Below are 71,174 nucleotides of genomic sequence, written 5' to 3' on the forward strand. Positions count from 1 at the left end.
GTGTGGCCAGAATCACAGGAACAAGGTGTTGCATCACCTATAATGGGCCTATGGGCTTGTAACTTCATTTGGGACCCCGGCCCAGGTGGGGCCCATGTGGGGTGCGCCCCAAGCTGGTGGAGCACGACCCTAGGCACCCCTAGGTCGTCCTTCCACCCCTATATATAGCTAGTTACCCCTTCAGGGTTTCTCGGGTTTTTGTTAGATTAAAGTTTAGCCATTGCTACTTGCTTGCAGCGCGCGTGTCGGCTAGACCGTCCGTCTGCTTGTTCTTCGGAACCCCAACTTATCATTTGTATTAAATTCCTATTTGCAATATCAGATTGCTTTTATCTTGTTCTTGCTTGTTTCTTCGATTTGCTTGCAGGAATAGGGTTGATCTGCACCGGCAAGATCAGCAACCCACGGAGAGGTGTATCGATCGCTAAGGCGCAACACAACGTCTCGTACGGTTGTAGTCGGATCGTCAACGTTTCTCCCAAATCGTAGTTATCACAACTCACCGAAAGATCGGGCCAACAACAGCCTTGAGTGTCGAGAGGAACTCAGGGTTCATCAGTTTTGCAGTTAATCTCGCGTCGGGTTCAATCGGAAGGAAAGGCACACCACGGCGCCAGCGAAGCAAGGTGTGCAAGTGCGGCAAGTGGTAGCCGCCATGGAAGCTATGGAAGGTCGGCTTGTGGACATGATCCAGTCGTTGGTGAAGAAAGTGGAGGAGGTGAACGTAATGGGATCCAAGCTGGAGATAATTGATAAGAAATTGGAGCAGTATGGGGAGCAATTGGGGAAAGTGCAGGCGAAGGTGGATCTATCCATGGATTCCCTTGGGCAAGTGCAGATGGAGCAAGCTTTCGTGACCAAGGCACTCAAGGAAGGAAACCCACACGCTGCGCCAACCTCGACTCGCCCCGGCAAGGCTCCGATTCTGCAAACTCCATCGACGGCTTCTACGTCATCGACACCACCAACTCCACCACCGCTTCCTAATTTGAATGGGTATGCCTCTGTTCAGCCCATTCACTCTGCTGCGCGTGATCATGCTGAAGTAGAACACAAACGAAATTGGACCCCTAAAATGGATTTCCCGAAGTTTGATGGTACTGATGTTAGAGTTTGGGTGGATAATTGTGACACTTATTTCAAATTATAGCAAATTGTGGAGGGTTTCAAAGTGTTGGCAGCATCCCTGAACTTGGTTGGTGATGCGGCTCATTGGTACCAAGCTTGGAAGCAGGAGGTGGGAAGACACTCTTGGGAACAGTTTCATGAAGCAGTGCTGGGGGAATTTGAGGTCAATATTGCTAAAGACAAAATGGATGAATTACTGTTATTGTCTTAAACTGGTTCGGTTACTGAATATCGCTCCAAGTTTGTCCAATTGGTGTATCATCTGTGTTTATATGATCCTACCCTCAGTAATCTCTTTCTGTTGTCTCAATTTCTCAAAGGATTGAAAGATGAATTGCACTATTCAGTTGCTGCTCAGTTGCCTGAAAACGTTCATCAAGCTTTCCAGGTTGCTTTAATCTTTGAGAGTGCACACCGTATGAAAAAGGGAGTTCATAAGAAGGAAGGGTATCTGACTAAGGGAATAGATACACCAGCAAAAGTACCAGGAGACATTTGGAAGGCGCAGCAGTTGAAGGAGTATCACAAAACTCATGGTTTATGCTTTAAGTGTGGAGACAAATATGCACCTAGGCATGTTTGTGCTAAGCAAGAGGGTCCACAGTTGAAGGCAATGGAAGTGGAGCAAAATTCTGAAATGTTGACTGATGAAATGTTAGATGTGGTGGCCTGTTTGGAGACTCAACCAGAGAATATGTTACTGTCTATTCAAGCCATTTCTGGTTCTGTGGCTCCTAAGACCATTCAGTTAAGGGCATTGGTAAAAGATCAGGTGGTACTGATTTTAGTTGATTCTGGAAGCTCACATAGTTTCATTAATGAAGCTTTATGTCAGAAGTTGCAACTGTCAACAGTACCTCATCCTTCTTATGATGTTAAAGTAGCTAATGGAGCTCTCTTGACTTGTGCTTCTCATGTACCACACTTTAGGTGGCTATTGCAGGGACAGACATTTCAGTTTCCTGTCAAAGTACTAGCTCTGGGAGGTTATGATATGGTATTGGGAATGGATTGGTTGGAACAACATAGTCCCATCCAATGTGATTGGAATTTGAAGACTATTTCTTTCAATCATCAGGGTTCTTGGGTTACTTTACAAGGGATTCAGGCCAGTGCTATGCATTCTTTGACTGCAGCAACTCCTGATCAGATTATGAATTGGTTTCAGGGTAATGATATTTGGGCTATGGCTGTTGTTCAACAGATTACTCCTCCCTTGAACTCTGTTATACCATCTACAGTACAAGCCTTGTTGGACAAATATCAATTTGTATTCTCTGCCCCTGACTCTTTACCTCCTCATAGAGCTGTGGATCATGCCTTGCCATTACTGCCTGGTGCAGTTCCAGTCAATTGTCGGCCTTACAGGTATTCTCCTGCTCAAAAAGATGAGATTGAAAAACAAGTTTGTGAAATGTTGGAGGCTGGTCTAATCACTCATAGCTGTAGTCCTTTTGCTTCACCTGTCCTATTAGTTAAGAAGAAGGATAACACTTGGAGGTTTTGTGTGGATTATCGTCGTTTGAATACTTTAACTGTTAAGAACAAATTTCCTCTTCCAATTGTGGATGAGTTGCTTGATGAATTAACTGGGGCTCAATACTTTTCGAAGTTAGATTTGAGGAGTGGATATCATCAAATCAGAATGTTGCCTGAGGATGAGTACAAAACAGCTTTCAAAACACACCATGGTCATTTTCAATCTAGAGTAATGCCTTTCGGGCTTACAAATGCACCAGCTACATTTCAGTATTTGATGAATTCTATATTTGCTCCATTTATGAGGAAGTTTGTCCTGGTTTTCATGGATGATATCCTGGTATATAGTCACTCTTGGGCTGAGCATTTGTCCCATTTGGAGCTGGTCTTTCAGACATTACAGAATCATCAGTTATTTGCTAAACTCTCTAAATGCTCCTTTGCTACACCCACTTTGGAATATTTGGGACATACTATATCTAAAGATGGTGTGGCTACTGATCCTGCGAAAACAGCATGTATGCAACAATGGCCTGTTCCTGCTAATATCACTGAACTCAGGGGGTTTCTTGGTCTCACAGGATACTATAGAAAATTTGTTCACCATTATGGGATTATTGCAAAACCTCTGACCAAACTGTTACAGAAGAATGTGAAGTTTGTTTGGACTCCTGAAGCTGATTCTGCTTTTCACGCCTTGAAGCAGGCTATGTGTTCTACCCTAGTGTTAGCACTGCCTGATTTCTCTAAGCCCTTTGCTCTGGAAACTGACGCTTGTGACATTGGAATAGGAGCTGTGCTGCTTCAAGATGGTCACCCCATTGCCTTTTATAGTAAAGCTATAGGCACACAAAACAGTAAGCTGTCTATCTATGAAAAGGAGTTTTTGGCCATTATGATGGCAGTGGATAAATGAAGATCGTACTTATTAAGAGGCCCTTTCACTATTAAAACTGACCATCAATCTCTTTGCCACTTAACTGATCAGTCCTTGGACACTGATTTACAGAGAAAGGCTATGACCAAGCTAATTGGCCTGCAATATCATTTCCAGTACAAAAAGGGGGTTGAGAATAAAGTAGCTGATGCATTGCCTCGAGTCAAACATATTCCTGAATGCCAGGCTATTTTTGGTGCTCATCCTTTATGGATTCAAGAGGTGCTCAATTCTTATGCTGTTGATACTTAGGCTCAGCAATTGCTCACTGAACTGGCTATTACAGGTTCCAATACTCAAGGTTTTGAGCTTGTCCATAGTTTGATCAGGAAGAAAGGCAAAATCTGGGTGGGAGCCAATTCTGCCTTGCAAACTAAGTTGATAATTGCTTTTCATAATTCAGCTATTGGGGGACATTCTGGAGGTCAAGCCACTTATCAACGACTGAAGAAATTGTTTATGTGGGCTGGTCTGAAACAGCAGGTGGAGGAATTTGTTCAGCAGTGTGCTGTGTGTCAGCAAGCTAAACACGAACACTGCAAATATCCTGGGTTGTTGCAGCCACTCCCTATACCTGAAGGTGCTTGGCAAGAAGTGTGTATGGATTTTATTAAGGGATTACCTCTGTCCCGAGGATTTGATGTCATTTTGGTGGTGGTGGATAGGTTTACTAAATATGCTCATTTCATCCCTTTGAAGCATCCTTTCACTGCCTTACAAGTGGCTGAAGTTTTCCTCAATAATGTTACTAAGTTGTATGGGTTACCTAAGATTATTGTTTCTGATCGAGACAAGGTGTTTACCAGTGCATTTTGGCAGGCTTTGTTCAAGCGTTTTGAAGTTCATTTGCATCTAAGCTCAGCTTACCATCCTCAGTCCGATGGACAAACGGAAAGGGTCAACCAATGTTTGGAGATGTATTTGAGGTGTGCTGTTTCTAATACTCCCTCTAAGTGGTGTTATTGGTTGCCATTAGCTCAGTATTGGTACAACACTACATTCCATACTGCTATTCAGTGTTCTCCACATAAGGCATTGTATGGTGTGGATCCTCATCATGGCATTTTACCCTCCTTTGCTTTGGAAGATGTTGACACCTCTACTTCGTCCTCTGAGGCTGATAACTTGCTGAAAGATCGCACTTTCTATGCTAGTTTACTTCGTCACCATTTGACTCGAGCTCAGCATCGTATGAAACAGGCAGCTAATGCTAATCGCACGTTGCGTTCTTTTCAAGTTGGTGACATGGTTTACTTGAAGCTCCAGCCTTATGCCCAGCATTCAGTTGTTTCTCGCCCCTGCCCCAAACTGGCAATGAAGTATTTTGGTCCATTCTCCATTGTCAGCAAAATTGGCTCAGTAGCTTACAAGCTACAGTTGCCTGAAGCTAGCCGTATCCATCCGGTATTCCATGTCTCTCAATTGAAGCAAGTGATCCCTAATAATGCACCAGTTTTTTCTACCCTCCCTATGTCTTTGGAGCTAGATGTTCAGTCATTATCTCCTTCTGCCATATTGGATCGTCGCATGGTTAAAAGAGGCAATGCGGCTGTCGTCCAAGTTAAGGTGCGCTGGGGTTCTTTGCCTGAAGATTTTTCCACTTGGGAAGACTATGATGTCTTGTGTGTTCGTTTTCCGGAGGTTAAATCTTGGGGACAAGATTCCTCTCATGGGGGCGGCACTGTCATAGCTGCAGCCATGACAGAGTCGAAGTCTAAAGCAGAGGAGAAGAAGAAAGGCAAAGCAGAGTAAAGCGTATAGACGAGTTACGTATTCGATGTTAGAAAACATGTAATTGGATTGGGAGACTGAATTGTGGGCCTTCGGCCAGCTGTAAGGAAGGGGACATATATATAACCCCACGGCACTGTATCGGAATCGACAATGAAGAAATGAAAAAGAAAATTCGAGAACAACTTCTTCTTCTCCACGCATCTTCTCCCCATTTCTAGAAACTTGTTCTTCCTGAACTCCGGTGATCACTGGCGGCGATCTCGACGGAGTTAGGTCGTAACAGCTCTCTCGTCCGGAGAGCCGCCGCGTCGCCGTGTCGGCGAAGTGGGCCGCGGGGTGATCCGACTAAAGCGTGCTCCTCGCTGTTGCTAGGATTTGCAGGTGGGCGGGATCCAATGGACCTGCGGGGTTTCGCTGCTGCTGCTGCTCCATCAACCTGCTGGGTTTTGCCGGGAACGCCGACAAAAACATCATGTAGGTGAGCGGTTTCCCGTCTCTCCTCTCCACTCCCGACCTGATGAATCGTGCGTGTTGTGGGATCGGCTCTAGGTTTGGAGGGAGGGAGACTGACGATGTGCGCTGCGTCTGTCATAGGGACGGGTTCTAGACACCTAGGGCGTTACAGTTTTTTTCTCTCAGCTCGCAAATGATGTATCAGACAGTCAGAGCTTGTTGTGTGTAGCAGTTGCTCCATGTGATGTTATATACTTGTGATGATGTTGGAGGCGATTGGTGTGGTTTGATGATTCTCGACCTTATGTTGTGTTGATGTGTACAATTTCGCAGGGAATTGGTGGATTTGTTTTCGGAAACGAGAGGTCCGAGTCCAAGGAAGACAGGTTGGTTGGCATTTTGGCATTAGTTGTTAGTTCACCTGTACACAATCAAGGAATGCTTAGCTTTAACTTATGGGAAAAGGAAATTATTGGTGCATGCCACACTTGGAAAGTGCTCTTTTGACCGTGTTCTGTGCTGCAGTTACGTCGAGAGATTCCTTGACTGCATAAGCAACGGTACCATACCTGACGACAGCAGGTCTGCCATGACCGAGCTGCAGCCGCTTGTGGCTGAGTCTCATTCTGCTCAGATGTCATTTGGAGCCATGGGTATTTCACATACTCGAAGCCCATGCGTTCATTCACCAGCTATTGGTTATGTGTGGTTGACGGTTAATACATTTATTTGCTAACTTGCAAAATAGGCCTGTTCTCCTCAACGTTCTAAAAGAAGACCATGAAGATGCTGAGCTTGTGAGAGGTGCTCTAGAAACCTTTGTGAGTGCAGTGACTCCTATTGAAACCTCAAAAAACCGAGGTTCAGCCTGCATCAGTGAACTCTGATTTGCTTTCTCGAGAAACTAAGAATATCTGTCTTCTTCTGAGCTTATTGGTGAGCAAACATTTGTTGTTTCTATGACAAATAATGCACTTCGCCTCCTTCGTTTATCATGATATGTTTCCCTCGTGCTTGGTTTGAAGTCAGAGGAGGATTTCTATGTGCGGTACTATACAGTCCAGCTTTTGACAGCTCTACTTTTACAAACTCGCTGAAAAGGTGCCCCGTAAGGGAAACTATTTTAACAGCTCGAGTGGATGTCCACCCGTTTATTGCATGTCATCTAAATGGTTATGAAAAAAATTAAAAAAATTATAAACAAGATAGATCAACATGTTATATATCAGTCCACAAACATGCAAGTTGAAATTCAACTTCTACAAGTTGTAATAAAAATAACAAACAAAACTTAAATTACTATATGTATATTTACAATTAAATTTGTTATTTTTGTTACAACTTGTAGAAGTTGAATTTGAACTTGCATGTTTGTGGAGTGATATATTACATATTGATCTATCTTGTTAATTTTTTTGAAAATTTTTCGTAAACATCTAATTGACATGCAATAAACGGGTGGACATCCACTCGAGCTATTAGAATCCATCTCCGCCCCGTAAGTCATTTTCTCTTGAGACGTCATCGATATGTTAGAGCCCTCTATAACTCCTTTTTATTTTCTTTCCTATTACATATTACAAGAGGCAATCCTATTGATTCCACGGGGTATAACAGTTTTAATGGATATGCTTATGGATAGGGAGGTTTGAACACTAACTTTCCCTACCTTCTGCATCCTTTACTTGAGGAAGCACACATGCCATTCAAACCATTTCTCTTATTTTACCATCAAACTTTGTCTGCCCTTGTGTCAATAGCTGTCTAATATTTACTGAAAGCGCATGTAATTAATTTTTATGCCTTTTCTTTCCTTTCTGTTATCTAATTTCGGGGTTTAGTCAAAGTGAGAGCAGTTAATTTTCTTGAAAGAGTCTAAGATGATTAGATGAACAACGACCCAGGAAATTGCCTGCAGCTGACATGTAGATATAAGCAATCAGTATTTGAAAACAATAGATGAATCATTGATTTATTAAGGTGCCATGTTTGTATTTGCCTTCAGTTTCATCTTGCATTTTGCTTTAGTAACAACTGAATATTGTTTCTTTTACCAATTTTTGGCTAAATTGGTTTCTACCTAACTATTTGGTGTCTCTGGCAAGAGAGTCGAATCGGGTATCCAGTACTACATATAGTTATTATATGATAGTAATCTAACAATTTTTTTCACAAATTGACAACTTTTCATGTCTACTGTGTCGTCAATTGCTACTTCTTTCTTTCACTTCTTTAAATAATATTTTGGCCACGAATTTAGTTTGTAGGCAAATCATCAGATCTCTACCAATATCCAGAAAAGAATATATGGCCATTACACTAAGGTTGAGATTCGGCCTCTCAACTTGAGAAAGCTGTTCAACCTGCTGTTGATCCTTGCAATATTTGAAGGTACTGTGGCTATTAATTACCTGTACATAGCATCCTTGTGCTTCATTTAGTTAAATCTGGGATCTGATCACTTACTACCTAGCAATATTTGAATGTTATGTGGTACCCATTTTCTCTTTTGGGTATCAATATGTTTCCTGCTTGTCATACCAATTTAGTCTTTTCCAGGAATAATGAGTTAATCACAATTAACAAGGATTTATATCTCATATCCCATTATAAGCTCAGTGTGAAGCATTCTTTACCGAGTCATACTATGAAATCTGTCCTACAAGAATCCTTTGTTATGTATTATTCTGAAATGTTGCAGCAAGATAATGAGATAAATTTGCTAATTAAGAGAGAGCCTCAAGTGGTAAAGCTGATAAAACCAAATATGTGGTTAACAAGGATGATGACTTTGAGGTTGATTTCAATAACTACATTATAGAAGCATTTGTTTTTCAGAATGTATAATACAGCGATGAATATTGTTTTTGGAATGAACTTAAATACTGTAACATACATCAATACATATTTTTTCAATCACATAAGTTATTTGGGTACATATTCATGATATTTCTTGGATGTAAGTTGCAGTTACTGGTCGTCCGGTGGTAGACCTCCCAAGATGGAAAGGTAGGTTGCCATAGCTAACCATCGGCAAAGTACTCCCTCATTGGAGCAGGTAACAACGTTTCAGTGCGTACGTGTGTGTCCACTACCATCGTGGGGTGCAGCAACATGTGAAGCTTGACCTCTAGCTGAAGAAGGCATGCACTTGAGCGGTTGTGCCAGTTAAGGAAGAAGAGCGGTGTCCGCCTATTGATTTTCGCATTACTATTTCACCAGAACTCTGCTAGATGTCTTTGGTTCTTAAAATAACCCAACAGTTTTGGGTATATCACATTCACAATTTAGTTTTTTCATAACTGAGTGTAGTCCTGAAATCCGATCTTGTTGCGCAGTAGATCACCATTTCGTAGGATTGATAGAACATGTAGGTCAGAAGATTTGGAGTTATCACTAAGAAAAATCCGAACATGAGACTTTGACATGATACTTTTGTATGATTACTGCTGATTCAGCCCAAAAATAACCAAATTTTCTGTGCCTCCTATTTGATCTTTGGCCCTGTTTGACTAATGGGATAAGGAAATGATTTCCCACCCACCAAAACACATCTTTAAATCCTAACTATTCATTCTTTCTCTTCCATTTAATCCTAACCCTTCATTCATTTCCCAATCCTAATCCCACCCCTCATTTCCCATTATCCAAACACAACCTTTATGTAATTTTCCTGTTAGTGCTATGGTAAGATTATAATGTTGCAGGTAGACATTATCTTTTGCCATGTTGTGTATGATGCGATTGAGATAAATAGATGATGGAATATTTGACTTGTGTTAATAGTCTCTGTTTACACCCAAATTTGGCACCTACGGACGAAATAGGGAAAAATTGCCAAAGTTTGGAAAGTGCCGGGTTTTCTTCACAGGGCTGGTCAGACCGCAGGTATGTGGACGGTTTGACCGGCTAGTAGGGCCGGTCTGACCGCAGGTATGTGGGCGGTCAGACCGTCAGGGTCCGAGTCCGAGTCTGTTTTCATCGGGTCTCGGGTTTCCTTGCTCGGGAAGGCATATTTCGTGTTTCCATTGGTTTCTATCCCGAGTTGGACATGGAGGAGAGCCTGTAGAGGGCAAGACCAACCCCTATATAAGGAACAAGGCCGGTTCATTGTAAAACCCCCGAATACAAAATCTACTTGAATCGTTCTTTTACTATATTTTCTATTTTACCCTAGTTTTAGTCCATCTTTGTCGGTTTGCGCTGTAAACCGTCCGCCGCTGCGAGAGTGCGACATCTCTTCGTAGGTTTGTCCTGAAAACCTTCCGTTTTACCCACGAGACGGGTAGTTATCCTCGTATCGATCTAAATCGGTCTAGAGGCTGATTTTGATCTCTAAATCGGCTCCGCTAGCCGGTTTAGCTTTTCTATTTACAAAACCCATCTTGATTTGGCCCTTTAGCTAGATCGAGGTGATTGGCAACTCCATATCACCGCAAGGCGTTTAGGTGTTGCGATCGTGCTTGTCGACTTGTCAAAAAAGTTGCCAACACGATTTTTGACGACTCTGCTGGGGATCGATCTAATCGGCCATATCACTGCCGAATTTCGTTTAATCTAGTCGTTTTTGTCAAATCAAAGAGTTTCGGACGAATGGCCGAAATTAATTACCACCGCCGCATATAATTTGTTGTCGAATTAATCGGTTTAGCGGTGTCATTAGTTGTTCGGGCTTTGGGAGATCAATCTGCCACAGAATTATTTTTTTCGCCGAACTGATTGGTTCGGTGATAACGTTGATTGGCTATTATCCCTCGCCGAATCTGTTTCGCCGACGTGTTTGCTGTTACCAAGCCGAAGCCGACTCAACAGGAGGCAGCAGTACTACACACGGTCACAAGCACTACCGAGAAGGATTAGTAATTCAGATCAAAGACCGATCTACTGTGCACAGGTAAAAAAAAATCAACGCACGTACAGTACATCGGTTACTTCCAAATAAATCAAATTGGTTAATTTGCTAGTTGCACATACGCTTGTTATACCCAAAAAAAAATCAAGACCATATATTAATTTATTCGGTCAAATATTTCGGCTATGAGCTGTATGGCCGAAATTAATCAAGGAATTTCTTCATCAACTATGACGAGCGGGAACGGGTTCAACAATATTGCTACACAATACATTAGGACCGATCAAGGCGTCATGAGAGGAAACGCCCCGCTACCTCAAGTTGTAATTTCACCGAAGGTAACTTTCGATTCGCCCAACCCGTCCTTTGCTATTCAAAACGTTAATAATCATTGTATATATGCATATGCTACTTCTAGTTTTGCTCCTATACAATATGCTTATAATGCTACGAGGGGGTCAATGAGTGATTATACAGCCGATTACACAGGAATCGGCTATATGCAAAACCGAGCTGACGGTATGACCGGTCGTGACACCGGTCTAACTGCATCCTTTGCCGGTCAGACCGCGTCCACCATGGCCTGTCAGACCGTGTACTACGCCGGTCAGACCGTGCCTACCATAGCCGGTCAGACCGTGCCCTATCCTGACCAGATCGGACCTCCTGTGGCCGGTCTGACCTCACTACTGACCACCGGTCAGACCGGGCCATGGGCCGGTCAGACCGGTTCCCTGGGAGTTTCTCCAGGTTTTCATACCACGACTAGCAGTACTGATTTTAATTATTATTCATCACCTGTTAATACTGTTAGTAATGCTACTCCACATATCCCTAATGCTTACAATGATCCTAATAGAGGATATTCTCATGACACTAGGTATGGCCAATATAATCATATTGCGCCGCAACAACCACCCCTTAGGCCACCAAATACACCACCAGATCCACATAGGCCTAAAAATATGGAGGAGTTGATTAGTGCCATTATCAGGGCTACATTTAGGGTTGAAGCGAAGGATCGTGCTAGGGAGAACCAAAAGCCGTATCCTGATTTTTATGATGCTGTCCCATATCCTCCTGATTATAAAATTCCTGAATTTACTAAGTTTAGTGGTGAGGATAGTAGGACTACATACGAGCATGTAGATCAATTCTTAGCGCAATGTGGTAAGGCTAGTAGTATGAATACATGTAAGTTGCGCTTGTTTTCTTTATTTTTGTCCGGTACTGCTTTGATATGGTTTACTTCTTTACCGGCAAATTCTATTAGTATTTGGGCTCAATTAGAACAAAAATTTCATGATTATTTTCACACTAATGAAACTGAGTTTAAGTTGTCTGATTTAACATCGGTTAGGCATAAATACAATGAATCTGTTGCTGATTATATTGAAAGGTTTAGGGATGTTAAAAACCGATGTTTTAGTTTGAAAATAACTGACAAAGATTTGGCCAACATTGCATATGATGGATTGCTTGATTCTATTAAAGAGAGATTGAATGGCCAGATATTTCTTGATGTTGATCATGTGTTGAATGAAGCTCTGGCTCAGGAAAGCCGAGTGGATGACAATAGCTTACATGCTAGTTTAGATGATAGTGCAATATCATGTATAGCCGAACCAAGCGGTGGTTCGGATTGTCTTAATAATTTGTGCAGTGATGCCATAACGATTATAGCCGAACCAAATGTTGGTTCGGATTGTCTTGCTAGCTTGGATAATGATGCAACAACCATTATAGCCGAACCAAGTGTTGGTCTGGATTGTGTTATTAATTTAGACAATAATGGAATAGCCAAACCAAGTGATGGTTCGGATTGTGTTGCTAGCTTAGAGAATAGCATCATTGAAAATATAGCCGAACTAAGTGACGGATCAGGATATATCACAAGCGAAAGTGAAATAGCATTATCACCTAAGACCGAGTCACAAATCGGTCATGTGGATGTTGGAAAAGATGATGACAATGTCTTGCGGGATAGTAGTGAGATAGAATCCAAAGTAGCTATGCATACATATCAAAGACCGTATCCTGAACACGTAGATTCGGTCCCATACCCGCAAGGATTTGAGGTGCCCAAGTTCACGAAATTCACAGGTGAGAATGCTATGACTACAATGGAGCATATCGGTCGCTTTATTGATCAATGTGGTAAGGCCGGTAGTGATGATTTGCTTAAGTTGAAGTTGTTTCCTCTTTCTTTGTCAAACTTTGCATCTACGTGGTATAGTTTACTTGCTCCTAATTCAATTTCTACATGGTCACAAATGAAGCATGAGTTTCATGGTTATTTCAAAGATGCAAGCTTGATGGAGCAAAGACCGATTGATACTTCATCGGTCACTTGTGAAACTATTTCGGTTACATCTATGCCTAAGACCGAAATTGTTAGTGATCCTCTCCCTGTTAGTTCTATTATTGATGTTGGCAAAAAGAAAGGCAAAAGTGTTATTATTGGGGATCCTCGGCCCAAGAATAGGATCAAAAATGCGAAGGCTAAAGATCATAAAGTTACAAAGGATGAGTCATCTAGTTCCCAAAAGACTAAAAAGCCGAAGCTCACTTTTGAGATGCTTATGGATAAGTACAAGAAAGGATTAGCCGGTCAACGATTTGATAACCAAACTAGTGATTCAAAAAGACCAAGATCATCTCGTCGGAAGAGATTTGGTCAAACACCAAAGCAATCAGAGCCATCAACTATACCAACTCCATACAAACCTCCGGTTGTGATGCCATGGTATCCATATCCAATGTCACTATATGGTTATCCTTTTATGTATTACATGCCGTGGATGCATCAACCACCTGTGCCGTGTCATCAAGAATGGAAGCAATCACCTAGGACAGTGCCAAATCATTCATCTAACTCAAGACAAGACCGTTTCCCACAAAAGAATCGGTCCGGTAGATCAAAGGTGAAAAAGGTGAAGAAGGTGTGGGTGAGGAAAGAAGCCAAAGCTCCAGAGGTCGTTGCTATCAATGAGGATTCTCAAGATGTTCATGTACCTACTGGAGATGCGGCGAAAACTGTACAAGCGGAGAAGACCGAAGGTGACATCACGACTGTCAACAATGGCGGTCTGACGGAGATAGTTGGCCGGTCTAACCGCCAGACTACGGCCGGTCTGACCGACCCTCCTGGCCGGTCTGACCGATGGCTTGTTGCCGGTCTGACCGGGCCTAGAGGCCGGTCTGACCGGGGGGCATTAGAGAAGAGTGGGAAAATTGAGAGCAATACAGGAGCTTCCACTTCGACCAAAAATATGAAGAATCATTGCTTAGCTCCTGGAAAACAACTACAGCCGAAGTGGATACCTTCTGGCTTATCTCGCTATCAAAAGAGGAGGCTACAACGTCTTCGGGCCATAGGTCAAAAAGAAAAGGAGGCCGAAGATGTGGAGAACAAGACATGCAATAATTTAGAGCCTCGAACAGCGCCTAGGCAAGTGTGGAGACCCAAAGAGGTAAAAGTTAAGAGACCAGTGATTTCCCATAGTAGAGATAAATCCAATTTGATGAGAGAAGAATCATCGGTCATTAGAGATAAGTCTCCTTCGCATGATGCTATGGATGTTGGTGCGGTGTTCGTCTTGCCTTCGAAATCGTGCAGTCGAGAAAGCCGATTTTTCTCGGGGGGCAAGACATTAATATGCTCATGAGGGAACCAAGAGAGGATGAACGGCGATGGATACAACATCACATCTTTGAGCCGCCGTTTGTTGGATGCTAAGGCAAGGTATGAGTTTATTGTGTTTACCATTATATGCCTATGCCATGTTAGAGCATTGCTTGCTATCTAGCACCTGTGTGTTTTTGCTTATCAAATTGATATTATACATACATGTTGCAAATGCCAGTTCTAGGTAGTAGAATTGGTAGGTTGGCATATAATTTGTTTGAAGTATGATTTAGCTCATGACTCTTTGATATTTATTAAAAGCCAAATCATATGTGTTTTTATGGATCACTATATAAGATATAGATTTCATATTTATTGCACCATGAAAATTTTGCTTACTAGTAATTCGGCTAATGTCAATGGTCAATGTGATGATTTGCTCTAGAGTGGTTTTCTTTAGGAACATTAGCATTGTTAATATTTTGCATACATGCTCTAGCCGATTACTTACATTTGTAGTTTATTGGAATTCATGTGTGTGAGGCATATGACTTTGGTGATTCATTATTGATTATACTTCAATTGGCTAAGAGTTTTGATGCCATGATGATTATAGTTTCAAAAGCCATTTGAATTAGTATTCATCTAGACATGTTAGTTGGAAGTTATAGTTTTTCATATGTCTAGAGAGAAGGAATTTTGGTCCAATAATTTGATACACCAAGCATCTGGCTATTATGTGAAGAAAAATTATATACTAAAGGCCGATGCTTGATTTCAAAAGTTTGGACGAAATTGGCAAAGACATAGACCAGGGGCAGTCTGACCAGCATTGCATGGCCGGTTTGACCGGTGGTACCGGCGGTCTGTCCGGCTTTGCATGGCCGGTCTGACCGGCATTGCGTGGCCGGTCTGACCGATCTCGGGCAGAGAGCTGGGGGGCACGTTACAATTGATTCAAAGGCAGAATTAATTGTAAATTCGGACATTTGTGCCCATGAGTTAGAAATAGCTTGGAGAATTCCTTTGATTAGATATTTGAAAGATCCTACACTTAAAGTTGATCGGAAGATTCGGCGGCAAGCGTTCAAATATTATATCGCCGAAAAATAGATGAAGTATTACTTAGATAATGATCAATCTAAAGTTGCTAGGAGAGTAGTACGTGAAGGGATTTGTGAAATTCATCAATCGGCCCGGAAGATAAATTGGTTGCTTAGGAGAGTGGGGTTTCATTGGCCGAAAATAATTGATGATTGTTTCAAATGCTATAGAGGGAGTGAAGCTTGTTAACGGATCGGCAATGTTCAATTAGCGCCTACCGCTGTGTTGAATCCTATGGCTGTTCCGAGGTTTGGCTTTGGATTTCATTAGTCAAATTTATCCTTTGTCATCAAAAGGGCATTGGTTCGTGCTAGTTGCAATGGATTACTTCACTAAGTGGACCGAAGCCATGCCGCTCGAGAATATTACTTGTACGGAGGTAATTGACTTTATTTTAAAGCATATTGTTCATAAATTCGGTATTCCTCAAACGTTAAAGGGGCTTCTTTATGTCCAAGGAAATGAGAAGTTTTGCCAAATCTTATGATATTAAGTTGTTGAGTTCTTCTCTTTACTACGCTCAGGCTAATGGATAAGCCGAGTCGAGTAATAAAACATTGTTGAGATTACCGTTTTGCCAGTTGAGGTAAGTCTTGGCTCTCTTCGGTATTTCAAGCAAGACGACTTGTCGGTTGAAGATTACAAGACCTTGATGGGAAGCAATTTTGAAGACGTCATCGACAAGCGTTTGAAGACTTTGAAGGAGATGAAGACACTTCAAGATGATGTTTTCAGAGAGCAATTAATGGGAGATAGCTTGAAGAAATACTTCCCGAGCATTTGGTAAGATGCTTAGGAAGTCCTATGGCCGGTAATTGGATTATCGCCCTGAGATAACATGTTCTATGCTTTTAGGTTCACGTATGTTCACCAAAAAGGCAGGGGGGCATGTGTTTACACCCAAATTTGGCACCTATGGACGAAATAGGGAAAAATTGCCAAAGTTTGGAAAGTGTCGGGTTTCCTTCATAAGGCCGGTCTGACCGCAGGTATGTGGGCGTCTGACCAGCTAGTAGGGCCGATCTGACCGCAGGTATGTGGGCGGTCAGACCGGCTAATAGGGCCGGTCTGACCGCAGGTATGTGGGCGGTCAGACCGTCAGGGTCCGAGTCCGAGTCTGTTTTCGTCGGGTCTCGGGTTTCCTTGCTCGGGAAGGCACGTTTCGTGTTTCTATTGGTTTCTATCCCGAGTTGGACGTGGAGGACAGCCTGTAGAGGGCAAGACCAACCCCTATATAAGGGACAAGGCCGGTTCATTGTAAAACCCCCGAATACAATCTACTTGAATAGTTCTTTTACTATGTTTTCTATTTTACCCTAGTTTTAGTCCATCTTTGTCGGTTTGCGCCGGAAACCGTCCGCCGCCGCTGCGAGAGTGCGACACCTCTTTGTAGGTTTGTCCTGAAAACCTTCCGTTTTGCCCACGAGACGGGTAGTTATCCTCGTATCGATCTAAATCAGCCTAGAGGCTGATTTTGATATCTAAATCGGCTCCGCTAGTCGGTTTAGCTTTTCTATTTACAAAACCCATCTTGATTTGGCCCTTTGGCTAGATCGAGGTGGTTGGCGACTGCATATCACCGCAAGGCGTTTAGGTGTTGCGATCGTGCTTGTCGACTTGTCAAAAAAGTTGCCAACAGTCTCGTCTGGATAGGAGCTTGCACGGTGCACAGTCCAAAAAGAACACAAAGGGTAGCATTTTTCTCAACTTCATAGAAATTTTAGGGGTAATTATTTTCTTTTCTGTAAAGCCAAAGGCGAAATATTCCCTTCTTCCGGTGATGAAGCCATGAATGCGTAATGTATTATTTTCCTATTAATTACTAGTAATATGCCCGTGCTAAACGTTACGGTGTAACTCTATTTGTCTTTAATAATTTTTAAAATTTTCATATTAGCAAAAAATATTACTATATGAAGTGTACATTTGAGATTTAGTTCATTTTATGCCGTACATCAAATATATTTTGCATATAATATAATAATAAGATATACCAATTCATGCAGATATATAATACATATATCTGTGCCCCATGTCATAATACATAATAATATGATAAATAATGCATATCTCCATGCCACGCAAAATAATTCACAATGGCATTGATATCAATATTTATTCATCTCATAACCGTCCTTTTTTGTGTGTGGCGTGCATGTGTATATATCTGCGTCATTATAATGCCTCGCAAGTGGGTGGTATTTTTTTTATATAATATAGTGCATTTTCATATTACAATTATTTTTCTATTACATGGCCATGCTAATGCTATGGGGTGACATTTGGTAACTCAAAATGAAAAAGATATATCATCATAGTGATTTTTTATATTTTAAAGGCGTTACATTTCCACATAGAACGGATGCTACTAAGGTTGAAGCAAAAAAATACATATATAGTTATGCCACTAACAATCATGCGGTACTATACATGTTTCTTCTGACGTGCTGTAGAAAAAAAAAAGATAATTGTCAGCATGTTTCGAATTTTTAATTTATTTTTCTAAAACATGAATATAAACCATGAATTTTGAAATGATGTTTTACAACAAAACTTAAAAACATGTGTTATTACCTGTCATTGTTCACCAATCAAGAACATCTTTATACACGATATTTCTTGTGCTTCTTCCTATGGGGTCCACTTTTTTTTTAGGCTTTGCCAAAATCCTTGTCGTTTTCCTTGACACCCCTCTTGATAATGCAACATAAAGCTGCCTATGCGAGAATACAGGCACCGGAAGATAGATACCGGCATTTGGGATGGTTTGTCCATGTGATTTATTAATTGTCATTAGTCTTGTTCCATTGCATAGTCCATTGTTAGGATCAAGGGTGTGGAGGAGAATAACAAGCCAGTTGACCTTAAACTTTCAGCTCATGTGGAGGGAGGCTATTTGGAGTTATTGTGTTCAGAAAGTCCAAAGGGTAGTTATTTTGGGAATCATCATCGACGGAATCAAAGCTATGATAAATCTTTTCCTTGATAGGAAACCTGTCGATCATATTCGTGTTCAGCTTATCCACGAAATCATTTTTTGTTGAGAGAATGGTCCGTGTGCTCATATATTCCGTGGAGGTCGTATTTCTCTCATCATTGAGCGACGGGAACACATATTCAATCAGTGTGTTCACTGAATCCTCGCTATCCCCATAAGGAATCACAATTTCATCAGGCAAGCGAACATAATCATCTCTGATAGTGTTTTCAGTGCCATTTCCAATTCTAAGGAGATATTCCGAAAACCATGGATCAGATTGAGCCCTCATGTTACATGACAATCATATCTTCCTAATATTTTCCCATAAATACGTTCTCTGCAATGTTGCATCAGTTATCTGGGCCCTTGTCCCACATGTAACCACGGGAAGAACCTGTCTGAAATCACCGCCAAAAACAATAACCTTTCCTCCAAATGGCAATGAATAACCCATAATGTCTTGAAGAGACCTATCAAGTGTCTCAACAGCTTGACGCTTCGTCATTGCAGCTTCATCCCAAATAATTAAGGACGCCATGCGAAGCAATTCCGCAGTGCCACTTTGCTTCGTGAAGTTGCACATGCTGTTGTGAGCAATCTTAATGGGGATGGATTTTGAATCTCGAGTGTGCGGTACATCCTCTGGGCAAAATCGACGCTGCTATACCAGACGTCGCAGTTGCAATGGCTATTAATCCCTCGGACCGCACTCTAGCAAGAAGCGCCTTGTACAGAAACGTTTTGCCAGTGCCACCTGGGCCGTCGATAGGTGATCCATTTTCATCCATACCTAGTCAGTAAATTATGCTATTATTTAGTGCCCTTGCATGTATATTAAATAACACTTATGATAATTTAAATTTTATTTTCCATCGAAACAAGAAAGTAATGGAAAACATCAGCCACGTGTGAGGCAATATAATGACAAGGTTATATATACATGTACGCACGTCACACATAAGAAGGACGCACGCGAAATGAATAAATATTTTTATCAAAACCGTTGTAAAATGTTATGCATGTCAGATGCAAGAAAAAAGATGTGTATTTTATAGAATATATCCTGAGACACCAATAGTGTTTTCGGTCAATATAGTTATTAAAATATTTTTTTGTTATAATATTTTTGTTCACAAATTATTAAATTTCATATTTGTAATCATACACATTTCTCGCAATATATCTTGTTTTGGTTTAACATTTTGCAGACTCAATAGCGGTCCATTTCCATTCATAAAAGAATAATAAATACTGAAAATTTCGTCCAGGCCAAGAAAAAGAAAAAACAGTCCACACGAAAAACTTCAGTGAAGAAATACAACAAAAAATTGAACAACATACAGTTGGGTATAATTTAGTTGACTCTAATTTGATAGAGTACCAGGACTAATGAGAATGTACAATTTACAAATCTGCATACATTCAATACATCTCCAAACTTTGGAAAGAACTATTCCTGAAACATAGTATTCAGACCTCAATTTCAATGTCACTTCCAGACCTCAAACATAATATTCAGACGTCAATAACAATAATAATAATAATAATAATAATAATAATAATAATAATAATAATAATAATAATAATAATAATAATAATAATAATAATAATAATAAAAAATGAGGTCTTTGCAGTTAGCATCCTAAGGACAATCTATATCAAACATCTGAAATTTAGAGCTAATACATGTGAATTCAGAGCACGACAAACTGAAAGATTAGGAGCCATATTAGGGATGGGGAGATAGATAAGGGGGAGGGGTGGGGGAGGAGGGTTTGTGTACCTCCTCTCGGTGTCAGAGGGGATTTGGTTTGGCGGTGGTGGCGCTTGAGGCGGATGAGGTGGCAGTGCGTTGGTGGAGGAGGTAGCGGCATATCAACGAAGCAGATCGGCGAGGGAGATTTGGTGGCTTGGAGGCGGGTGCCTAGGCAGAGATTGGGGGCGGTGGCGACCTAGGACCGGCGGTGGACGACCTGGCGGCGGGCTTGTTGCCTGCAAGAAGTACTTCGGGATGCCAATTATTTTGTAGGAATAACTATATCGATAAATAGAAGATGTAAAAGAATAATTAATATTTGAGGGATCAAAGAATCAAGAGAATAATTACATAATTAATTAGTGGAAAATAGCATGCTGATGAAATCAAAACTCATTCAGCTGCAATAGTGTCCTGCCTCAACTGAAATTTTGCCTCAATATTTTGCCAAAAGAAAAAACTAAAGGCATTTCATCAATTTTGCTCCTTTCTCTACATGTTTATAATTAAAGCTGCCACAAAACGAATGCTCCATATATTTACAAAATATGTCCACTCATAATTGTTTTCAGTGTTCATGTACGAGGGAATAACAGATTAAGGTGGTAATGCTGAAATACTCCATTGTAGTATAGTAGCTTATAAGACATAAGCAACCCTTTGACATGTTCATCAATGTGGTATTTATCAGAAACATCTATTTTAAATCGCGAAGTACTATTTGTTTTTCAAACGGTAAATCAAAACTCATTCAGCTGCAACACTAACTGATTTGATCTGAACCTTGGTCACTGGAATTGCGTTGCATATGTTCTTCTTTAGCAATCAGGAGTCAAGTTAAAGGTGATTGAATTTCAAACCAGTTACAAAAAAGATCCATCAGGGTTCTTCTTTAGCAAAAATTAAATAATTCATATTTATATGTGCGTAAAAAAGCCTACTGCTTATTGTTTGGATGATGACAAAAATCAGCACAAATCCAGGCCGAAAGGTAAACAGTGATATGTGCTTACCTTTTAATTTGGAGCAATTAGGCACATGCAAGGTGATTCTTTCTGTTCCCTCCAGGTCTTCTATTTCTGACCCTTGGAATTGGCGGCTGGGCAAAATCATAAAAACCAGAGCATAAAATAAACTCCCAATCAGTTAGTATGTAGTACATAATTAAAGGGTTGCGGCTCATGCAAAAATCTTTTCATATAAAACCTATGAAATTTCGTCACCAATTCAGAATTGCATGGTAAACAGGAATACCATTATATACCTGTCCTACTCCATACAACTAATTTATATATTATAAACTTGTCGTACATCCACATGCTCTTAGGGCATATAATTTGTAGATTGATAAAAACACAAGAAAAATCACTTAGTTGTCATCCTGGATATAATGTTTGGATATAATGTTTAGTTTCATCATATAGGCATACCTTCGCCTCACTCAATGCAGCAGCTCAGAATGCTCTTTGTTCAGCTGCAAGGAAAGAAAAACCATTTAACTCTGGTATAAAAAGAAAAACACTGCATGCTGTTTTTTATTATTTGGCATGACGGGGACAGCATAATAACCAACCACTATGTTGTTTTGTTTTTTTATCATGATCTAAATTTTCTCTGAAACCTCTTGATTGTCTATCAGATAATATTTCCCAAAGAAATGAATAGTGCAAGAATCAAATATTCTTTGACCTCCATCAACTTATTTTTGAAAGTGCGGTGACTTTTGAGAAAACATATATCGCTACTGGCACTTGAATTTTAGTGCTAAATTCATGCACGCACTAAAGGAAAAAAAATAAATTGACGAAATGAGGCATTCTGTGCTGTATAAAACATGTAATGATTCTTTTATGTTGATATAATTAATTGAAAAAAAGAGAGACTAAAGGACGAAATGCCAATTTTGCTTACACGCATCTGGTGGACTGGATCCACACTGTTGATCGATATAGGCGAGAGCAGGCAGAAACAGGCGGGCGTCGCTGTCTTCGGCGGGCAGCAGGCGGCGACGCGGTTGATCGATGTAGGCGAGGGCAGGCAGAAACAGGCGGGTGTCGTCGTCTTCGGCGAGCAGCGAATGAACTGGAGGTGGAGGCGGGCATCGTTGTCTTCGGTGCGCAGCAGGCGGCGAGGCATCGCCGTCTTCAGCGGCGACCTAGTGACGTGGCGGAGGGAGGGATCCTAGCGGCAGCAGGTGGCGACCTTCGTCGGAAACCTAGCGACGCGACAGAGAGGGGGATCCTAGCGGCAGCAGGCGGCGACTTTCATCGGCAACCTAGCGATGTGACGAAGAGAGGGATCTTACCGGGAATGAGAATGGCGAAGGGAGGGATCCGAGTGGGAGCGAGAATGGCGGATCGGTGGATCCTAGCGGGAGCGAGAATTGAGGGGAGGAGAGGCCGATTCGGTATTGAGAGTTACGGGAGAAGGGGGAGGGGAGGCCGATCGGGAGTTACGGGAGGGGGTGGTGGGTAATCTGGATCGTTGATTGTTCAGTATGCGATTTAGGCCATCCGATTTGTCCAATGATGAATGAGTATGAGTAAGATGAGTTGGTGCATTATAGGGTAGATAGATTACTAAAATTTTATCATTTTGTTTGAAAATCTAACATCTTTTTACCTGTTAAGTGAAGAAGAGTTTTTTGAAAGGTCTTGGACTTGTATCATGATGATCTAATAAATGTTATTATAGTTTTTCCCGTTGCAACGCACAGGCACCCTCTTAGTTTTAATAAACTTCTATGGTGGCATAAAATGGGCAAAATAGATTTTTGTGAAAGCACTAAAACATTGTGACGAAATTCCAATCTTTACCCTTGTCGATCGAACGTTCTCAGACTCACGCTCACCCTACCTCTCCGTTGGAGACTAGGGTTTACAGCCATCTGCTCTCCTTTGGTCGTCTTCGTCTTGGCCTTCCCAAACCACCTCCCTCCCCCCGACTTATCCCCATGGGCAAATCCGGCGCAAAAAAGAAGAAACCCGCCGCCGCCGCCTCCGCCTCCGCCGCCGCCACCAAATCATCTCCCGCCGCAACAGAGCCGAAGGCACCGACGCAGTCCCAGCCCCCCGCGGCCAACGGGGCGGCGCCGCATCTGGTGGACCCCGCCGTGCTCCTGCGCCGCGCGCACGAGCTCAAGGAGGAAGGCAACCGCCTGTTCCAGTCCCGCGACTACGGCGGCGCGCTGCGGCAGTACGAGCTCGCTCTCCGCCTCGCCCCGCGCGGCCACCCCGACCGCGCCGTCTTCCACAGCAACCGCGCCGCCTGCCTCCTCCAGCTCCGCCCCGTCGACCACAAGGCCGTCGCCGAGGAGTGCTCCCTCGCTCTCCAGGCGGAGCCGCTCTTCCCGCGCGCGCTCCTTCGCCGCGCCCGCGCGCTCGAGGCGCTCGGTCGCCACGAGCTCGCGCTTACCGACGCCCTTGCCCTCCTCGCTCTCGACCCCGACCACCAGGACGCCGTCGACCTCGTCCACCGCCTCCGCTCCCGCATTCTATCCCCGTCCTCCTCAGCCTCAGGCTCTGCCACCTCCACCCCCGAACCAACTAGCCGCCCCTCCCCTGCTGCTCTTGGTGCCTCCGCTGTTGTTGCCGGCCTAGGCCCGTCCCTCCCCGCTCGCCCTTTCCCCAAGAAACCATCACCTCCTCCTCCGCCTGCTCAACAACAGCAATCGGTTCCTCCAATGTCAAAATTTAATCCGTCGCCACCATCGCCCAAGTTGGTGCCTTTCTCCAACTCTCCGCCATCTTCTGCCAACGCATCAGCTGCTGAGAGCTCCCAGAAGGTCACGCCGACACCTCTGGTTCCCTCTTCACTTTCGTTGAAAGACAAAGCGCTGATGGACAAGAAGGTTGTCACAAGATCAAGGCCGCTCAAGCTGGTGTACGATCATGATATAAGGCTTGCGCAGATGCCAGAAAAATGCAGCTTCCGAACACTCCGTGAAGTTGTGGCATCACGATTCCCATCGTCCAAGGCTGTGCTGATTAAGTATAAGGATGCTGATGGTGATCTGGTTACCATTACTTGTTCCGCAGAACTTCGATTGGCCGAGTCCTGTGTTGATATAGCTGGCAGTGAGGTGATAGAAGATGGTGCACGGCATGGTCAGAAACTTCCAATGTTGAGACTTCACATTGTTGAAGTAAGCCCAGATCAGGAGCCTCCAATGCCAACAGAAGAGGAGAAGCTGGAGCAGGATAATGAGTTGCTGGTGAAAGGTGAAGATAACTCTCCACATGCTTCAGCAGCTGTGGTGACTGATGCAGAGGTGACGAAACAAGATGTGGAGAATGTAGTTGCTGAAGCTGAACAGAACACCCTGACAGGGAAGAAAGATTGTGGCCATGCTGAGTGCAAGGAAGCTGAAATTGATGATTGGCTTCTTCAGTTCGCAGATTTATTCCGGAACCAGGTTGGTGTTGATGCAGATGCACATCTGGACCTGCATGAACTGGGAATGGAGCTGTGCTCTGAGGCGCTTGAGGAAACGGTTACAAGTGAGGAGGCACAAGCCCTCTTTGAGATGGCTGCAGCTAAATTCCAAGAGGTTGCTGCTTTGGCCCTATTCAACTGGGGAAATGTGCACATGTGTGCCGCAAGGAAACGCATTCCCCTAGATGAATCGGCTCCAAAGAAAGTCATGTCAGCTCAGCTCTGCACAGCTTATGATTGGGTGCGAGATAGGTATGCTCTTGCAGGGAGCAAGTACGAGGAGGCTCTTAAAATCAAGCCGGACTTTTATGAAGGGCTACTTGCTTTAGGCCAGCAACATTTTGAGACTGCAAAGCTTCATTGGTCATTTGCACTAGCAGACAAGGTTGACCTGTCTGCTTGGGATTCTTCACAGACATTCAAGCTTTTTGACAGTGCTGAGCACAAGATGAGGGCTGCAACAGAAATGTGGGAGAAAGTAGAAGAGCAAAGAATGGCAGAATTAAAAGAACCATCTAGCGAGGCACTGAAGAAAAGGAAGAAGCAACATAATGCAGATGGTCAAGGGGAGTTGACTCCAGAGGAGGCAGCTGAGCAGGCAGCAGTAATGAGGCAGCAAATTCACCTGTTCTGGGGTAATATGCTTTTTGAGCGTTCTCAAGTGGAATTCAAACTTGATATCGCTGATTGGAAGAAGAATCTTGATGCGTCCATTGAAAGGTTTAAGTTGGCTGGAGCGTCAGAATCAGATATCTCTGCAGTCTTGAAGAACCATTTTTCCAACACAGTTTCTGAGTGTGAAGATAAGAAAATCATGACTTTAGATACAGGAATCTCCCAAATAAGTAACAATATTGAGGACAAGTGTATCCTTGAAAGCTAGGTTTTCATGGTTTTAAGTTGGATAACATCCATGCCCATATTCTTATCTGTTCTTGATAATATTTTCCTGATGTTGTTTTATGACCTCCTAATTAGGGATTACAGCACAATGAATTTTCCGTTACCTGCAGAACTGGTGCATACTCTGCTTGCTCCTTAATGTTATTTTCTCATTTGTTATTAATCTTTGAGAAAAAAAATACAGATCACACGTCGCTATGTTTTATAAGTGTCCACTCAATTGCCAATTATTATGACAACTACACATATTTTGACCTTTGAGACAGATATATTATCACGGATTTTACGAATTGACTAATACTAAGAGAAGTTGTTTCTTTGCCCAGTAGCCCCTGAAGAAGCTGGGGCTGACTAAGGCCATCCATCTTTTATGGTTCATTCATATGGTTCTGAACTCTTATATGATTATATGGTTGCAAAACTTTCTAACTCATTATATTTGCATAGAAAAGATACCTGATTTAAAAATAAAATCATGTTTACCTTGAAGCCAGTGACACATGGATCGAATTCAATCTTTAAGCTTGACAAAAAAATATTAACCCCTCACTTATTTTTTTTGAAGGTTGATCCAACTTAGAAACAACTTTCAACCCTTACACTGTCATTCCCTTGCAGCGCTCGACATCATCCATCACATCACACATGAGTTTTTTCTTTCTAAACCAAACCAATGTAAGCCTGCGAGCGAGCGCACATCAGCACCAATTTTCTGTTTTCGTCGAGCGTACATTAAAAATGTAAAATGAAGGCTCGGGTTGCCAATAATTTTAATTAATCCACACTTCTATAGTAGTTCCCATACATCAGATCAGTTTTAAATCAAGAACTTATTCACAATTGGAATGTCTTCTATAGTAGTTCCCATACATCAGGGCAATTTTAAATCATGAACTTATTCATAATTGGAACATCTCTCAGGATAAGTCGCAAAAACCTAGTAAAAGGAAAACAAAAGGATAGATTACATAACTCTACATGACTGATTAGCAAACACTAATCAAGTGTTTTACATGTACTTGTCAGAATTTGACATGTGCTCCTGCACCCGCTGCAAGATACATGACTCCTAATGTTCACTCAGCGGAGTGTATTCAAGATTCACGAGCTTTTGATTGCTGCAAGATACAATAGAAGTACATGACTACTAATTTTCAGTACATATAAGGTAGAAATCTACAGGATTGTATACAGGAAATAAAGGAAGCCTACGGGTAGCTATAGCTAGACAAATAAATTGAGCAAAGTTCAACCTACAGATCTGTAGTTGTATTCATTGAATTAATTAGCAGTTTTTTTTCTCAGACATGTATAAGAGGGAATGGCCATCTCTGAATTTTTATTGCCACCACTACTTGTTTTTCTATTCAGATTATTTGCTTGTGAATCAGGTTATATGCATATCTGTTCAGATTGCCATAGCATATGCTTCATATATTTTACTGCATTTTCTTGAACCTATCCAAATATCAGTTTTGCTCACCTAGCTGGCATGGTTATAATTCATGACAGCTTACTGTACATGTACAATACTGCATGCTTGTGTTTAGCTTACTGATCGCATAGCTCTTTTGAGAAAATCAGCAATTTTCCTCAACATTGAACAGTCACAACCAATAGTTTACTTGAGAAATTATCTAGAAAATAAATCTACTTTCACATTAAACAAATTAAATACCTCTCACATTCAATGATCAAGGGAAATCACTAGTGTATTCCTCAGGATCATTCATTGAAAATAATGATTAGCAGGTACATAAATATCAGTCTCAGGAACAATTAGCAAGAACATGAACCGATTTGTTAAGTCTGTTCATATCAGTCATCGATTACCTGAACCAAATCCACGGATTGATTTACCTGCATGTATAACCACATGTTACTGAAGTATGTTCATAGCAAAACTGAAACTGACTATTTTTTATCATCTTTTGAAAAGGGACATCTATATTCACATCAAAATTAGATCCCTTAAGTTGTAAACTTTGCAATAAAAAAATCCAATGTAATAAATGAATCAAGGTGCGCAGGGACATTATTTATCAGCATAGGTTGCAACAACATAATAATTGGGAGAGATTAATGTAAAGCTTGTTAATTCAGGCTAGCATTAAAATATTTTGCTTCTCCATGTTAAGTACAGTGGTTTGGTGAGAATCTCAGTTGATAATCTTCTGAGCGAGTAACCCAGTTGTTCATCTTGGAACAACCCTTGTTCCACCATATGCATACAACCTTCATTCAATCAGTTATGTAACATAGAATTTACTGAAGTAATCGATCTGATATTACATTATGAATTCAGTCACGAGATATGAATAAGAGTACGAGAGTAGGTAACAATAGGAATCGAGACAAACCTGATTTGAGCAATTCCTGCTGCAAGAAGGTGCCCTGAAGAAATTAACACCTAATTTGCATCTCTGAACGGAAAGGTTCTTCAATTAAACATGGGTTTCCGCAGCAAACTGAAATAACATCAGAGGGAACAGGTCCAAACCTGCAAGCCTGCATTTTATATTACATACTACCTCATATGAAGCCTTCATCACCTTCATCACCTTTGTCGATGCCTCCTGCTTGGGCTCTGCCAATCCGGAAGAGTAGCGGCAGTCGGCACGAAAGCGGGAGGTGGGAGCCCGGGGCAGCGACGGACGGGCCAACCGGCGATGCGCTCCTCTTCTCCCCACCTCGGCCCCAGGTCTGTCCTCTCTGGCGGTGCTTGGTTGGAGGCTGACCGCATAGCTTCTCGATCCCAACGGAGGAGCCGAGGATGGGGAGCAGCTCTTCGCTCTGATCTGGAGGAATGGTCGTGGTGATCTGGAGATGGCGAGGCAGCGCGACGGGAATATAGGGATGGGGGATTGCGCGGCTATATGGCCGCGGCCCGCAGGTGACGGGCGGCAGCGACGAATTGTGGACGGCATAGTAGTCGCTGGGGTGGGGGTTGGTGACCGCCGGTGGTCGGACGCGATGGTGACGCGATGGTGACGGGCTTCGGCGACAGACGGCGCGGGGCGGAGTGGCCGGCCGGGCGTGAGGGCGATGAGAAGATGCGGCAGGGAATCAGCGACAGGTGGTGTTGTGAGGGGCAATTTAACTATTTGCCACTTTTACGCTTGGCAGTTATCGAAATGCCCTTATTAGGTTCGCACTTAATAATTTACTAAAAGGAGGTGATTTCTTAACTATTTTCCACTTTTGCTTGTATGGCGTGCCACTGTGGCATGAAAAGCAACGTGGACCCCACCTATCAGCCCCTCTCCTCTCCTTCTCCCTCTCCGGCCTCCTTCTCCAACCATCACGGCCTCCTCCAGATCGGTGGTGGAAGCAGGGCAGCAACGACGTGGTGTCAAGAGCAGCATCGGAGGTGAACATGGAGAGGGAGGTGGCGTCTTCGTCAAGCATCCGGCCTCCTCTGTTAGGACCCGCTGATCTTGCGTCGTCGATGCCCGCCGACCCCGCGCCGGCCCTGCACCCATCGGCTCGCACGAGTCCCTGCGCCCGTCGGCTCCGTGACCGTCGGCCTCGCGCCCGTCGGCTCCGCGCCCGCCGGCGCTACTCCGCGGCACCTTCCCCGGCTCTTGGCGAACGCGCAGCGCCGAACGCAGTGTGCCGTTGCTGCCATGGATCGGACCCTTGTTTACCTCGTCGGAGGCCGGAGACTCGGAGAGGGAGGAGGAGGAGAGGGGAGGGGGTGACGGGTGGGGTCCACGTTGCTTTCCATGCGGGCACGCCACGGTGGCACGCCATGTGAGCAAAAGTGGCAAATAGTTAAGAAATCACCTCTCTCTAGTGGCAAATTATTAAACACGAACCTAAGAGGGTATTTGGATAATTGCCAAATCTAAAAGTAGCAAATAGTTAAATTCCCCGTTGTGGGGAGGAAGGAGGCAGAGCGCGGTGGGGAGGGGTGAGTCGATCCACAACCGAGGGGATGCACAAGGAAATGTAGGCCGTTGTATCTCACGATCGTACGGTTGGTATTACACGTGGCTGTCAGGGTTGGAGTCACCTCCACCACTATGGACTTTTTAAGTAGTAGAGAGTAGAGATTTATCTTGTTTAGGTTAACTAACATCTGTTGCATATATGCTTTCACATTATAAGATGTTTTGCCTATTTATCCCTAGTCTAGATTAACTACCATCCAATTTAATTTGGACACATATACGAAGGACATATATGGATCCAAGCATGAATTTATTTAAAACCTACAACAATTTATACTGTGACGTTACTTAGAAATCTTAAAAGACATTTTTGCTCCCAGTCAAATCAAGTACGGAATATCAAAGTGTTCCACATGGACCACATCAGTAAGTTCCAGCTTGGACAGCATTGACTTCAAGGGCGTGTTTTAGCTAAATGGATTAGGAATAGTTTCTACCTTAGTCATCAATTTTTTTCGTCCTCCAGTCATTTTCATTCCTCAGCCCACCTCTCATAACCCATTATCCAAACACCCCAAAAAGTGTAGAGAGATTAATTCTTTTTTTTAACATAATCTCTGTTTGGATGTTTCTATACTATAGAGATTAATTTGATCTCTTCTCAAGAGATTTAGTATCAATTCCAAATTCCTTCTATTGTAGTCTTAAAACTGTTAGAAATTTTGTTTACTTGTTATGGTTAAAATATAAATAATTTAAGGTTAAGATTTTACACGTAGGTCTAATACTATTGAAAGTTTATTGAAAGTTTATGTACATTTTTTTTCTAAATTTATCTGTGATATTTGTTGTTTGGTGGGCACAAAGTGTATCTTGTGTGTACAGGATATGTTCCCTTTAACCTCACAACTTTCCATCCCAATGCTTTGGACAAACAAAGTGCTTCGAATGGTTTTAGACTTTTTAGTCAATTCATGTGAGATGACTACTACACTTTTTTAAAAAAAGAACTCATAAAGTTTTATTAATAAAGACAGGGTTCAGGGGAATAAATTCTAGTACATCACCAACAGATAATCTAATTGAGAATAGGAAACATACTTACTAAGGAAACCGAGCAGCAAGAGAGGAGCAAATCGACAGGGTACCGCAACATTGTCGCGACGACTGCATCCTTGAGCCTCTTTTTACGTGCACACCGCTTGACAAACCGATAATCCATTTCAGCTGCCTCCACGGGAATGACACAAGTTAGAGGATTGCTATTGAGTCGTGGATTTTGAGGTAAGCTTCATCAGACTCAACAAATGATTTCCACGAAGCTCGCCATTGAATCTAATGAGCTAGGACTGCAATCATGCCAACCAGGGATGAACAAGCGATCTTAGCCCAACCCGAACGACAAGCCCTGCATCGTTACTGCTGCCAAGAAACCAAAAGAAAGACGGTTCCATAACCCGGTCAACCAAAATCACATGAGAATTCGGATGGTGGCGCAGGAACTGCTTTCTTGTAGGATCAGCAAAGGAGGTTGTGGAAGAGGTGGCCTTCTCATTAACCGCACACAAGCTAGCAAAGGATGTAGCAGCTGGAGACTGAGCCATTACCATCGTGACTAGACACCAGCATCGCCCTGAGCACCGAAAGTGAGATGGAGCCCCTTGCCGGCACATAATTGTGGAAGACCGCTGCTACATCAGGACGTCGTCGCTTCTGCGGGGGAGGCAAATGCATAAGCGAAAGAAGCCATTGCCGCCGCATCAAGATGCCGTCCCTGCTGAGACTGCCAACAAGCAGCCTGAGTCTTTTGTGCCGATAGAACACAATGATCAAATGCCTGAGGAAAATCTTGAGGAGGATAACATTATAGCTACTCGAAAGAGTAAGAGACAAATGACTGCAAAGTCTTTTGGTGATGACTATATCGTATACCTTGTGAATGAAACTTCAAGAACTATAGAAGAGGCATATTCATCTCCTGACGCTGACTATTGGATGGAAGCGGTACACAACAAGATGGACTTTATTATGCCTAATGTACTTGGGAAATCGTCGAGCATCCACAGGTGCAAACCTGTAGGATGCAAGTGGGTTTTCAAGAAAAGGTTTACGCCTGATGGTAGAGTTGAAAAGTACAAGGCAAGGCTTGTGGCCAAGGGTTATATCCAAAAGGAAGGCGATGATTTTTTCGACACTTATTCACTAGTTGTTTACTTGACCACGATTCGAGTACTACTTGCTCTGGTAGCCTCTCATGGTCTTCTCATTCATGAGATGGACGTTAAGACAATTTTCCTTAATGGAGAGTTGGAGGAGGAGATTTATATGGATCAACCAGACGGGTATGTACTGGAAGGTAAAGAGAGAATGATGTGTAAACTATTGAAGTCCTCGTATGACCTTAACCAAGAACCTAAGCAGTGGCATGAGAAGTTTCACAGAACACTGACATCTGTTGGCTTTGTTGTGAATGAAGCTAACAAATGCATGTACTGTCACTATGGTAGGGGAGAGGGAGTGATCCTGTGTTTATATGTCGATGACATATTGATCTTTGGGCCTCAATGTAATTGAGGAGGTCAAGGACTTTTCTGTCCAAAAGTTTTGAAATGAAAGATTTGGGGGTGGTTGATGTTATTCTTAACATTAAGCTACTAACAGATGATGGTGGGGTTACACTCGTGTAATCCCACTATATGGACAATGTCTTAAGTCGCTTTGGTTGCAGTGATTGCAAGCCAGCTCCTACTCCCTATGATCCCAATGTGTTATTAAGGCAAAACAAGCTATTAGGTAACTGGGAGGAGAGACCCTTAACTGGGCTCATTTGTTTGATGTACTTCTATCTTAATCTATATGGCAGGTTAGTTCATACATTAATGTGATGCAAGTGGCTTTTCTTAAAGCAGAAATGTTGGCCTACAGACATCTTGGAAGGAACACACCTATATGAGTTCGACTGCTAGTAATAATCTATGAGATTTGCGTGATCTCTAGATACTAAAAAAAAGGCCTGGATGTCTTATACGCTCCAAACAGAGGGAATGCTAACGACAGCCTAGTATCAGTTAAGGAATTGAGTAAAGCCTAATCTCATGCCCTCGTCGCATCGCGATCAAGGAGCGCCGAAGCGGACAACGGAGAGAAAGCACTAGCCGTGGGGGCACACTGCCACAGGCATGCCTAGAGGCTAAGGGTAGGGGTGGTAATGGGCCCTCTCTACTCTAGGTCCTAGGTAGTTGCACAACTGGTCTAGATCCAGAGTTTGTTTTGATTGTACAGTAAGATAGAGGGTGTGGTCTTAGAATATGTGGCACATAGGGGGTGTTTGATTGCTAGCCACAATTTTACCACGTCTAATATTAGGCAAATTTGACCATAGTGACAACTGTTTGGTTGGTAGCCACTACCATGACAAGATTCTCATTCAAAAATTGAGGGGTTGTTTGGTTCACTCCCAAACATTGCCAAACCTCCATGCCAAACATAGCCAAATTTGTGGCTTATAAATTGATGGCCACACCTTAGGCAACTTTTGGCTAAAAGATGGGTGTATGACATGTGGGCCTTTGAATTGAAAAACTTTGGCATGCCACAACTTTGGAAGTGAAACAAACAAGTATCCTAGAAAGTGTGGCAAAGTTTGGCAAAGTGAGGGAGTGAGTCCCACACATCAATGTCTCAAAAAAGTGTGACAAGATTTCCTTAGGCTTGCTAAGGTGTGACCAAGAATTTGATCGCCTCAACTTACGCAAGTGTGGCAAAATTTGTTGGCAAATAGTGACGAAATGGCTGAAACCAAATACATTCATACTCTCTCCTCTAAGGCTCCTATAGCAGTGTCTCACACTATGAGTGCCCTAAGAGAGCCTTGGACTTATATGACATCTAGGAATACTTATTCAAGGAGTATCATGCACTGTGATTAATGACCTAAATATAGCTAGTAGACTTGGGCCATGGCCAACGCTGCTAGCTGGCGTGTGGTCTCACCCCGCCCGTGGCGAATATTTGTGCTAGTAGGAGAGAGTCGCACCACTGCATGAAGACATGAACCCCACCAGAGGCATGCATGGTTTCGATAGAGCCACGGCTCTAGCACGTGAGGAACCGGTAAGGAAACACATTAGGAAAGGTCTTGCCCCGTGTCGTTGCCGCCACGAACGGGGTGAGGTTGTCACCACTGCACATATCCTATGAGTTCAAGGCTGGCGACGAAGATGGTGAGGGGGTAAGCATGGGAGACGAAGGGCTTACCTGAGAAGCTCCACAGGTCACCGACGACTTGATCTGTGCCGCCAACAACTATTCCGCCGCTCTGACCACTGACGTGATCAAATCTACTGCTACCGCCCTGATCTGCACTTCCACCACCCTGATCTCTGCCCCCTGCTGCCCCAATCTGCGTTGCTCCGCCTAGATGTGGTTGTGAGGGCCTGAATGGCCGAGCTCAAGACTGACCTGGGAAGGGGGGATGGAAGCTCAAGTTCATCTCCTTCGGGCACCGCCAAGGAGAGAGAGGGAAGATGCAACGTTGATGCGGAAGGGGAGAAGTAGTGAGGAGTGACGGAGAAGAAGATGAAGAGGGAACATGTGGATGTTTGATTTGTTTATAAATTTTAAGGCAAATACCGTAAAATATTGAATAGAAAAAAATCTAAGAATTTAAATACAAAATATAACCGACTGAATTAGGTTGAAAAAAAACACGTGGATGTGGCTTAGCTTACCCCTGTAAAGGGTGTCACCAGTGCAAAATCTCATCCTCCCCCTCACCTCCTTTCTCTTATGACTATAGCTTTGGACTGCAAAAAGAGAAAAAAAACCCTCTCGCTTTTATGCTTACGCTTTTCAAACGGCTAAATATTATAAAAAAACTGTAGAAAAATATTTTAAGATATCATATATTAATTTAAAAAAACTTAATAATCAGTAAATCATGTAGTCTTCTCAAAAGGCATCCGCGTTCTATCATACCATAGACATAGGGCCTGTTTAAGCAATTTTAAGAAACCACTAGCTTCTAAAAATATAGAAAAAAGGTTTTCAGCTTATGGTTATAGTTTATTTTCTGAACTGTTCGAAGGAGTTTCTGAAATTCTAGGAGACTGAGAGAAGCTCCACAGGGCGAAATTCACTCACGGAACTGCGACAGCTCTGGACTGTAAGGAAGATTCATCGAATATGCACTGCACCTGGAGCTTCTTTCTTCTTTTCTTCCGGCCTCTCTTGTCTCTTCAACTCTTTGCGTCTTGTCGGCACCGCACGGCGCACGCCCTATTCCTCCCTCCTTCCGGCGCCAACCCAAGTACCCAACCCAACCCAAGCGGAGGGGACTCCACTTCATCCACAGCCACATCCACATCCACCGAGCAGGAATCCAATCCGAATCCACCATCAGCTCTCCTATCACATTCCCTGCATCCGTCTTCGAGCGAGCTATGCGGCAGGAGGCCACCTGCAGCCTTGTGCTGACCCAGGACGCCCAACACCGGAAGAACCAGCCACCGCTGGCTGAGGAGGACGACGATAGGGATCATACCGACGATGCCATGCCGCCGCCCTGCTCGATCTTGCTCCGCCAGGAGGAGGGCGAGGCGACGGCGGCGGCGGCGGGGGAGGGGCTGCTGGTGCCGCCGCTCAACTTCGCCATGGTGGATCATGGCGTATACCGCTCCGGCTTCCCCGACATCTCCAACCTGCCGTTCGTCGAGTCCCTTCGCCTCCGCTCCGTCCTGTGAGTGCCCGTCCACCTGCTCTTGCCTTGTCCATCGAGATGGCGTTGTCACCTCCATGGTTTCTTGTGTCCCTCCACTCAGGTGCCTCTGCCCGGAGCCGTACCCGGAGGCGAACCAGGAGTTCCTCCGCGCCCACGGGATCAGGCTGTTCCAGTTCGGAATCGACGGTTCCAAGGTGAACAACTTTGAATTGAACCTGCTATCTTCTCGGTTCTGAATTAAAATTTGTTCATCTCAGTCTCAGCTATATATATGATTCAAATTGTTCAAAAGTGGCTCATATATTTGTTTGTGAAACTCTATGAGAAATATATGAACTCCTAGATTCGATTCATCAACAGCTAGTTTATTTGTAACTGAGCTAATTAATTAATTAATTAGATCTCCTTTCGTTGTTAGTACTCGTGATTAGTCACGGATTCCTTGTTTTAATATTTGTCAAAATCGCAGTGTGTGCGGCTTCATGTTGTCAGTGCTTTCATACTCTCGAATCTTCTTCTTAGTACTTTTGTACCATGTACTAAGCCATCCGTGACATTATTAAAAATAGATAGATGCCTTCTCCAAGTTGAGCTTCTGCATTCTCCACTCCGTGCTTTTTGCTGAAAGCATCTCTCCACAAAAATTGTCCTATAATTTGATTCTGCTAGACCACACTTTACTAAGCCATAGTAGATTTGGCAACTAAGACTGCAGTGCCAACTTCAGAAATTTGATGATAAACTCAAATCTTAAATGCGCTGATGCAAAGCACAGGTAAAATAGACAGTGATTGCTGCTGCTATCAAAAGCCCAGATTCGCTATCCTCCACCAACCGGGACCGCGGGATACTATTATGGTGGTATCTCGACGTTTGGACCAGGTGGCACAGGAGTTTTTTACCTAGGAGCATGGGTGGCGGTCTAGTCTACGGATTGATAGCCACTAAGATATACGGCGGTATCTCGACAGTTGGACCAGGTGGCACAGGAGTTTTTTACCCAGGAGCATGGGTGGCGGTCTAGCCTACGGATTGATAGCCACTAAGATATATGTTTCTGTCAAACTTTTGTGCTTGGGAGATGTTCTAGTTGTTTCTTTCTTCTTTTTTGGCTGTGTGCATTTTATGCAGAGGCCGGGGGTGACTCAGTTTGATTGTATCATCTTGATGTAATTAACTGAGTCTAAATAAAGCTTCCATTATCTAAAAAAAAGCCCAGATTCAGTAGAACACATCAGATAGCAATCTTTTGCAGTGTAAAATCTACTTGCGTAAATGTAGCAGGTGCCCTGTACCTGTTAGCAAAATGAAGGTTGGATTTGGGGGGAATTTATTAGATAATATGCTGTATTTATTTTGTGCTTGCACCTCTTCTAAGGCCTGTACTCTTTCTACCTGATATGTATTAGAGAAAATCCCTTATATGTATTACTGTTTTAGTGTGACATAAATAATAAACTCTATTTGAAAGCCTGTGATGATTGAGCTTCCATAGTGGTCTTTTGTACTGGGGCTCGGTAAATATTTATGTTTTGTAATCATTTCATAACCTAGGGTTTTTCAGGTTGCTAAATTCAGATGTGATGCACAGTAGCTTGTATATAAAGATATCTTTAGCATCCACTCATGGATATTTCAAGTGGTCCATTATGTTCTTTTGGTTTCTGGTTCAATTATCTGGTGCATACACTACCTCAGGTAGATGATATGATGTGTCAGTTAACTAGTGAAAGAAAATTGAGTAAGCAAGTACTTCACAAAGATTTTCATTTTGTTGGATTCATGTTTGTTAGATCTTTTCTGTCAACGTGTATAATCAAACTAGAACTCTTTCAGGCATTCTAATTTGGATCTAGTCTTTGTTCACAGGCAGAGACGCTTCTTTATCTAGTCACTTTTATTTTGGAAAAGTTGTTTAGTAGCATCAGTAAAAGACATCGGATACTTTTCTAAATAATGTCGCAATTGTCTTAACTGCAATACGTCGTCCTAATGATGTGAAGTGCTAGATGACATTATTGTCGCGTTTTTAGTGCAAAACTAACAGTGCATAATAATCAGGGGCAAATCCACATGGAACTAGGAGGATGCAAGGGCACATAGTACGGTTTTATTTCTTATGTTAGAATATCTTTTATATGCGTGCACCTCCATAGGCCAACCTCAACAGCCCCCAAACACTTTGTTAAATTGTATTGTGGTCCTTGCTCATATTGCCACTGATAGTACTTAGGTAGGATACCTTGTTTCAAACGTCCAAATAGCCCCTTGCTTGGATAGATAATATGGTCTAAAAGAAGTATGATTAAGGCATCAGAAGAGGATATAGCTTAATATACTAGAGAAAAAAGAAAGTTTGACTCCATAGTTCTTTCATTTTGGCCCCAAAAGCAAAAGAAGAGCGAGAGCAAACTATGTGGGCACAGGTCCACATGTCAGTGACTTCTCCAGCATGGGCAGTACTGCAGACAATCCCCATTGGTCTTTTTCCCCTTCTACTGGCATACTTTAGCTTGTTCAGGATCAAGTTTTTATGTTTCAGTCCAGTATGATTGCAACATTATAGGAAACATATAATCCCCTACGACAAATAGTTGTTGATTGGTTACAACCTTTATAGTTCTTTCGTTTTTGCTTTTGCCTTTTATGTACATATCTCTGTAAGACTGTTTGGTTCTCTTTGGTTATAAAAATCACACTGCTAGGTATCCCCTAAAAAAAACATTATAGGAAACATTGTTCTTTTCTGGAACAAATCGGAGATAATTGTAGACTTCAACACAAATACACAGGATATAAATGCATTATAGGAAACATTGTTCTTTTCTGGAACAAATGGGAAATAATTCCAGACTTCAACACAAATACATAACATATAAATTGATGTCATATTGAAACTACCAATACCTTAGAAGCTTCATCTGATTTGGTCAATGTCATTTTTCGCCGTTAAAAGGGTTTTTAGTCATTTCTTTCTCTATTTGTTGATAGGAATTGTCAGAAACTTTGTGTCAGTTATGTTGCTGTGATCCTTGGGCGCATTGTTTGTTGTGTGATTGTGCATCTCCAGTATTTTTTTTCCTTCAATACTCAGTGAGCTACACATTTTGTTAAATCATAAGTAAGTTATAACAACCTAGAAGTTTTTCAGTTCAAAAGGAACAAACAATGTGGACACATTTTTATCTTATAATTAAAAATAAGTTGCCAAAGTATGGCACTTCCTATATTGCATAGTGGTTTGAGCTAAAATTCGATCTTGTAATTTTGTGATGTGGATTAAATCCAGAGGTCTCATACTCAGCATGTGCCAAACAAAAAGGAAAATTGGTTCTTCTCTCTGGATTATATTGTTAATTTGGCTCTTTTATGATACACGGAAATTTTGGAATAGACACCTTTTACTTGATGAATTGGGTTGGAAAACTGAAGTAAAATCCAGCTTCTGAAAATTTTATTTTATGTTCCATTACTGGCTGGCAAGAACCGATTTTAGCTGGTGGCATGTATTGAAGCTCAATGATTTTAGCTTGAGGACTCAAGCCATGTGTTTCAGTATTTTTTTTTGGACAAATTGAGAAAATGTCTGTAGCAGTAAATGGTGGTCTTAAGTAACTTAGTATTGTTTGAGCAGTATTGGATAACCAATTCAGCCTTCAACTACGTTTCCGTTGTTTACAAGCTAATCATTTTTATCCAAGTATAAAGTGTAGTATGCTTGTATGCTAATTTTCTTATCTTCTTTTTTTTGCGGGAAATAGCAGGACAATCTCCTGCATTGCTATATATTTTTCATATGTCATATCGCAGAACTCTGTTGCTTCCTTGTTCCTGCGACCTGAGATGCTTCTTCATAAATTGTCATTTTCATGTTCAGGAACTAGGTTTTGGTACTGAAAATAGATGTTGCTTGCAGGAGCCCTTTGTGAACATACCTGAAGATAGAATCCGTGAGGCTCTAAAAGTTGTGCTAGGTATTTAAAAATGACCTAAGCTACTAATTTGTCGCATTGTTTTTCCCCCCTGATTAGATATCAAATTCTTTTTGTAGATGTGGCAAATCACCCGGTGCTTATTCACTGCAAGCGTGGAAAGGTAAAATAGCTTGATTACAATTCGTTACGGTTGCCTTCCCATAATTCCAATAAGTTTTGAGTCAAAATTGTGAACAAAAGAAATCTGTGCAGCATCGAACTGGCTGTGTGGTTGGTTGCTTGAGGAAATTGCAACGCTGGTGCCTAACTTCAATATTTGATGAATATCAGCGCTTTGCTGCTGCCAAAGCAAGAGTATCTGACCTAAGGTTTATGGAACTATTTGATATCTCTAGTTTAAAGCATTTACCAGCATCATTCTCATGTTGAGAAAGCAGCACACCCAGAGCAGCCTGTGTGCCAAGATTGGCAATTGTCTCTCGGTGACTCTAGAGACCTGTTTATCATAGTAACAAGACTACCTTGGTAAGAAAACTATCAGTGATACCTTTTAATTGTGTTTTCATCATTATACTACTTCCCAGTACATGTAGTCGCAAGTTTAACCTTATCATTTTTGGAGAATAGGTCCCGAGTTGTAGTTGATGTTAAAGGGCATAGAAACCGGATCGGTTGCCAATGCAGTTCACTGTATTAGTTCAGTGTTTTTCAAGCGAATAAGAGGGATGCATCGGGAGCTATACCATTGTTGTTTCTGCGTTAGCAGTACCAGTATGTATTTTTTTGGCAGTGCATAATTTTTTATATGTTGTAATTATGCTCAATCTGTATATCGAATAGAATCTCAAATTGCAAGGAAAAACCATCATGGCCCTTCAAGCCCTTGACTGAATGTGTGTAATTGTTCAGTGTTTTAAAGAAGATTAAGTTCAGTGTGTTGTCTACACTAGATTTATCCTGGTGCTAATGGAATGCCACATGATGACATGATCTACGATTTAATGGAATGCTAAGTTGCCAACAATTAGGCGAGCTACTTTTTAACCATCAATGTGATGACTCGTGAAAAGAAAAAAGAACATTGCTCCCATAGAATAAGTCTAATGTCCTTCCTCCCGTTTTAAACTTTTCAAACTCAACGAGACATTACTTTGGCTAGATGATTACATAGACTCTAAAACGCTACTCCCTCAATTTCAAAACAATAGGACATGTTTTGTTTTGTTCGGATTGACCAACAATTACTCTATTAGAATATAATATTTTTAAGTAAATTAATGTTATTAGATTCATCTTCAAAAATATTTCTGTATGAATAATTTCGTATGATTATACTTGTGTCACATAAATATACTCCACCAGCATGTTCGTTGTGAACTTTGTTCCTCTTTCTTTTTTTTCTTTTTCTGGATCCATGTGATTCTGCATTCCCGGGTGTCCCAAACACAATAGAGATAGCAGCTTAAGCATAAAATGAACACTGGTAATGTGAGAATCTCGTACGAGAAACATTTCCTTCATTTCAAATCAACACACAAACACGCAGCAACTTCACAAGTCAGTTACACGGGAGAAGGGAGAGGCAAAGAAAAGAGAAGGAAAATAGTCAAAAAGAAAATAGAAGCTCAAGGATACTTCCTAAAATGCTGCATCCAATGCTCTTCTATTTTGTCAATATACTACAAATACCAGCTACTGCCCACCTTTAGGCCGCAGAGAAACAGAGAACTCCTCGCTCTCTTGCTCGGTGGTCTTGTATGATGACGACTCCTAATTTAAATACTTGAGGGTTCTTCTATAATTATAAGCACTCCACATTGGGCTTTCTTCAACTGCAAATTGAAAAAAAAAAAGACGGGATCATAAGAATTAGTTCGCTCAAGTGAACTACAAAAACGCTAGGAATGTAATGAAAAAACAATGCAAATTATACATGTTATCAGCAACAGCATCGAATCTGTACACTATGCTAGAGCTTAACAGACTCAACTACTCAGTCAACTGCAATGCAGGAATTCCCGCTGAAAAAAAACTGCAACGCAGGAATAATGAGAATGGCATGGTAGGCTGGAACCAGTACTTCAGTAAATGGCATGGTAGGCTGGAACCAGTACTTCAGTAACTTCTGACCATAATACTACTAGTAATTTGTAGAAGATTCATGGGCCGGAAGAAAACATGATCTTGTCTTTCTTTGTAGAGTTCTGTTTGCAGACTAAATGAAAATGATTCAGCAAGTGAATGGGAATTCTAGTAAAGCTTAGTGGAGGAAGCAATTGGAACCAAAGACAGGTAGAAATCGGGTCAACTGAACTGATGCATCCTGTTGTACCAATAAAAAGTTACAATTTTGCCCATAAAAAGTCTGAATCCAGAGTATACTCTAACAAATTGCTAAGTTTTCTCTATGCTTATTTTAAACAGGTTGTTTTGTATGCTTGAGAGCATGTGATATACCACCATATATCAGAATCCAATTGAATAGACATCAGCATTTGAAATGAGCAACATGGTACAGTTCATAAATTTGCATGCTATAGATATGTAATAATATTATAAGTACGTCTCATTAATAGTGAACTACTGGATGGAGGCTACGATGACTAAAAATCAATAGGCAAACGTATATAGATAAGTTATTTGTAGGATATGTCTTCTGTGGACAGACTGGGAAAGGCTAAGATGCAAGGCACAAATACGCTGTACAAAACTTTTAGCGCATCGGCAAATGCAGGGAATGCTTCAGCTTTCTACATTATCTATATGTATTATAGGAACTTACATACAATTCACATGCTAGGTTAAATTACATTAGCAAAGTTCAACAATACCATATGCATTAAATTTTTAATGTTACACGATTGACATACTTTAACTAGATTCTGATGTGAGCAATAAAAAAAAGAATAAAAGAGATTTGTATTAGTCCCTGTGACTACATTGAAGGAAAAGCAATCATGTTGAGTGCAAAACCAAATATATTCTTGATGAGTCCTTGTACATTTTCTAATTTATTATTTTTCACTCTCTCCTTCTCACTAATCTCCTTCCTGGTTTCTTCAATGCAGTATTTGCTTTGCCTTCTTGATCATTTCTACTGTCTTAAGGCTAAGGCATACGAAAGACATACAAATCCTCCACTCCAGATGCTACATGGCACACTGTCCTGCTATGGCTATAAGCATTAATTGGCCCGATCCCTCAATGGCCAGCCATATCATTCACCTACCCAACCCACCAATCACACGAATTGCCACCACAGACCAGTTTATGACATGATATTTCTCAGCAAGCATTTGCATTTTGAAAGTACAAAAAAAGAAATAGCTACAAAGTACATAACAGCACACCACTATCGAAAAGATACATCTAATCATTGTGGCTCAATCCTCCCATAACCTGTCCATGTTATTCCTACCAAACCTGGACAATCATACAGCAAAGGAATGACAGAAAACAGACTACAACAGGATAACCTCTATGCTATAATATTTTTGCAAGATTTAAACAACTAAAACAGTCACTAAGTCCTATCTTGGAACATGGCAATATGCGTAGTTCCAGTATGGAAAAAAAAATTGTATGTGAAATTCATCCTTCTTAAAGAGGGAGTAAAATTTCTGGCCTTGGGAGCAAAATTGGTAGTAGTTAGTAAAGTTCACAACCATACAATATAATCATGATCAAAAGGAGAGATGTAGAAAGTTCTATATTTACCCCAACATGGCAGACTGACTAGTTGTTCCATCCTCTAGAGAGTAAGCTCTTGAGTCGATTGCCAGAAATCCTCTGCAAAGCCTTCTTTGCACCAGGCACCTCAGCCTCAGCCAACTTCTGTAAATGCTGGCAAATGCCAGAATCCGCAAGCCGCCTCCGTGTCCCATTCCCACCACCCAAGGCTAGAGCTAGAACAACTGAGACTGGATACTTTTTATCAATCTCTTCATTCCTCGGATCAAGCATGTGCAATAACCTAGTCACACTCTTCTCATCCCTGACCAATTCCTTCCGGTTAAACTTCAAGGTCATCAAAGCAAGCAAGGCACGGCCAGCTGACTCCTGTACAGTAGCTGGCTTAGCTGTCTCCATCATCTTAACCAGCATGCAAATGCACGGTGCCATGCACCGCTTGGTGTCGTCGCTCACGCCAGGTGCAAGTTCAGCAACCATATCAGCGGCCATCTGCTGCAGCAAGATGCTACCACCACGGCACATGAGGTCTGTAAGTTGCGCGAAGAAGAGCGGCGATGAGCAGAGAGTTCTAGCAGCAGCAGGGACCACTGCGAGTGCGTGGATAGCGCGTAAGACAGTGTCATGGAGATCTAGGCCAGAAGCAGTGTGCAGCGCCTGCAGTAGTGGCAGCAATGCACCTGCTTGGACAATCTGGTATTGTATCTCATGGTCTCCCAAGGATGCTAGAGACCATATGCAGAGAGCAGAACCCTTCTGTGCGTCAATAGTGCCGCTTGCAAGCAGATCAACAAGAATTGGCAGTCCACCCTCTTCAACCAGTGCTGAGCGCACATCCTCGATGGAAGCCACATTCTTGAGCGCCGCTACAGCGAGAGCCTGTACCACAGGGGACCCGGAGCCAGGTCGGCACGCATTAATCAAGATGGGTACCCCTCCGTATGCCGCAACAGCCCACGCGCTGCCGACGTCCGCGGTGATGGCTTCAATGGCCGCCACGGCGCGTTCCCGCGTGGCTGGCGCTGAGCCGGAGTCGAGCACGCGAAGGAGCGGGCCAAGGCCGCCCTCGTCGAACACAACCTTCCGCGAAGCCACGCAGGCCGTGGCGAGGTGGGCCACGGTAGCCGCCGCACGGTCCCGTAGCGCGGAGTGGGACGACGCGTCGAGCAGGCGGAGCAGCGCGGCGACATCCCCGTCGGTGGCAACGATGTGCGCGGACTCCGCGGCGATGTCGTTGGCAAGCAAGTCCAGTAGCGAGGCGAGCGCCTTGAGCTTGAGATCGAGCCCCCCGATCTGGAGCCTCGCGAAGGCGTCCCGGATGAAGAGAGACTTGTCCGCCCGGGACGCGGCTGGCGCGGGCACCTGCAGCACAATGGCGTTGGGGGACGAAGCCGACGGATCGACGTAGAGGATCCCCGAGCGAAGGAGCAGCGAGAGGTCGTGGAGGAGCAGAGAGAGCGAGGAGGCAGCGATGTCGAGGTCGCTCTGGAGGCGGAGGCGGCCGCCAGGGAGTGACGGGTCCTGGCAGCGCGCGGACAGCGCTTGCAGGGAGCGGAGCGCCGGGAGGAGCGAGGCCACCAGGTCGGCGAAGAGAGGGTGGGAGACGGCCGAGTCCGGTGCTGCGGCGAGAGAGGTCTGGAGCGCGAGCAGCGTGCCGTGGACCGCGCGCCACCGGGCGTGGAGCGCCTTCACGGACTCCGCAGCCAAGAGCAGCGCCGGGAGCAGAGCCTGCAAGATCTGGCCGAGCGCATCCGCGGCAGCCGGTGGGGGCGGGGAATGCGGCAGCGGCGGCGGCATGGGCGGCGGCGAGTGGCGTGAGGGGAGGAGGGGAGGGGAAAGCGAGGGAAAGAGCAGCGGGGGATCGGCGGCGGCGGCAGCGCATCACATGGGAGGGGATCAGTGGGGCCGTGGGGTGGACAACGGACGGACACGATTTGCTTCCGCGGGAAGGAAAGCTGTAAAGCGGATGGAGGACTGGAGGAGGTGGCCGGCGTGGCCTGTCACAGTGGCACTGGCAGCAACTGGGACGCGTTTGGCCAGCCTCAACGCGTACTGTGGGGCCGTTACGTTTGGGTTGAAAAAACTCAAACAGCCTTGCTATTTGGATTGCTAAGCTATTTGAATGGCCAAATAGACTCTCTGGATGATCAAATGTGGCCAGCCTCCTCCACTGGCCAAACGGTGGGCCTCACTATGGGTCCCACTTTCTATCTCTTTCTCCCTCTCCCCTCTTCTAGTCTTCTCTATCTGTTGACGGTGAAATTTGGTAAGCCCAAAGTCATCATCGGCTTAGAGTCACTATCGGCTACGGCATCTCAAAATCAGCCTATGAGAGTTATCAAGTCGCCAATAGTCGGATTCCTGCTATATTCGGTTAAGAAAATCAATCTACTAAAGGAAGCTTATCCATAAACGACAGAGTTCAAAAAGAATGCGGCATGGCAAGTTATCTATTAATTAGGAATATTTTGTTAGTTTTTTTTTATCTTTAGGAAAGTGTGTTTAGTGTCCTATAAGGACTTTATCTTTTCCTTTTATCTTTAGAAAAGTTTCTTTCTTGTCCAACAAGAACTTGTATCAACCCATGGGTATAAATATGTACACCCAAGGTCTATGTAATCTATCTTCACGATCAATACAATTTGGCGCATCGCCACCCTTTTTACTTCTACTTTTGTTTTTTACGTTCCGGCGGAACTTGGCACCCGACGCGGGGCTGCATCGTCTTCGATCTCCGGCGAAGGGATAAGTCCAATGTTCCGCCGGTCCAGGCAATTGTATCGTCTACGTCGGCGTCGTTCAAGGCTACATCAGTACATTCGACCTCTTGGATTGCTCTGGTTTGGATGATATATTTGCCTATTTATCATATGTCTCTGTTAATCTAGTCCTAGCATCTCAATTTAGCTCTATCGGCTGTCTCTCGCTTTAGGGTTTCTACCGGTATCGGCTAAATCGTCTTGCTATATTATATTAGCCTAGGCATCTACCACCCTAAAAATCAATCAACAGCTTGATTGTCTAGATATTGTGTTTCTTTTCATACTTAGTGCTGCATCAGTTAAGTTTGATCTACTAAGTCGTGCTTAGAACCATAATCTCTAGCGTGCTTTTGACTGCCAATAAGGGTTTCATCGGGGTTTCAGCCGATGAGTTATCTATGCGTTGCATCGGCTTACAAGGATTGTATACATATTGGAATTAGCCGATCGCAACATAGATTTTACTGTTTATCTAATCTTGTGGATTTAATGATATTGGACCTCCAGCCGATGTATGCTTTAACCTTCGGATCAATACTTGTTCTACTATATCATATTGTTAGCCGGTTGGTTTCTACTGGATTATATTGTTATTTTATTACATCATCATCAGCCGATTGCCGATGACAACAAAGGTTTTACTGTTTAATTTAATCTTGTGGATTTTATGACATCGGACCACCAGCCGATGTATGCTTTAACCTTCGGATCAGTGCTTATTATATCTTGTTTCTAGCCGATTGGTTTCTACTCGACTATATTGTTATTACATCATCAATAGCCGATTGCCTTTATATCATTATCTACATTGGATATATAGCCGATTGCTTAAACCCTATCGCTATCGGCTGGTATCAGCATCGGCTATTATCGGTTATCAGCTGGAACTACTCCATTGGCTTGTCAGCCGATTGGCTATTTGATCTACTATTTGCATATATTGTCAGTTGCAGGATCAAACTAATTGGCACGCCTGCATCTCATCAAGATTTGGACCTACACAGGAGCTAAGCAGATCTCCCAGGACGGTGTGTTCGATTTTTTCATCAACACAGATTGGCACGCCTGGTAGGACCACGAATTTTATATCCACATGTCTGAAGAAGAAGTCAATGCTAAGATCATGGTCACAGTGGAGAATTTAACTGAGGAACAACAATATTGGCTTGGGGGGCAAGCGCATCAGCTTCAGCATGGTGAAGCACATCAGTATCAGCTCATGAAAGCCAATTACAAGATAGAGAAAGAAGATAATTTTGAAGCATGAGTTCTCATATTCCAAAACTGGGGGGGCATGTGTTGACAGTAAAATTTGGTAAGCCCAAAGTCATCATCGGCTTAGAGTCACTATCGGCTACGGCATCTCGGAATCAGCCGATGGGAGTTATCAAGTCGCCAATAGTCGGATTCCTGCTATATTCGGTTAACGAAATCAATCTACTAAAGGAAGCTTATCCATTTTCTCGATTACAAGATAGAGAAAGAAGATAATTTTGAAGCATGAGTTCTCATACTCCAAAACTGGGGGGCATGTGTTAACAGTGAAATTTGGTAAGCCCGGAGTAGTCATCGGCTTAGAGTCAGCATCGGCTTCGAAGTTCTGAGATTAGCCGATGAGAGTTGTCAAGTCGCCATTTGTCGGATTCTTGCTATATTTGGTTAAGGAAATTGATCTACTAAAGGAAGCTTATCCAGAAGAGACCGAGTTCAAAGAGAATGCGGCATGGCAAGTTATCTATTAATTAGGAATAGTTTGTTAGTTTCCTTTTATCTTTAGGAAAGTGTGTTTAGTGTCCTATAAGGACTTTATCTTTTCCTTTTATCTTTAGGAAAGTTTCTTTCTTGTCCGACAAGGAATTGTATCAACCCATGGGTATAAATATGTACACCCGGGGTCTATATAATTTATCTTCACGATCAATACAATTCGGTGCATCGCCACCTTTTATCTTTTCTACTTTATTTTATCGTCCAGCGGGGCTTGGCACCTGACGCTGGGCTGCATCGGTGTTCGATCTCCGGCTAAGGGGTAAGTCCTACCTATTTATCATATGTCTCTGTTAATCTAGTCTTAGCATATCAATTTAGCTCTATCGGCTGCTTCTCGTTTTAGGGTTTCTGCCGGTATCGGCTAAATCACGTTGTTGGATTAGATTAGCTTAGACATCTACCACCCTGAAAACTCAATCAACGGCTTGATTGTCTAGATATTATGTTTCTTTTCATACTTGGTGTTGCATCAGTTAAGTTTGATCTACTAAGTCGTGCTTAGAACCATAATCTCTAGCCTGCTTTTGACTGCCAATAAGGGTTTCATCGGGGTTTCAGCCGATGAGTTATCTGGACGTTGCATCGGCTTGTAAGGATTACATATACATATAAGTTGGATTTAGCCGATGACAACAAAGGTTTCACTGTTTAATCTAATATTGTGGATTTCATGACATCGGACCTCCAGCCGATGTGTGCTTTAACCTTCGGATCAATACTTGTTCTACTATATCATATTGTTAGCCGATTGGTTTCTACTGGATTATATTGTTATTTTATTACATCATCATCAGCCGATTGCCGATGACAACAAAGGTTTTACTGTTTAATCTAATCTTGTGGATTTTATGACATCGGACCACCAGCCGATGTATGCTTTAACCTTCGGATCAGTGCTTATTATATCTTGTTTCTAGCCGATTGGTTTCTACTCGACTATATTGTTATTATATCATCATCAGCCGATTGCCTTTATATCATCATCTACATTGGACATATAGCCGATTGCTTAAACCCTATCGCTATCGGCTGGTATCGGCATCGACTATTATCGGCTATCGGCTGGAACTACTCCATCGGCTTGTCAGCCGTTCGGCTGTTTTGATCTACTATTTGCATATATTGTCAGTTGCAGGATCAAACTGACTGGCACGCCCGCATCTCACCAATCTTTGGACCTGCACAGGAGCTAAGCAGATCCCCCAGGCCGGTGTGTTCGATTTTTTCGTCAACACTATCCGACGCCGCCCCAGCCTCCCGTACGCTCGTCGTCGCCCATCGACTGTGTTTGCCAAGGTCATCATCGCCAACCACCGCCGCTGTCGTCTGCGTCGGCGCTAGCCCCGGCTGCCGTCGTCTGGAGGACTCTGCCCCCGCGCGGCATCCACCCCTTCGCCACCTCCACGCGATCTCCGCCCCGCGCGGATTTTGCCGGCGGCATGGATTCGGGGCCGCGCCGCCGCCTCCACGCGATCTCCGCCCTCGCGCGGATTTGGCCAGCGGCATGGATTCGGGGCCGCCGCCGCCTCCGCCTTCACACCCTGGGTCGTCGTCGAGGTTTTCGTCGTGAGCCACCACCGCTGTCGTCCGCGCAGTCACCGTCGCGCGGACATTGTCATCTACGCCGTCGCCGGCTCTGTTGCCCGCGCATCTGCTAGCTGCTGCTGCTCCCAACTGAGGATGTGGCGGCGGTGGCATGAAGAAAGGGAAAAGTGGCGGTGGTGTGGAGGGAGTGATCCCGATTGAGGATGTGGCGGTGGTGGCATGGAGAAAGGAGGAAGCGGTGGTGGTTTGGAGGGAGTGCTCCCGACCGTGGATGTGGCGGCGGTGACATGGAGAAAGGGGGAGCGGCGGCGGTGTGGAGGCAATGGAGAGAGAGAGAGAGAGAGAGAGAGAGAGAAGAAGAGAAGAATAGAGAGGAGGGGTGAAGAAGAAGGGTAGGGAGTGACATATTGGGCCCACTGTCATAGACTTGAAATGGAGAGTGTAAATGGAGAGGTTGTTGGAGTAAGCAGCAAGTTCGACTTGCCAAATTAGATGGAGAGCTGGCTATATGGGTATTTGGAGAGTCTAATTTAAGGAGTCTAGAGCATCTCCAACAGCCTCTCCAAGTGACTCTCCAAGCCAAATTTTAGCTACTTCAGTAAAAAAAACGTCCTCCAACAACCTCTTCAACCGGATGGCTAAGCTATCTCACTGGCCAAAAACCCTCCCCCCACTGGCCAAACTTGGCCAGCCAAAAGTCACTGGCCAACCGTGGGCCCCACACACATCCCTCCCATCTCCTCGTCGGCTCAGAGCGGTACGGAGGAGATAGACGCAGCCCGCAGTATCGACGACGGCACGGACGAGAGAGGCGCCAGAGCTGCCTCCCTCCATCCGCATACCTTGCGATCGCCGTCGTCGCCAGCCGCGTCGTCACCGTAGTCGTCTGCGTCGTCGATAGCCGCCATCGCCTCCCGGCTCGCGCGCACGGGGATCCGCTGCCGCCGTCGCCTCCCGACTCGCGCGCGCGGGTAGCCGCCGCCGCCGTCGCCTCCCGGCTCGTGCGCGCGGGTAGGCGCCATCGCCGTCGCCTCCTGCCTCCGCCTCGCGCACGGGTATCCTCCACCGCCGTCGCCTCCCGGCTCGCTCGCACGGGGATCCACCGCCGCCGTCGCCTCCCGCCTCGCTAGCGTGGGGTTCCGCCGCTCGCTAAGATGGATCGATAGCCATCGTCCGGGAGAAGAGAAAGAGAAAGGGAAAGAGGAGGTAGAAGAAGGCAAGTGAGGCTGATAGGTGGGTCCCTTAGTTATTTTGGAGATGTAAATAGAGAGACTGTTGAAGTGAATACCTAGTTTGACTACCCAAATCAATTGGAGAGTTGGCTATAAGAGTATTTGGAGAGTCTAATTTGGAGATGCTGTTGGAGATGCTTAAGCAGTCTCTACAAATCTGACTCTCCAAATGTCTATTTGGCCAACTCTCCATTTAATTAGCAAGTCAAATTTGTTATTTACTCCAACAGCCTCTCCATTCATCCTCTCTATTCTGAGTGAATGACAGTGGGACCGCATGTCAGCCTCAACTCTTTCTTCTTCCTCATTTTCTCCCCCTTTTCCCGAGCGAGAAGCAGCAGCGCACACAAGAGGAAGAGCACAAGCTAGCACAAGCATGAGCAGCAAGAGGACAAGGGCAAAAAGAGCAGGGCGGCCTTCCTGTCCTTCTCGCTGCTCGCGTGGCTCTCGAAGCTCACGGCCAAGAACAATGCCGCTGCCGCTAAGCCGAAGCCTTCCGCGCCGGCCGACAAGAGTGCCATCGCTGTCACTAGCGGATTCCCTTCTTGCTTCTTCAAGGGCGCGAGCACGAGCACGAGGCTGTGGCCGCGCGGAAGCTCTACCACCGCCGTCGCCATTACTCGGTCGGTGGCGATCGGGATCTCCAAACCCTCGGCGACTGGGATCTCCAAACCCTCCGCAACCTCATCTCGTTCTCCCGGGTCGCTTCTCTGATCCCGGTGCCTGCTCTGTTCGTCCCTGCGCTGAAGACGATGTCACTGCTACCGTTCGACACGGACGAGGAGAAGAGACTGCGGAGCCACCGGCGCTGGCGCCGCAATGACGGCGGGTGGCGGTCGTTCTCTGGGAGGACCCCGGGAGCGCGGGTGGCTGCCGCCGTGCGCGTGCGGTCCCTCCGGCTCCCTCCACTCCTCGCCCCTTCTCCCCTACGACCTCGTCCGCCTCTGCCTCCGCCTCCACCCTAGCCGCCGCTGCCACCACCACCTCCTCGAAGCGCCACCGCCCGGAGGTGCTCCCCGTCCTTCCCCGTCCGAGGTCAATGAGGACGTCGAGGCCACGCTCTCGCTCAACGTCCGCGCGGTGGCGATGGCTCGTGCGTGACCATGGCGCGGCGACGACGACGATGACTACTGCGGCGGACGGTGGTCCAGACGACGATAGCCGCGGCGTGCTCGTCAACTCGTCAGCTCGACGACAACAGAGAGAGGAAGGATGGGGCTGGGAGTGGTGATGGGACCTACCTTTGGCTAGTGGAGGAGGCTAGCTACATTTGGCCAGCCAGTGGAGCAATGTGGCCATCCGAATGGCTTGGCCATCTAGATGGAGAGTCTGTTGGAGCTCGTTTTTTCTCAGTGTTAGCCAAATTTAACTTGGAGAGCCAAATAGAGATTCTGTTGGAGATGCTCCTAGGCCATTTGTGTTCCCAAGTTTTGGTGTTCTTCACATGCCACGTAGACCAAAAATAGTATTAGCCACATGTTTCACAGTGCAAACTCCACAAGACCACATACAAGTAGTTTGTAGTGGGTCCCACCAATACTACTTTTACAGTTTTCACCTTTTACTTTCCCCTCTCTCTCTCCCCCCACTCTTCCTTTCCCCACCGCACCGCAGAGCTGGGCGGAGACAGAGGTCGCCGAGGTTGGGTGGAGCGGCGGCTCAAGCGGAGGGGATCCGGTGGCATCGGCTCGTCGGGGCGTGGCGGCGGCAGCAACATGGCCTTCCATGGCGGGGCGGGGGTGGGGGCGGGCTGGGCGGCGGATCGAGGGATCGACCTCGAACGGCGGCGACATGTCGGCGGCGGGCGCCCGAGTTGGAGCGGGGGACGACTACGAGTGGACGAGCGACGTCCGGCCTCCGTGCCTCCCCCTTCCTCCTCCGGCCTCCGCGCCGTGGCCCGAGCAGTGACGGCGTTGAGCGGCTGCGCGGCGCGGGCGGCGTGGGTCGACGCCCTCCTCCCTCAGCCAGCCCGCCGATGAGCCCTACCGCGCCATCATCCCCGGTCGGCGCCCTCCCCCCCTAGCATTCGGCTGCCTCGCCCCTCTCTGTCGCCTCCCTCTCTCTTTTTCTTCTCCTCCTCCTCCTCCGGTTGCCGCGGCGAAGAATCGGGCGACGCAGTCCGGGGTTGAGCTTCTCCGGCTCCGGCGACCGGCAGCTCCCCTCCCCTGACCGGTCTCTCTCCTCCCTTTTCTTGGCGCGGAGCTCGAGTATGGGTCCCACCTTCTGCAAACTGATGAGGAACCCGGAGCCAACTTTGGCTACACGGTCTTGAGGAGGCTGTGCAGATGGATGATGAGGCAGCGAATATTCGCATGTTGGTGGTGAGGCTGAATGCTAAGCAGACCCACTGTGACGGGTGGTGCATATGCTTTTTCGGTGAATCTAGGGGACGCTGGTGGGGCTGCGTGGAGTCACCGAGGCGCCTATGGCTGTGTTTAGTTCTACGCCAAAATTGAAAGTTTGAAGAAATTGGGACGATTGTTAACAACCAAATTTGGTAATCTAAGTATCAGAGATGAAGAAGGAATCGAAACAGAGTTCAAGATGGAGATTGTTCCGTAAACAGAGTAAGAATCGGCTGGAGTCCGAATTGGCTGTGATCAGGATCGGCAGAGTCCGAGTTGGACAGGGTTAGCTGATTGAGTCGAATCCGACAATATGATACGGCATACATTGTTGGGTTGGGTTGATGTACTTCATGAGGATTGCCACGCATGGATAGAGTCCTAAGAAGGCAATTGTATCTATTAATTAGGATATTTCATGTAAGTTCCTTAGTGATATGTTTGGGCAAAAGTCAACCGCAAAGACTTATGGTATCTTAGAGTTTGTTAGAGATAAGAGTCGTGTCCGATATGGACATATTTTGTAATCTCGGGTATAAATAGACGCCGAGCCCCATGTAATCAAACTAACACATGTTCAATACAATCTCGACGCATCGTCACCCTTTTACTTTCGTTTTGTTTCGACGAGTTCTTGCTTTCGGGTTGAGCTGCATTGGTTTCGATCTTCATCAAGAGGTAAAACTTGTTATGGCGGCTTGCTTTCTCGGGATTAGTGCTTCCATCTTTATGACACTCTAATCTTGTTTATGTAATTCGTCGAGTTATCATATATCTTACATAATCTTTGGCAATATCGCTATCTAACCTTTAATCGGCTAGCATCTGTTACTAGAAGGCAGCCGGTTAGGTTATATATTGACGTTGACTTAGACTATATAAGATATCTACCACTCTATGAAACATCCAACGGCTTGATTGTCTAGATATTGATGTGACCATGGCTACTACGGATACATCCGTTGCTCACATCATGGATGAACAACAAGATATCAAGTTCGAGTCCTCCAAGTGCCAGAATCCAATTCGGCCACCTGCTACACTGCTGACTTCAAACGGCCGCCGAATTTGCATACGACCTCCGTTTTCGGCCCATGAGTACTTGATGGAAAGCTCTCGGAGTCCTCTTTCCAATGGATCCAGCCTCATTGCCAAATTCCATCTCAGTCGGTAGAAACTGAAGAAACAAGGTGCTGCGACACCTGTAATGGGCCTATGGGCTTGTAACTTCGTCTGGGACCCCGGCCCAAGTGGGGCCCATGTGGGGTGCGCCCCAACCAAGTGGAGGACGACCTAGAGGACCTCCCACCTACTTAAATAGCTAGGTAGCCCTTTAGAGTTTCTTGGGTTTTGATAGATTAACGTTTAGCCATTGCTACTTGATTGCAGCGCGCGTGTCGGCTAGACCGTCCGTCTGCTTGTTCTTCGGAACCCCAACTTATCATTTGTATTAAATTCCTATTTGCAATATCAGATTGCTTTTATCTTGTTCTTGCTTGTTTCTTCGATTTGCTTGCAGGAATAGGGTTGATCTGCACCGGCAAGATCAACAATCCACGGAGAGGTTTATCGATCGCTAAGGCGCAACACAACGTCTCGTACGGTTGTAGTCGGATCGTCAACGTTTCTCCCAAATCGTAGTTATCACAACTCACCGAAAGATCGAGCCAACAACAGCCTTGAGTGTCGAGAGGAACTCAGGGTTCATCAGATATTGTCCTTCCTTTTATACTTATAGCTACATCAGTTGAGTTTGATCTTATGAGTCGTGATTAGAATCTCAATCTCTAGCATGTCTTTGGTTGCCGATTAGGGTAGCATTGGGGGTTTAGCCGATCTTACCTGATTTAACTACATTTATCTTATTGTAACATCCTGAAAATGTGTCATTTTCTAATCCCGCATCATGCCGCTTCTTATGTTCTTAATAACTTCCTAAACTTAGGACAATATAATTAGAATGACCTCCTAGAACTAACTCACACAAAACCTCTCTGGTATTTAAGTTCTTTTGTGTTTTTCATTTAAAATATATTTGGTTAAATTGAGGTATTTCTTGATTTGGTTTAAAACCTTCTTTTGACTAAAATTCATTTATTTAATTTTGTTTGAAAACCCCTTTTTATTATTATGAATTGTGGTCCAAGAAACCTTCCCAATTTTGCCCTTGAACCTAAACCAAAGTAATTCCAATTTTATTGGAATTAATTGTTAGCCCATCCTTTGATCTTAAACCTATCCTTTGATTCTTGATCCAAATTTTTCCTTTTGATCTAGCCGCTGATTTAATTCCTGTAGCTTGATTTCCTTCTCGGCACAAGAATAATACTATTACAAATATTGTGAATAATTGCTCTTGTGCTAAGATAATACTCCCTCCGTTTCAAAATGTTTGACGCCATTGACTTTTTATCACATGTTTGACCATTCATCTTATTCAAAAAATTTAAGTAATTATTAATTCTTTTCCTATCATTTGATTCATTGTTAAATATATTTTTATGTAGGCATATAATTTTACATATCTCACAAAAGTTTTTGAATAATACGAATGGTCAAACATGTGCTAAAAAGTCAACGGTGTCAAACATTTCGAAACGGAGGGAGTAGATTATATCCTTGTCATCCAAATCTCCTATTAGCCTCAGACAATTCTTTGAAACCCATGCCATATATTTTGATGCTAAAAATCCTATTTATCTTCCTCCATTTATTTCCTCTCCCTCTCATTTGAGTGCATCAAATAAATTCCATTATATTCTATCTCTCAAAATATTGTACTCAAACTAGAAAATATCTCTTTTTGAAATTATATCCAAATATAATTTCCTTTCAAAATTCGCTAATCAAATTCCTTCCAAATACAAATGTCATCCAATTTCTATTATACAAATAACCTACAAAATTTAGAATTGATTTCTAAATTTAAATGGGCTAAAACCCTTTGTCTCTTCCTTTTGGCCCATCTCTCTCTTTGGCCCAAGTTGGCCCAGCTAACCCAGCCGAGCCGCCCGCCCTTCTCCTCTACGGGCGCGCGCACGCGCCACCGCCTTCGCGCCGCTGTCTCGCCATCTTGTCGTCGACGCCATGGAAGCCTGTCAACGTCTTGCCATCACAGCCAAGCAACGCCGCCGACGCCAGCCATACGTCACCATCCTGACTTCAGCCGCTGTGTCAAACCGACATAATCGACCAGTTGGAGACAGAGCCATTGGCCGACTTCTCCTTCCTCAATCTGTCGCCGCTAAGAAAACAAAGCCGGCCGCCGTTGCCCTTCTCTCCACGCCACTGCCGTCGCCGTTGTTGAGATTATAGGCATATAATGATTTAATATATTCTATAAATAAATCATGGCATTGCAGATGTATACTAGCATTAACGCATCATTAGATCTAGACATGTAAACTAAGCAGTAAAACATGAACAGATCAAATATGAGCAACATATTGAACACGTACCGAGGTGGTAGAAAGACCGGCTGCTCGGCAGGAACTTTTCGCGATTGCAGGCGTCTACTAAGGCGCGCAGCACGCGAGCGAAGAGGAAGACGAGCCGTCGCGGACGAACAGGGAGCAGTCGCGCTAAGCGCTTCCCAAAAACCTTATTGCCGCTTTTTCCCGGTGCAGGACGTCGAAGGCAGAGGTTCCGGAGACCTGCTCTCCCGATTGCCGGTGCACGCCGGCGAGCGGGATGGAGTAATCTACGAGCGACGGCACAGCACAGAGTAGGAGGCAAACCATAGATTGATTTTTCGTGTGTTGCGTGAAGATGGCGGGTCAGTTTTTATAGAGAAGGGTCGCTTGATCAGGGCGCCCGCACGATCTCCACTGCGCGTAACCGAACCGGATAAGTCGCGCGTAACTTATCTGGACTCCACGCCATTTTCACGCACCGGATTTTTCGGAACGTTTCCAAAACAAAAACGAATCCAAATTTGCAGCAAAACAAAACTGCAAAAGAAGGCTGCATCTGCGCAAGGTGAGGAACCAATTTTTGGCGGACCATTCGACGCGTACGTCGTGCACGCGCGCCGCCGGCCAGACTAGGCGAGGCGAGCGAGCGCGCGCGTGTGTTCCCCCTCTTCTCTCCACCACACATGCTTCAAGTGGCTAGGAGGGCATCCTCCCTTTTAAGGAGGTCCCCCTCTCCTAGATAAGCAAGGTGGTACTAAACTCCACATGCATGCCATCCCATGAGGTGGGCTTTTGTGATTTTCCGAAGAATTAATCTTCGAGTGGGCTAAGGCCCATCCATTAATTCCAACAATCCCCCACCAAATCTCAAAATCCCACTGAGATTTGCCTTTTCCAATGTAATGTTTATATACCAGCGGTTCGATGGAGACCGATTAAGGTTGAACTTCCATCTAGAACTCCAAGCTACACTTACTCACAACTTGAACAATGAACTACGCCTTGAATTGCAAGTCTTGTGCAAGCAAGTTTCACTCAAAGTCTTATCTGGTACTAGACCGTCTGTAGACTACCCCTCGGGTGGAGCGTATAAGTCATACTCCTAGGTCTTTAGTAAGCTTCCTAGAAGATTCACCCAAAATCTTCATAGACTGCGACCAACAGTCAAGCTCACAAAGGTGAGTTCTTTCAAGAATGCTCTACAGGATAGTATCTTCGCTAATCAAAGCCAACATAACTCATTAAGGCATAGCCAACCTGCCTTGCAGCTCACGAGAGTACATGCATCTTCACTTAGGGAGGGTATATATCGGTACTCTCCTCTAGTTTACTAATGGTTTGTTCTTCCCAGGATCTAATTCACGGGATCTCCAATCACATAGACTGGGTTACCACCATAGTATAACTCACATGGATCTCAAACCCATCTCCTTCGATGCATTGTCTATCACATTTCGTGATAGTCCCTTCGTGAAGGGATCTGCCAGGTTTCTAGTTGTTTGGATGTAATCCAACGTTATAACTCCGGAGTTTCTCAACTTCCTGACAGACTTCAATCGTCTTTTCACATGTCTAGACGATTTCATATTATCCTTAGAACTATTCACTTTGACAATTACTGTTTGATTGTCACAGTTCATAAGGATAGCCGGCACCGGTTTTTCAACAATAGGCAGATCCATTAATAGATCACGCAGCCATTCTGCCTCAACAATAGCAGTATCCAATGCCATCAACTCTGCTTCCATGGTTGACCTCGTCAAAATGGTCTGTTTGCAAGACCTCCACGAAACAGCATCACCACCTAGTGTGAAGAAATATTCACTAGTGGCTTTGATTTCATCCACATCAGAGATCCAGTTTGAATCACTATATCCTTCTAGTACCGCAGGGTACCCAGAATAGTGAAGCCCCAATTCAATAGTACCTTTCAGATAGCACATTACTCGCTCAAGCGCACGCTAGTGATCATCTCCTGGATTAGAGGTAAACCGGCTCAACTTGCTCACAGCAAAGGAGATATTAGGCCTAGTTGCACTAGCTAGGTACATCAGCGAGCCAATGATTTGGGAGTATTCCAGTTGATTCCTAGCAATTCTCTTGTTCTTGCGAAGCAACAAGCTAGGATCATAAGGCGTTGGAGAAGGCTTACTATCAATGTAGCCAAAGCGATTCAAGATCTTCTCCACATAATGGGACTACAAGAGTGTAATCCCATTCTCACCTCTAATTAGCTTGATGTTTAGGATAACATCAGCTACTCCCAAATCCTTCATATCAAATTTTTGAGACAAGAATGATTTAACCTCATTTATCACCTCAAGATTTGTCCCAAATATCAGTATGTCATCAACATACAAGCACAGAATAACTCCCTCACCCCCACCATGGCGATAGTATACACATTTATCTGCCTCATTGACTGCGAAGCCTGTAGATGTCAATGTTCTATCAAATTTCTCATGCCATTGCTTAGGAGCTTGTTTCAGACCATACAAAGACTTCAACAATTTGCACACCTTGTCTTCTTGACCTTCAACTACAAACCCATCAGGTTGATCCATATAGATTTCCTCATCCAGCTCTCCATTAAGAAAAGCTGTCTTAACGTCCATTTGATGAACGAGAAGACCATGTGAGGCTGCTAGGGAAAGTAGCACACGAATCGTGGTCAATCTGGCAACAGGTGAGTAAGTGTCAAAGAAATCTTCGCCTTCTTTCTGAGTATAGCCCTTAGCAACAAGCCGAGCCTTGTACTTTTCAATGGTACCATCAGGCCTCAGCTTCTTTTTGAACACCCACTTGCACCCCACAGGTTTACACCCATAGGGTCGCTCTGTCACCTCCCAAGTTCCGTTAGCGATAATGGAATCCATTTCACTACGGACAGCCTCCTTCCAGTAGTCTGCATCAGGAGATGCATATGCTTCTGAAATTGACTTAGGAGTGTCGTCCACGAGGTACACAATGAAATCATCACCAAAGGACTTAGCCATCCTTTGTCTTTTACTCCTTCGAGGAGCTTCACTGTCATCCTCCTCAGTGACATGTTTATGTGTATGTTCAGTTTGTTCTGGTGGTGTGATTGAACTGGGAATTATTTCAGAAGGTTGACTAGAACTACTATGTGTATCCTTCATTGGGAAAAAGCTCTCAAAGAAGGTAGCATCACGAGACTCCATAATTGTACCAACATGCATGTCAGGTACCTCGGATTTAACTATTAAAAATCTATAGGCAATGCTGTGGTGAGCATATCCCAGAAAGACACAGTCCACAGTCTTAGGTCCAAGTTTGCGCTTCTTCGTTATTGGTACATTGACTTTCGTCAAGCACCCCCATGTGCGCAAGTAAGAAAGTGATGGTTTTCTCCCAATCCATATCTCATATGGTGTTTTGTCCTTATTTCTGTTAGGAACTCTGTTTAACACATGATTCGAGGTCAACAATGCCTCCCCCCACCATGCCTTAGGTAGTCCCGTGGTGTCCAACATGGCATTCACCAAGTCAGTCAGTGTGCGGTTCTTCCTTTCGGCAATCCCATTAGACTCGGGAGAATAGGGAGGCGTCCTCTCATGTATAATGCCATATTCCTCACAGAATAAGTCAAACTCGTTTGAGAAAAACTCTCCACCACGATCAGACCTAAGTCTTTTTATCTTTCTGTCAAGTTGATTTTCAACTTCTGCCTTATAAATTTTAAAATAGTCTAGAACCTCGTCTTTCGTTTTCAACAAGTACACATAGCAAAATCTAGTAGCATCATCAATCAACATCATGAAATATCGTTTTCCACCCTTCGTGTCAACACCCCATTCATTTCACAAAGATCTGAATGTAGGAATTCTAGAGGTGCCAAGTTTCTCTCCTCAGTAGCCTTGTGAGGCTTGCGAGGTTGCTTTGATTGCACAAAACTATGGCACTTAGAACCTTTGACAATGGAAAACTTAGGAAGTAAACACATGCTGGAAAGCCGAGACATCAAGCCAAAATTAATATGACATAAACGTGAGTGCCAGACATTAGCCTCATCATCCACACTGCCACAAATATGGTTCACAGACTTATTGCAGAAATCAGAAAGGGAAAAGCGGAACAGGCCTCCGCACTCATAAACTTTACCAATAAAATATCCATGTTTAGACACGACTACTTTATTAGACTCAAAAACCAACTTAAATCCGTCTCTAGTCAGAAGGGACATGCTGCACGTTCTTCAGCTGCACGATCTTTCCCGAAGTAAACTTCAGATCTACTGTGCCAACACCATGAACAGAAGCATGTGACCCATTCCCCATTAGGACGGTGGAACCCCGTGCGACCTGATAAGAAGAAAACAATGAGATGTCAGCACAAACATGTACATTGGCCCCAGTATCAACCCACCAATTAGTAGACTGATTAACTGAAAAAACAGTAGGTAAATTACCATACCCGCTTCCATCTCCAGTGTTGCCAATGGTCACATTAGCAGACTTAGAAGTCTGCTCTGCAGGTGCCTTCATCCCCTTGCGCTGTGGACACTTCCTAGCCAGATGATCAGGTTGGCCACACACAAAGCAAGTCCTGTCATCCTGATTAGGATTGTTGTTGTTCTTCTTCTGCTTCTTGAAGTTGGTGGTCTGCTGAGCTTTGTATTTCCCCTTGCTCTTGTTCTGGGCCTTGTGCACAACATTGGCACTGGACTGCCCACCATCGCCCTTAGACGCAGCATCTTTTTCCTGAGCTTTCTCCTCAACATCAAGAGACGCTATCAACCCCTCAACAGAGTATTCCTGTCTCTTGTGTTTGAGTGCAGTACCGAAACTTCTCCAAGATGGAGGAAGTTTCGCAATAATGCACCCGGCCACAAATTTGTCGGGTAAGACACACTTAAGGAGTTCGAGTTCCTTAGCCATGGTTTGTATCTCATGAGCCTGTTCGACTACAGAACGGTTGTCAGCCATCTTGTAGTCATGAAATTGCTCCATGATATACAGATCATTGCTAGCATCAGTAGCACCGAATTTAGTATTCAGTGCATCCCACAACTCCTTAGCGTCGGTCATATGCATATACACCTCGACCAGACGATCGCCAAGAACGCTAAGAATGCATCCCACAAAGAGAGTAGTGGCTTCCTCGAATTGCTTCTGCTGTTCAGCAGTAAGAACTCCTTCAGGTTTGCCAGTACTCACCCAGAAGCATTTCATAGCTGTCAGCCACAGAGTGACCCTGATCTGCCATCTCTTAAAGTGCACACCGCTGAATTTATCTGGCCTCAGTGCATCGGCAAAACCAGCCATAGTAAAATCACAGTGCCTATAATAAGGTTTTTGGATTGTTGAGATTATAGGCATATAATGATTTAATATATTCCATAAATAAATCATGGCATTTCAGATGTATACTAGCATTAACGCATCATTAGATCTACACATGTAAACTAAGCAGTAAAACATGAACAGATCAAATATGCGCAACATATTGAACACGTACCGAGGTGGTAGAAAGACCGGCTGCTCGGCAGGAACTTTTAGCGATTGCAGGCGTCTACGAAGGTGCGCAGCACGCGAGCGAAGAAGAAGACGAGCCGTCACGGATGAACAAGGAGCAGTCGTGCTAAGCGCTTCCCAAAAACCTTATTGCCGCCTTCTCCCGGTGCAGGACGTCGAAGGCAGAGGTTCCGGAGACCTGCTCTCCCGATCGCCGGTGCACACCGGCGAGCGGGATGGAGTAATCTACGAGCGACGGCGCAGCACAGAGTAGGAGGCAAACCCTAGATTGATTTTTCGTTTGTTGCGTGAAGGCGGCGGGTCGGTTTATATCGAGAAGGGTCGCTTGATCAGGGCGCCTGCACGATCTCCACTACGCGTAACCGAACCGGATAAGTTGCGCGTAACTTATCTGGACTCTACGCTGTTTTCACGCACCGGAAAAAGGAGGCTGCATCTGTGCAAGGTGAGGAACCAATTTTTGGCAGACCATTCGACGCGTACGTCGTGCACGCGCGCCGCCGGCCCGGCCCGGCCCGGCGAGGCGAGCGAGCGCGCGCGTGTGTTCCCCCTCTTCTCTCCACCACACATGCTTCAAGTGGCTAGGAGGGCATCCTCCCTTTTAAAGAGGTCCCCCTCTCCTAGAATAAGCAAGGTGGTACTAAACTCCACATGCATGCCATCCCATGAGGTGGGCTTTTGTGATTTTCCAAAGAATTAATCTTCAAGTGGGCTAAGGCCCATCCATTAATTCCAACAGTCGTGTTCCTCTTGCCCTCCTCCTCCAAACCGACCTCTCACCGCCTATAAATAGATGGCGAGGTCCCCTCTTTTTCCCCACATCAACAGAGCTTGAAGCTCTGCTTCTCTCTCTCCCCCCCATGTCCGGCCATCATCACCACCAGCCAATCGCCCTCACCGGAGCTCTATTAGCCAAATCCTCGCGCCAATGACTTTGCTTCCCCCCGGCGAACCCATTTTTTCCCGTTTCTCCCTTCTCTCCCACCCCATAGCAACCACCACCGCCACCTCCTCTAACCGGTCGAAGCAAGCTTTTATGCTCGCCGTTCCGGCCACATCCTTCTCTCCCTCTGCCGACCACTGCCTTCCCTAGATGTGCGACGCTCAGGAACACGTGTGGCCACCGGCGTTGTCACCTATCGGCCACCGGGGAGCCGGCGCCCATCCTTCCCCCTCCTCTCTGTTACTCGGCCAGAAGAAAAGAGAAAAGAGAGAAGAAGATGACGGGAGGAAGAAGAAAGAAAAGAAAAAGGAAAAAGGAAAGGAAAGACTGACAGGTGGGCCCCTGCATAGTAACTTTTCATATTTTTCCTAGTTAATTCAAATCCTATTCTTCAGAGACCTATATCTCTTAGCCTTTTGACATGTAAGCGTGACTTAGCCTTTTGACATGTAGTGCAGCGAGCAACGAACCTCTCAACATCTCTTCGCATCTGTGGCCAAAAGACATGACCAACAAGGATGTCCTGTGTCTTCTTGGCACCAAAATGTCCCATCAAACCACATCCATGTGCTTCCTGCAACAACAACAAGTGAACGGAGCTAGCTGGAATGCATAGTTTGTTAGCTCTGAAAACAAACCCATCATTGATGACAAATTTGTTCCATGTTCTTCCATCATTACAATGCAGCAACACATCATTAAAATCAGCATGATGCGCATATTGGTCTTTGATTGTTTCGAGGCCAAAAATCTTGTAGTCAAGTTGTGTCAACAAAGTGTATCTCCTAGACAATGCATCAGCAATGATGTTCTCCTTCCCTTTCTTGTGTTTGATAACATAAGGAAAAGATTCAATAAATTCAACCCATTTAGCATGTTAAGATCTTGTCGCATTTAAGTATATTAGGCTTTTGTTTGGTATATTCTACTTGCTTTAATATCTTAATATAGAGGAGTAGTATCGGAGTATTAGCCGATACATACTAGATCTATCTGATCGGCTATGCTACAAACATATATAGTCTTGTTGTTAATATATATTTCGATCTAAGTGATTTATACTGTCTCGGCATGGCCACCGATCTATCCCAATCACTTGATTTAAGTATATATCAACATGAGGATTATATATTGTTAATATCTACAGCCGATAGAGTAAATTTAGTTCTTTCCTACTTATTCATGATTGTCGATCGATCTACATATGACATCGGCTCAAAGATAAATGATATGTCATTGGCAATTAGCCGATCGGCTATCATTTATGGATTTAACCGCGGTTTCTTTGTTTTTGTTTCTTGTTGATTGCAGGATCAAATCAACTGGCACGCTCATACACCTAAAGGCAAGCCTTTTGGACCTGCACTGGAGTTAAGAAGATCTCCCAGGCCTTGTGCTTTTACATCAACATGCTTTTGGCACGTCCGGTGGGACAAATTAGAAGTCAGATCCACAACAACATTCTCTCATGGCTAAAAAATTGCCACCGTCACCATCTTCGGCTGGCAAAGAGCTTCCTCCTAAGACTAACAATCTGAAGCTTGGTGGGTTTGAAGTCAATGAGGGAAACATTGTTCCCGTCACTGTAGACAAGCTAACACCTGAGCAAAAGAAGGAGCTCGATCTGATGATATAGCAAACACAACACCAGTTCTTGAACTCATTCATGGAGACCCGCAAGGGAACAGTTGTTCAAAAGTATAAGGTAAAACTAGTTGCTGATGTTGCCGGAACAGGTTGTTCCAAGGATGGGGAGGTACAACAAATCCCGGCTGGCACAGCTGAATCAGGTGGTAAAGGTGCTGCATATGGGCTCAGGAGATAAAGGTGATGGTTCTCAAGGGGTGCAAGGTGAGGATCTTGGTCCAGATGGTAATACAACACAATTAAAGTTTAACAATTTCCAAGATCGGATTGACTACGCCGTGCAACATGCTTTGATCAATCAATCTAGAGTGTTAGTCAATACCTTATCAAACATGGTGAAGTCAATGGTCGATGGTTCAATAGCTGAGTATCAGGCCACGGGACCAGTCTATTTGCCAGGGGGTGTTTTCCCAAACTACCGGCCCTTGATCACCAATAATTAGCCGACTACTCCCAATGCACGACCAGCTCAGCCAACAGCACCAGTATCGGCTCCTGCACCTGCTCCACCATCATCGGCATTAAGGCAACTGATCAATCCTCGATTGTTGACCAAAGAGCAGCCACAGCATGCCGGTCAGAATGTTAATCGGCTAACTCAGGAACAGGTTGCTGCTATGTTTTTCCCGACTCAGCCTACTGTTGACCCAGTACAGCAACAGCTGATTCAGCAGACACCACCAAGGCAGCAGATTACTCACCCGATTCAATAGCAAGGTTTGCTAAATGCATCAGCTGGGTTGAGAACACCTGATAATCAGCCGAGGCAGCATGTTGCAACTCAAGTTGTCTCAAAACATTTGGTTCATAATGTGCAACCAGATCAATCGGTGATACCTCAAGTTATTCCCGAGCATTTGGTGCGCAACATACAGCCAAACTTTCAGAATTATCAAGGGGGCAATTTGAACTACCAATATCAACCTCCTTCACCACAGGTTCAGTATCAGCAAGGAGGATCGGCTCAGTCCCAGTTTGCTCCTCAATACAATCAATTTGAGCCCATGCCACAGCAAGCACAGGGGTTGCCTCAGCAAAGACCGTGGGCCGACATGATTGCAGATGTGATGAGAGAGCAGTTCGGGCTCAAGCCAAAGGACACGAGAAACTTGTATTGGCATCCGTACCCTGAGTGGTTCGAGAGGGTTCAGTTACCTAAACGATACAAAGTTCCAGATTTTTCAAAATTCTCAGGGCAAGACAACGTCTCAACCTATGGACATGTTAGCCGATTCTTAGCTCAGTGTGGTGAGGCATCGGCTGTTGACGCCTTGAGGGTCAGGTTGTTTCCTTTGTCTTTATCCGGATCGGCTTTTACTTGGTTTTCTTCTTTGCCATATGGATCAATCAACAGCTGGGCCGATTTGGAGAAGCAATTCCATAGTTACTTCTATAGCGGAGTTCACGAGATGAAATTGTCTGATTTAACAGCAATTAGACAAAGGCATGATGAACCCGTGCAAGATTATATTCAGAGATTCAGGGAGATGAGGAATAGGTGCTACAGTTTGAGTTTGAATGATGCCCAGTTAGCCGATTTGGCTTTTCAGGGTCTGATAGCTCCAATCAAGGAGAAATTCTCATCCCAGTAGTTTGATAGTTTGTCACATCTTGCACAGAAGGTAACTTTACATGAATAGAGGTTTGCAGAAGCCAGAAAGAGCTTCAAAAAGATCAATCACGTCTATCCTTACATAGATGGATCTGATGATGATGATGATGATGATCCTGAAGTAGCAGCAGCCGAATGGGTTAGAAGCAAGAAAGTTATACTATGCCAATGGGTGAAAAGTTTTGGAAAAGAAGAGAGGTATGACTTTGATGTTACTAAGGCCGATAAGATTTTCGATCTGTTACTGCGGGAAAAACAGATTCAATTCCCTGCTGGTCACATCATACCATCGGCCGAGGAATTGGGCAAGAGAAGGTATTGCAAGTGGCATAACTTTGGGTCTCATTCTACTAATGATTGCAAAGTCTTCAGACAGTAGATCCAGGCGGCTATTGAGGGAGGAAAAATCAAGTTTGATGATTCCAAGAAGCCAATGAAGGTCGATGGCAATCCTTTTCCTATCAATATGGTGCATACAGCTAGCCGAATAGCCGATGGAGGGAAAACTCGAAGTTTGCAAGTGAATTCGGCTAAAATTATTAATAAATACCAGAGGAAGTATGATAAGCAACAGGAGAGGCATTATGAAGAAGATGATGGCGGTTTTGATCCTCAATGGGGCTGTGAGTTTTTCAGATTCTGTTGGAATGAAGGTATGAGGCTGCCATCTGTTGAGGATTGTCCAGGGTGCAGTAATGTTGCAGAAAGTTCGAGCCGATCCTACAATAGAAACAATCGGCTGAGGCAAACAAGGGTTCCTGTTCATCAAAGATTGGGCCCAGCAAACCAAGATCGTGACTGAGAGGACGGCGAGGGCAGGAAAACTCAATGGTGTCCTTCTGGTATTTTCACAAAGAATCAGAAGAGAAGGGTTCAAAGGTTGAGGAACAGAGAACGCTTTTAGGAGGTTGACCAAGAAATCAATCATCGGCTAAAGAAGGCAAAGCCAAGGCAGGAGTGGCGTGTCAAGAATCTAGTCGCTGTAGCCGACGAACCCAAAGCTGATGAAGCAAAAAGGTTGGCTAAGGGGAAGAGTGTTGTAAGTGCATCGATTAACATGGTTTTCATGTTACCTACTGAATTTGGAGCCAAACACGCTGATGTTGATGAAGTTGAGGAAGCATCAGCTAGGTTGGTTTTGTCACCAGAGTAGGCGGTTTTTGAGAAACCAGAGGGGACAGAGAATCGGCATCTTAAACCATTATATATAAACGGCTATGTCAATGGGAAGCCGATGTCCAAGATGATGGTTGATGGTGGGGCTATTGTGAATTTGATGCCATATGCTACATTCAGGAAGCTGGGCAGAAATGCTAAAGACCTCATCAAGACAAACATGGTTCTCAAAGATTTTGGTGGCAATCCATCAGAAACCAAAGGGGTTTTAAATGTGGAGCTGACAGTCGGCAGTAAAACCATCCCTACAACATTTTTTGTCATCAATGGGAAGGGTTCCTACAGCTTGTTGCATGGAAGGGATTGGATTCATGCTAATTGTTGTATTCCTTCAACCGTGCATCAATGCTTGATTCAATGGCAAGGCGACAAGATTGAGATCGTGCCAGCCGATAGGTCAGTTAACGTTGCCAGTGCCGATTTAGCTCTTTGGGAGATGGATGGTATTGATTGCTTGTCTGGAAAGGTTTGGGAAGGAGATTTTCTAAAGGTGTCCGATTGTGATATACAACCAATTGAAGATGGAGAGCCCAAGCTATTATTTTGAGGGCGTCGTGGAGGATTCAAACGTCTACACCAAGGACACGGTAGATGATCTCGATGATAAGCAAGGACAGGGTTTCATGTCGGCCGATGATTTGGAGGAAATTGACATAGGTCCAGGCGATCGACCAAGGCCAACATTTATCAGTAAGAATTTGTGTCCAGAATTTAGAACCAAGTTGATAGAACTTTTAAAAGAATTCAAAGATTGCTTTGCTTGGGAGTATTATGAGATGCCAGGACTCAGCCGATCGATTGTTGAACATCGGCTACCTATCAAACCAGGGGTTAAACCGCACCAGCAGCCTCCGAGAAGATGCAAAGCCGATATGCTCGAACCGGTTAAGGCTGAAATTAAATGTTTGTATGATGCTGGTTTTATTCATCCTTATCGGTATGCCGAGTGGGTTTCCAGCATTGTTCCAGTTATCAAGAAGAATGGCAAAGTCAGGGTGTGCATTGATTTCCGAGACTTAAACAAAGCTACCCGAAAGGATGAATATCCAATGCCAGTAGCTGATCAGCTGGTTGATGCTGCTTCAGGGCACAAGATTTTGAGTTTTATGGATGGTAATGCAGGGTACAATCATATCCTGGTGCAATCGGCTTATTTGAGTGGGTTGTAATGACTTTCGGCCTGAAAAGTGCTAGATCTACATGTCAACAGGCCATGAATTACATATACCATGACTTAATCGACTGGTTAGTTGAAGTCTATATTGATGATGTGGTTGTTAAGTCCAAGGAAATAGAGGACCACATAGCCAATTTGAGGAAGGTTTTTGAGAGGACTAGGAAGTATGGCCTAAAGATGAATCCGACATAGTGTGCTTTCGGTGTATCGGCTGGCCAATTTTTGGGATTTCTTGTTCATGAAAGGGGGATAGAGATAACTCTGAGGAGTGTTAATGCGATCAAGAAGATTCAGCCTCCGGAGAACAAGACGGAATTGCAAGATATGATCGGCAAGATAAATTTTGTTAGAAGGTTTATCTATAATTTATCTGGAAGATTAGAACCTTTTACGCCATTATTGAGATTGAAAGCCGATCAAAAGTTTACTTGGGGAGCAGAGCAGCAGAATGCCTTGGATAGTATTAAAGAGTATCTTAGCTCTCCTCCAGTTTTGATTACTCCACAAAAGGGAATACCTTTTAGATTATACCTATCAGCCGGTGAGAAGTCAATCGGCTCGGTTTTGATTCAGGAGCTTGAAGGAAAAGATAGGGTTGTGTTCTATTTAAGTCGTCGGCTATTGGATGCAGAAACAAGATATTCTCCTGTGGAGAAGTTGTGCTTGTGCTTGTATTTTTCCTGTACAAGGTTAAGGCATTATCTATTGTCCAATGAATGCACTGTAATATGCAAAGCCGATGTGGTTAAGTACATGTTATCGGCTCCGATTTTGAAAGGAAGGGTTGGAAAGTGGATATTTTCCTTAACAGAATTTGATCTTCGGTATGAGTCACCGAAGGCAATTAAGGGGCAAACTATAGCCGATTTTATTGTTGATCATCGTGATGACTCAATCGGCTCGATTGACATTGTGCCCTGGACTTTGTTTTTCGATGGGTCAGTATTGACTCATGGTTGTGGTATCGGCTTGGTTATAATTTCTCCTCGGGGGGCAAGTTTTGAGTTTGCTTACACTATTAAATCTTATGCAACTAACAATCAGGCTGAGTAAGAAGCAGTTCTCAAAGGGTTGCAATTACTTAAGGAAGTTGAAGCTGATGCTGTGGAGATTATGGGTGATTCCTTGCTGGCGATCAGTCAGTTAGCGGGAGAATATGAGTGCAAAAATGATACATTGATGGTTTACAATGAAAAGTGCCGAGAATTTGATGCGAACCCGCTAGGGTTTGTGGCCCGATCTTTCGATGAGAGGTAAGGGATAACTCGATTAGATGAAGACGACGTTCACGGCTCGACTACAACTGTCCAAAGACGCTGCGCCTTAGCAACCGATACACCGTCTCCAATGGTCGCCGCGAACTTGTGGTGCGCGTCAACCCGGCCACGAGGGCACTCGTCCTGCAAGCAATCGAAGAACAAGCAAGAACAAGTAGGACAAGCACTGAAATTGCTAGATAAAGATGAAAGTTTCACTATCAAACTCAATATGGTGGGGTTCCGATTACAGGCAGACGGGTGGTTTAGCCAACACGCGCGCTGCGAGCTGGTAGCAAGAAGCTATCTCTATCATCAAAACCCGCCTGTTCTTGGCGGCGACTAGAGGTATAAAAAGAGGGGAAGAACGACCATAGGGTCGTGCTCCAACCCTAGGACGCGCCCCTAATGGGCCCAACTTGGATACACAGCCCATTGGGCCAAAAGAGATGACGCAGCACCATGGACAGAAAATAGTCGGGAGTAAAATGATAATTGCGGCCGCTCCAGAACAGATATGGACATGTGGCTGGATCCATTTGAAAGTAGACTTGATAAGCTTTCCATGAAGTACTTGCACGCCCAAATCGGAGTTCGCATGAAGTCGTGGCGGCCGTCAGAAGTTGGCGCTGCCCTGCAATCCGAATCCACCCCGCGCGAATCCTCTTCCCTTTGGATCCTCTCCATCGTTCCTGAGTAAAACACGAGTGCACGCGTCTCCGGGGTATAAAGACGAGGAATATGAACTCAAGAAAGAACTCACCTGATAATTTAGTTGACGTGCACGAGCGCGGGTAATAGGACCATCATGCTGTACATGGGGGGACGTGGATGTATCGATGGTGTTGATGTCCTCATCATCCTCCCCTTCTTGCATTTGAGTCGTCCTCGACTCAAGCTCATCTTCTTCTCCCAAATACGGCTTCAAATCTGCAACGTTAAATGTGGAACTAACCCCGAAATCTGCAGGCAAATCAATCTTATATGCATTCTCATTAATCTTTGCTAACACTTTAAATGGTCCATCAGCTCTAGGCATCAATTTAGACTTTCTCAAATCAGGAAATCGTTCTTTTCGCAAATGCAACCAAACCAAATCTCCAGGTTCAAAATTCAATTCCCTTCTACCTTTGTCACCAGCAAACTTATACTTAGCATTCACGCGCTCTATGTTTTCTTTAGTTGTCTCATGCAGTTTTAACATCAACTCAGCACGTTGCTTAGCATCAAAATTCAGTTTTTCAGAAGATGGTAAAGGCATCAAATCAATTGGAGCACGAGGCAACAAACCATACACAATCTGAAAAGGGCACATTTTTGTAGTAGAATGCAAGGAACGATTATAAGCAAATTCAATATGAGGCAAGCATTCTTCCCACATCTTGATATTTTTCTTCAAAACAGCCCTAAGCATAGTAGACAAGGTTCTATTCACCACTTCAGTTTGTCCATCAGTTTGGGGATGACAAGTAGTAGAAAATAAAAGTTTAGTCCCCAATTTAGCCCACAAAGTTCTCCAAAAATGGCTAAGAAATTTTGTGTCACGATCAGAAACAATTGTGTTTGGCACACCATGCAAGCGAACAATTTCTCGAAAGAACAAATCAGCGATATGAGAAGCATCATCAGTTTTATGACATGGTATGAAATGTGCCATTTTAGAAAATCTATCCACAACCACAAAAATGCTATCACGCCCCCTCTTGGTCCTAGGCAATCCTAACACAAAGTCCATTGAAATATCTTCCCAAGGAACAGTAGGAACAGGAAGAGGCATATACAAACCATGTGGATGTAAGCGTGACTTAGCCTTTTGACATGTAGCGCAGCGAGCAACGAACCTGCCAACATCTCTTCGCATCTGTGGCCAAAAGAAATGACTAGCAAGGATGTCATGTGTCTTCTTGGCGCCAAAATGTCCCATCAAACCGCCTCCATGCGCTTCCTGCAACAACAACAGGCGAACGGAGCTAGCTGGAATGCATAGCTTGTTAGCTCTGAAAACAAACCCATCATTGATGACGAATTTGTTCCATGTTCTTCCATCCTTACAATGCAGCAACACATCATTAAAATCAGCATCATGCGCATATTGGTCTTTGATTGTTTCCAGGCCAAAAATCTTGTAGTCAAGTTGTGTCAACAAAGTGTATCTCCTAGATAAAGCATCAGCAAT

The 71,174-nt window shown here is 44.2% G+C and overlaps 4 protein-coding genes and 2 long non-coding RNA genes across 10 annotated transcripts; 4 read left to right on the plus strand and 2 right to left on the minus strand.

Annotated features, from left to right (window-relative positions):
• Positions 1-6,529: 6,529 nt before the first annotated feature.
• LOC136351919 (uncharacterized) lies at positions 6,530-6,804 on the plus strand. Its single transcript, XR_010735209.1, has 2 exons — positions 6,530-6,667; positions 6,757-6,804. It is a non-coding gene; the product is annotated as an uncharacterized lncRNA (long non-coding RNA).
• Positions 6,805-7,316: 512 nt separating this feature from the next.
• Positions 7,317-9,221, plus strand: LOC136351918 (uncharacterized). Its single transcript, XR_010735208.1, has 2 exons — positions 7,317-8,122; positions 8,702-9,221. It is a non-coding gene; the product is annotated as an uncharacterized lncRNA (long non-coding RNA).
• A 13,739-nt stretch (positions 9,222-22,960) lies between these two features.
• On the plus strand, positions 22,961-25,497 carry LOC4346468 (protein CLMP1). The gene has a single exon (XM_015756804.3). The coding sequence runs from the start codon at positions 23,005-23,007 to the stop codon at positions 25,366-25,368; it is 2,364 nt and encodes a 787-aa protein (XP_015612290.1). The 5' UTR covers positions 22,961-23,004; the 3' UTR covers positions 25,369-25,497.
• A 702-nt stretch (positions 25,498-26,199) lies between these two features.
• LOC9266227 (uncharacterized) lies at positions 26,200-28,456 on the minus strand. Of its 2 annotated transcripts, none has more exons than XR_001540071.3 (4): positions 27,889-28,456; positions 27,749-27,811; positions 27,222-27,248; positions 26,200-26,506 (listed from the first exon to the last, which is right to left on the minus strand). XR_001540071.3 is itself a non-coding variant. In XM_015756805.3 (4 exons), exons 1-4 carry the CDS (start codon positions 28,313-28,315, stop codon positions 26,483-26,485), a joined length of 510 nt encoding a protein of 169 aa, XP_015612291.1. In that variant the 5' UTR covers positions 28,316-28,456; the 3' UTR covers positions 26,200-26,482. The 2 variants fall into 2 exon arrangements, 1 of the variants encoding a protein (XP_015612291.1); XM_015756805.3 differs by having other exon boundaries at positions 27,920-28,456.
• Positions 28,457-34,520: 6,064 nt separating this feature from the next.
• LOC4346470 (probable tyrosine-protein phosphatase DSP4) lies at positions 34,521-39,827 on the plus strand. 4 transcript variants are annotated; one of them, XR_001540040.3, is made up of 6 exons: positions 34,521-35,018; positions 35,101-35,194; positions 38,878-38,974; positions 39,052-39,095; positions 39,188-39,460; positions 39,563-39,827. XR_001540040.3 is itself a non-coding variant. In XM_015756587.3 (5 exons), the coding sequence occupies exons 1-5, from the start codon at positions 34,723-34,725 to the stop codon at positions 39,362-39,364; spliced, it is 708 nt and encodes a 235-aa protein (XP_015612073.1). In that variant the 5' UTR covers positions 34,521-34,722; the 3' UTR covers positions 39,365-39,827. The 4 variants fall into 4 exon arrangements, 2 of the variants coding, with proteins under 2 accessions (XP_015612073.1, XP_015612074.1); XR_001540041.3 differs by having other exon boundaries at positions 38,917-38,974; XM_015756587.3 differs by having other exon boundaries at positions 39,188-39,827.
• Positions 39,828-40,424: 597 nt separating this feature from the next.
• LOC4346471 (vacuolar protein 8) lies at positions 40,425-44,556 on the minus strand. The gene is made up of 2 exons (XM_015756589.3): positions 42,653-44,556; positions 40,425-40,767 (listed from the first exon to the last, which is right to left on the minus strand). The coding sequence occupies exon 1, from the start codon at positions 44,420-44,422 to the stop codon at positions 42,671-42,673; it is 1,752 nt and encodes a 583-aa protein (XP_015612075.1). The 5' UTR covers positions 44,423-44,556; the 3' UTR covers positions 40,425-40,767; positions 42,653-42,670.
• Positions 44,557-71,174: the final 26,618 nt, after the last annotated feature.

The sequence above is a fragment of the Oryza sativa genome, chromosome 9, assembly GCF_034140825.1.
Source record: "Oryza sativa Japonica Group chromosome 9, ASM3414082v1".
Taxonomy (NCBI): Eukaryota; Viridiplantae; Streptophyta; class Magnoliopsida; order Poales; family Poaceae; genus Oryza; species Oryza sativa.

What these genes read in the sequence shown, in the direction of transcription:
- LOC9266227 (XM_015756805.3), bottom strand. Translation starts at nt 28,315, where the DNA reads ATGCCGTCCACAATTCGTCGCTGCCGCCCGTCACCTGCGGGCCGCGGC. An exon ending in GCAGGAATTGCTCAAATCAG is followed by an intron (nt 27,249 to 27,748) that starts GTTTGTCTCGAT and finishes TTATACATGCAG; the next exon opens with GTAAATCAATCCGTGGATTT. An exon ending in AATCCGTGGATTTGGTTCAG is followed by an intron (nt 26,507 to 27,221) that starts GTAATCGATGAC and finishes TGTATCTTGCAG; the next exon opens with CAATCAAAAGCTCGTGAATC.
- LOC4346470 (XM_015756587.3), top strand. Translation starts at nt 34,723, where the DNA reads ATGCGGCAGGAGGCCACCTGCAGCCTTGTGCTGACCCAGGACGCCCAA. An exon ending in CTTCGCCTCCGCTCCGTCCT is followed by an intron (nt 35,019 to 35,100) that starts GTGAGTGCCCGT and finishes CCCTCCACTCAG; the next exon opens with GTGCCTCTGCCCGGAGCCGT. An exon ending in TCGGAATCGACGGTTCCAAG is followed by an intron (nt 35,195 to 38,877) that starts GTGAACAACTTT and finishes TTTCATGTTCAG; the next exon opens with GAACTAGGTTTTGGTACTGA.
- LOC4346471 (XM_015756589.3), bottom strand. Translation starts at nt 44,422, where the DNA reads ATGCCGCCGCCGCTGCCGCATTCCCCGCCCCCACCGGCTGCCGCGGAT.
- LOC4346468 (XM_015756804.3), top strand. Translation starts at nt 23,005, where the DNA reads ATGGGCAAATCCGGCGCAAAAAAGAAGAAACCCGCCGCCGCCGCCTCC.